Source organism: Schistocerca serialis, chromosome 11, assembly GCF_023864345.2.
Source record: "Schistocerca serialis cubense isolate TAMUIC-IGC-003099 chromosome 11, iqSchSeri2.2, whole genome shotgun sequence".
Classification (NCBI taxonomy): Eukaryota; Metazoa; Arthropoda; class Insecta; order Orthoptera; family Acrididae; genus Schistocerca; species Schistocerca serialis.
In genome coordinates, this window is record NC_064648.1 from 145,126,034 (window position 1) to 145,198,122 (window position 72,089).

General features: G+C 41.9%; 1 pseudogene; it reads left to right on the forward strand.

Moving 5' to 3' along the window:
• Positions 1-4,095: 4,095 nt before the first annotated feature.
• On the forward strand, positions 4,096-33,841 carry LOC126426556 (uncharacterized; annotated as a pseudogene).
• The last annotated feature ends 38,248 nt before the right edge of the window (positions 33,842-72,089 follow it).

Genomic DNA, 72,089 nt, shown 5'->3' on the forward strand with positions numbered 1-72,089 from the left:
AACCATATGAACTAATAAAGTTCCTTCCTTCATAAAACAGAAATCTCAGTTTTCTCTAACATAGCCAAGTGTCTATCTTTCTCCTTTACATGTGACACTTAACTTTATTCAAATAGAACCAACAATGTAATTCTCCTTTGTAAAAGTGCACCTATAGCAGTTTTATCACTTGGGTAGGAGTGTTCTTTAAATCATTTATTAAATATTCTGCCAGTCTGCCATGTATATTTTGTACCATCTACATCTACATCTACATCTACATGATTACTCTGCAATTCACATTTAAGTGCTTGGCAGAGGGTTCGTCGAACCACAATCATACTATCTCTCTACCATTCCACTCCCGAACTGCGCACGGGAAAAACAAACACCTAAACCTTTCTGTTTGCATTCTGATTTCTCTTATTTTATTTTGATGATCATTCCTACCTATGTAGGTTGGGCTCAACAAAATATTTTCGCATTCGGAAGAGAAAGTTGGTGACTGAAATTTCATAAATAGATCTTGCCACACCGAAAAACGTCTTTGCTTTAATGACTTCCATCCCAACTCGCATATCATATCTGCCACACTCTCTCCCCTATTACGTGATAATACAGGGTGATTCAAAAAGAATACCACAAATTTAAAAATGTGTATTTAATGAAAGAAACATAATATAACCTTCTGTTATACATCATTACAAAGAGTATTTAAAAAGGTTTTTTTTCACTCAAAAACAAGTTCAGAGATGTTCAAAATGGCCCCCTCCAGACACACGAGCAATATCAACCCGATGCTCCAACTCGTTCCACACTCTCTGTAGCATATCAGGCGTAACAGTTTGGATAGCTGCTGTTATTTCTCGTTTCAAATCATCAATGGTGGCTGGGAGAGGTGGCCGAAACACCATATCCTTAACTACCTGAACGTCAACTACCCGAGGCGATGGATCGGCCGCCAGGCAGCCCGTGACAGAGCACTTCATCACTGGCCTCCAAGAAGCCCTGATCTTACCCCTGCGATTTTTTCTTATGGGGGTATGTTAAGGATATGGTGTTTCGGCCACCTCTCCCAGCCACCATTGATGATTTGAAACGAGAAATAACAGCAGCTACCCAAATTGTTACGCCTGATATGCTACAGAGAGTGTGGAACGAGTTGGAGTATCGGGTTGATATTGCTCGTGTGTCTGGAGGGGGCCATATCGAACATCTCTGAACTTGTTTTTGAGTGAAAAAAAACCTTTTTAAATACTCTTTGTAATGATGTATAACAGAAGGTTATATTATGTTTCTTTCATTAAATACACATTTTTAAATTTGTGGTATTCTTTTTGAATCACCCTGTACAAAACGAGATGCCCTTTTTTGCACCCTTTCGATGTCCTCTGTCAATCCTGCCTGGTAAGGATCCCACACCGTGCAGCAATATTCTAACAGAGGACGAACGAGTGTAGTGTAAGCTGTCTCTTTAGTGGACTTGTTGCATCTTCTAAGTGTCCTGCCAATGAAATGCAACCTTTGGCTCGTGTTCCCCACAATATTATCTATGTGGTCTTCCCAACTGAAGTTGTTCATAATTTTAACACCCAGGTACTTAGGTGAATTGACAGCCTTGAGAATTGTACTATTTATCGAGTAATCGAATTCCAACGGATTTCTTTTGGAACTCATGTGGATCACCTCACACTTTTCATTATTTAGCGTCAACTGTCACTTGCCAGACTATACAGCAATCTTTTCTAAATTGCTTTGAAACTGATACTGGTCTTCGTATCACACGAACAGCATCATCTGCGAACAACCTAACAAAACTGCTCAGATTATCACCCAGGTTATTTATATAGATCAGGAACAGCAGAGGTCCCAGGACGCTTCCCTGGGGAACACCTGATATCACTTCAATTTTACTTGATGATTTGCCATCTATTACTAAGAACTGTGACCTGCCTGACAGGAAATCACGAATCCAGTCGCACAACTGAGACGATACCCCATAGGCCCGCAGCTTGATTAGAAGTCGCTTGTGAGGAACAGTGTCAAAAGCTTTCCAGAAATCTAAAAATACGGAATCAACTTGAGATCCCCTGTCGATAGCGGCCATTACTTCGTGCGAATAAAGAGCTAGCTGCGTTGCACAACAACGATGTTTTCTGAAACCATGCTGATTGCGTATCAATAGGTCATTCCCTTCGAGGTGATACATAATGTTTGAATACAGTATATGCTCCAAAACCCTACTGCAAACCGACGTCAATGATATAGGTCTGTAGTTCAATGGATTACTCCTACTACCCTTCTTAAACACTGGTGCGACCTGCGCAATTTACCAATCTGTAGGTACAGATCTATCAGTGAGCGAGTGGTTGTATATGATTGCTAAGTAGGGAGCTATTGTATCATCGTAATCTGAAAGGAACCTAATCGGTATACAATCTGGACCTGAAGACTTGCCCGTATCAAGCGATTTGAGTTGCTTCGCAACCCCAAAGGTATCTACTTCTAAGAAACTCATGCTAGAAGCTGTTCGTGCTTCAAATTCTGGAATATTCCATTCGTCTTCCCTGGTGAGGGAATTTCGGAAAACTGCGTTCAATAACTCCACTTCTGCAGCACAGTCGTCGGTAACAGTACCATCGGCACTGCGCAGCGAAGGTATTGACTGCGTCTTGCCGCTTGTGTACTTTACGTACGACCAGAATTTCTTCGGATTTTTTACCAAATTTCGAGACAATGTTTCGTTGTGGAACCTATTAATGACTACTGAGGTCGCTGATATGGAGTACCTGGCAGTAGGTGACAGCACAACGCACCTAATATGAAAAATGTATGTTTTTGGGAGTTTCCAGATACTTCTGATCACATAGTGTGTTTTCAGATGCAAACTCACACCGCTATTCTGACCTCAGCCTTCACTGGATGTAATTAACCCCACCAGCCTGGTTCAAAATCAGGTTTCCCAGGCCATCAGATCCAATTCAAGTACTGTTGAGCCCTCCAAATAAAAAACTTAAGAGTACACCTTCTTCAACTCAGCATTATCCTTGTCTTGAATGTATTAATCAGCTGCTTTGACAAGCCTATGACTTCCTAAAATCATTCCCTGAAATGAGGTCCATTCCATCAGACATTTTCGCCACCACACCTAAAATATTTCATACCCCCCTGCCCCTTACCAGTCTCAGCAATATCCTGGTCGGACTGTACTCCTTGTAAGACTTGCCCTATGCACCTTCCTACCATCACCTATACCAGCCCTGTAACTGTTGAAACATACGCTATCAATGAGAGAGCCACCTGTGAAGCAATATATGTTGTGTACCACCTGCTATGCAAACAATGTTTGGCCTTTTACATTGGCATGACTATCACCAAGTGAGAAATTAGGATGAATGGGCATAGGCAGAGTGTGCACACTGACAACACACAATATCCTGTTGCAGGGCATGCTCTACAATATGACAGTTGTGACTTCAGTGCCTGTTTCACCACATATGCCATCTGGATTCTTCCTCCAGGCATTAGCTTCTCAGAAATCCGGCGAAGGTAACTGGCATTAAAACATGTCCTTGGTTCTCTCCGTGCACCTGACCTTAATTTATGTTAATTTCCTCAGTCTCAGCATTTCTTCTCAGTAGCTACTCCTTTCTTCACCCCCTTTTGATTTTGTATATCTTTTACTTTCTCACTTGTCTCCCACCCCACCCTCACATCTACCACATAAAATACACTTAGCTGTCTGCTTTCATTAACTATGATTTTTTTTGTCGGTAATCTCTGACTTACTTATTACCATATCTTCCATCTCTGAGCTCTCAGTTTATGAAATCTCATCCAACAATCAGTCTTTCCTCCTCATCCCATCTGGTAAGCCCTAGAATTAGGGTTTGTCATGTAAATATAAAGTAGCTCATGGATCTTGCAGGAAACACAGAAGGAAACACTTTTGTGTGAATATATCATAATATTGCTAATGTAAACCCACTGAAAGATTAAAATTGTTGATTTTTACCTGGTGTCTCTCTGGTGGGTAAGGTAACAGTGTCACCATCAATATTTGTAACCTCTTTCTTCTCTGTTGCAGAAACACCAGAAGACAAGACCGTGTGAGAAATGCTGCCCCCGACTTATGTTCCAAGTTTTCACGACGAGGCGGCCGTGAAAGCGATGCGCTATAATGACCTCGGTACGACAGGACTCAAACTGTCCCACCTGGCGCTGGGTGTCGGCGCACTCGGGCTATACGGGTGAGCGACACCTGTGAAACACAATTTGTTGTGCAGGAGACATGGCAATATTTACTATGAAATCTTTTTATATGAATACTACAAAAGTTTTAGAATTCTTTTTAGACATTTTTACTGTGAAGCAGTTACATGATTGATTTCAGTCTACAAAAAATATACAATTCTGTTCTTCAAATTGTGCAAGTGTCATTTATTCATTCACTCACTCATTGTGTTCCATCAATCCCATCATTAAAGATAGCCTTCAATGGTAAGGAATGAGTCAAGTCATACTCTGACAGGCAGGGCAAACACTGCTGGCTACTTCTGTAAAGTATAGTAGCAATAATCTATGATTGGTACTAATCTACTCAAAGTAATAATTACTTATAGATTACTTTATATACACTACCGTCCATTAAAATTGCTACACCAAGAAGAAATGCAGATGACAAACGGGTATTCATTGGACAAATATATTATACTAGAACTGACATGTGATTACATTTTCACACAATTTGGGTGCATAGATCCTGAGAAATCAGTACCCAGAACAACCACCTCTGGCCGTAATGATGGCCTTGATATGCCTGGGCAGCTTGGATGTCATGTACAGGTACAGCTGCCCATGCAGTTTCAACATGATACCACAGTTCATCAAGAGTAGTGACTGGTGTATTGTGACGAGCCAGTTGCTCGACCACCATAGACCAGACATTTTCAATTGGTGAGAGATCTGGAGAGTGTGCTGGCCAGGGCAGCAGTCGAACATTTTCTGTATCCAGAAAGGCCCGTACAGGACCTGAAACATGCTGTCGTACATTATTCTGCTGAAATGTAGGGTTTCACAGGGATCGAATGGAGGGTAGAGACATGGGTCGTAACACATCTGAAATATAACGTCCAGTGTTCAAAGTGCCGTCAATGCGAACAAGAGGTGACCGAGACGTGTAACCAATGGCACCCCATACCATCACGCCAGGTGATACGCCAGTATGATGATGACGAATACATGCTTCCAATGTGTGTTCACTGCGATGTCGCCAAACACGGATGCGACCATCGTGATGCTGTAAACAGAACCTGGATTCATCCGAAAAAGTGACGTTTTGCCATTCGTGCACCCAGGTTCTTCATCGAGTACACCATCGCAGGTGCTCCTGTCTGTGATGCAGCATCAAGGGTAACCACAGCCACGGTCTCCGAGGTGACAGTCCATGCTGCTGCAAACGTCGTCAAACTGTTTGTGCAGATGGTTGTTGTCTTGCAAATGTCCCCATCTGTTGACTCAGAGATCGAGATGTGGATGCACAATCCGTTACCACCATGCGGATAAGATGTCTGTCAGCTCGACTGCTAGTTTATATGAGGCCACTGGGACCCAGCACGGCGTTCCGTATTACCCTCCTGAATCCACTGATTCCATATTCTGCTAACAGTCATTGGATATCAACCAACACGACCAGCAACGTCGTAATACGATAAACCGCAATCGCGATAGGCTACAATCTGACCTTTATCAACGTCAGAAATGTGATGGTACACATTTCTCCGCCTTACACGAGGCATCACAACAACGTTTCACCAGGCAACGCCGGTCAACTGCTTTTTGTGTATGAGAAATCGGTTGGAAACTTTCCTCATGTTAGCAAGTTGTAGGTGTCGCCACCGGCGGCAGCCTTGTGTGAATGCTCTGAAAAGCTAATCATTTGCATATCACGGCGTCTTCTACCTGTCGCTTAAGTTCCACGTCTGTAGCATGTCATCTTCGTGGTGTAGCAATTTATATGGCCAGTAGTGTATGTCTGTTAGGAGAAAAACACATATTAAAAAAAAAATCCTCTTCCTCCCCATGCTATGCTGCTCAGCTGCTATTACTATCTAATCCTTCAAATAAAACTTTTTAACTTTACACAGACCACTATGACCTGTACATATAGTGGAAAAATCAAGATCTATCTAATATAAATATTAGAGTTCAGCAGAATTTACATTCCTAAGTCCAGCTATTCTGATAAACTGTAGAAGTTGTGACTGATGAGGTATTCTCTTACACTAGCTCACTCCATGACTCCTTTGACACATGACGATCCTGCATTGCTCTCACTATCTGCCTTCAGTTCTTCCTGTCTTGTACCACTTCTTTCCATCCCTTTTCAGTCTGAGGTCACCTCATTGTGCTATCTACTTCTTGGCTGCCTTATGTCCTCCTGTCATATACAGGGTGTTACAAAAAGGTACGACCAAACTTTCAGGAAACATTCCTCACACACAAAAAGAAAATATGTTATGTGGACATGTGTCCGGAAATGCTTACTTTCCATGTTAGAGCTCATTTTATTACTTCTCTTCAAATCACATTAATCGTGGAATGGAAACACACAGCAACAGAACGTACCAGCGTGACTTCAAACACTTTGTTACAGGAAATGTTCAAAATGTCCTCCGTTAGTGAGGATACACGCATCCACCCTCCGTCACATGGAAACCCTGATGCGCTGATGCAGCCCTGGAGAATGGCGTATTGTATCACAGCCATCCACAATACGAGCACGAAGATTTTCTACATTTGGTACCGGGGTTGCGTAGACGAGAGCTTTCAAATGCCCCCATAAACGAAAGTCAAGAGGGTTGAGGTCAGGAGAGCGTGAAGACCACGGAATTGGTCCGCCTCTACCAATCCGTCGGTCACCGAATCTGTTGTTGAGAAGCGTACGAACACTTCGACTGAAATGTGCAGGCACTCCATCGTGCATGAACCACATGTTGTGTCGTACTTGTAAAGGCACACGTTCTAGCAGCACAGGTAGAGTATCCTGTATGAAATTGTGATAACGTGCTCCATTGAGCGTAGATGGAAGAACATGGGGCCCAATCCAGACATCACCAACGATGCCTGCCCAAACGTTCACAGAAAATCTGTGTTGATGACGTGATTGCACAGTTGCGTGCGGATTCTCGTCAGCCCACACATTTTGATTGTGAAAATTTACAATTTGATCACGTTGGAATGAAGCCTCATCCGTACATACTGACTAAACTAAAATGAGCTCTAACATGGAAATTTAGCGTTTCCAGACACATGTCCACATAACATCTTTTCTTTATTTGTGTGTGAGGAATGTTTCCTGAAAGTTTGGGCATACCTTTTTGTAACACCCTGTATATGACTGACTATTCTGTCATGATCCATTCTGACACAGCCCACTCTTGTAAATGCCTCGCTTTAAGAGGTTTGTTGCGTAGCTTAAATAGTTCTTCATTGGATATGCAAACATACCTTTTGTTGCTTGGTCAAAAGTTGGCCCAAAAAATATCCTACAAACTATTTTCAAAGATTCAGGGTTGGTACCCTTCTCTTTTGGTCACACTTCACATTTCTGCTCTATACACCAGTTCTGGCCTGATGTTTGTGTTGTAGAGATTCAGAGTTTGGAGGACAGAGGGTTTTGGGGGGAAAAGTAAACACTGTGTGCTTTTGTTAGTCTAATATGGTATTGGACTCATCTTCTATTTCAGTCATTTGTATTAACACTGAGGTATCTGATGTTTGAAGTGATCTTGAAATTGTAGTTTTCTACATGAAGGTCATCACATTGTTATGTAGTCATGTTTTCTCTTTGCAAGTTCTTTTATTCTTTATTTTCTTCATTAATTTTTAAACATATTTTCATGATAGTTGCATTTAGTTTCTTGAACAGTACTTCAGTTCCACCACTGTGCCATCTGCATAGGTCATTATATTTAGTTGACTGTCATTTTTCCATTAGTTGCTTATCGGGTTTCTCTTACTTCTTTTTGAATGACAAGGTTGAAGATAACGAGCCACAGGATGTAACTCAGCTTGCTGCCTTCTCCGTACACATTTTGACCACACTTATGATTTTTTTAGGGATTCTGTATTCTGTCATGATTTCTCATACCATTTTTCTGTGTACAGAACTGTACACCCCCCAAAAGTCAATGAACAGGTAATGGACGTCCTTGTTTTATGCAGTGCTGTTTCATTGATGAACTTGCTGCAAAATATTCTGTCTGTTGTAGATTCATTTTGATAGTCCTCTATTACTTCTCAATATAAGGTGTCAGTCTTAGCAATATTATGCACGAAAATACTTTATGTGCTGTGACCAGTAGGGAAATTCCTCTGTAATGCCTGCAATTTTGTTTAACTCCATTCATGTGTATAGGGTCAATGATTAATTCCATCCATTCACCCTGTATTTTTTCATCCCACCATATTTTAAGAATAAGACGTAACAATTTCTCATGTAGTTTATGATGACCATATTTCAGCATTCCACTGTTAATTTGTCTGTTCCAGCCACTTTGTAATTCTTCAGTTTTTTTGAACACTATGTTGGGTCACTGACAAGAGAAGCCTTCCTGATGGAGGGCTAGTTTTCTTGAGTTTGTTTTCTGGTTCAGGGCAGTTAAAAAATCAAAATATTATTTCCAAGTCTATATACCATCTGATCCAGTGATAATGTTACCACTGATATGAAGAGCTGCTGTCCCCATTTGATATCCCTCCATGATGTTATTTGTAGTACCATGTACTTTGCGGATGATGTACATGTTCACATTTTAAATGATTGATGTTATAAAACATTCTCTGAAAATGTCTATTTCAGAATTTTATGTATCCTGTACAAAAATTGCATTACATAAATAAGTTTTTGTGTACCTGGATTTGAAACTATTGAATTGACTGAACAGGAGGATCTGTTCACAAATTTTCAGTTTTTACAGAATTGTAGCATTGCATAAGTAATGAGATGAATTTTATCTTCTGCATTTCTTTAAATTACTTCAAATGAGGTTAGGTAATTATTAATATGTGTAACAGAAAGAAAAACAGTAGTGAGTATATATCAACATAATAAAAATTAGTGTGTTTTTCTACTCCTATAGGAATTAGTATCAGGTATTTCAGTAAGCAGTCGTCCCAACAAGCTAATTATATCTGAACCAGCTGTATGACTGTAAGCAATGAAAAACAGACATATGTTATATAGAATGTTTTACTAGACTTACTCTGTACTACCACCTACTAAAATATTTACTCATCTGCCTGAAACACCCTATATAATATTATAATAGGCCAATATATGACCGACTGTATTAATGCACAGAGGTGAGACAGCTCACCTGCAATGACACCACATGTGCTGTTGTAGGGACTACCCTGAAGAGGATGCGATTGCTGCGGTGCATCAACTACATCAACACGGCACCCTTCTACGGCCTCGGGAGGTCTGAAGAAGTTCTCGGCAAGGTGAGGTCGAGCTGCAGTAGGCCTAATCCTTTCATCAAGGATGGAAGCTGCTGTTGCCATTTTTTCGAGTCTGTGCAGTGTGCATGTGCTGTAGATTAGGTGGCTTTTGTAAGTCAATTTGAGGTTATTCTCCAGCTTGATAGATCCCAAGTCTCCTGTATTCAACTGTTCATCATAACTTCCCTTACACCACTGTGTTACTTTCTAAGCAATTCTCATTTACACCCTGTATTGAAAAACATTACCTCTGTTGTATTTTGGATCAATTCTGGAATCCAGCATCCCTGAATTTGCAAGTGCTAATATGATAGTTAATGTATATTTTTTGGTAAAGTTGTGTACATATATTATTTATAACAACATATAAATGACATAATGAAAACCAGCTAATCTTCAAATAACCACTGAGAACACCCCTTTCAGTAATTCTCAATTTCATGCATAGTCACTGATAGGCTTTTTGTTTCCAAATGTGAAATAGATAGCTCAACAATATCCGGCGGGCCTATGGCGTATCGTCTCAGTTGTGTGACTGGATTCGTGATTTCGTGTCAGGAAAGTCACAGTTTGTAGTAATAGATGGCAAATCATCGAGTAAAACTGAAGTGATATCAGGTGTACCCCAGGAAAGCATCCTGGGACCTCTGCTGCTCCTGATCTATATAAATGACCTGGGTGACAATCTGAGCAGTTCTCTTAGGTTGTTCGCAGATGATGCTGTAATTTACTGTCTAGTAAGGTCATCCAAAGACCAGTATCAGTTGCAAAGTGATTTAGAAAAGATTGCTGTATGGTGTGGCAGGTGGCAGTTGACGCTAAATAACGAAAAGTGTGAGGTGATCCACACGAGTTCCAAAAGAAATCCGTTGGAATTCCATTACTTGATAAATAGTACAATTCTCGAGGCTGTCAATTCAACTAAGTACCTGGGTGTTAAAATTACAAACAACTTCAGTTGGAAAGACCACATAGATAATATTGTGGGGAAGGCAAGCCAAAGGTTGCGTTTCATTGGCAGGACACTTAGAAGATGCAACAAGTCCACTAAAGAGACAGCTTACACTACATTCGTTCGTCCTCTGTTAGAATATTGCTGCGCGGTGTGGGATCCTTACCAGGTGGGATTGACGGAGGACATCGAAAGGGTGCAAAAAAGGGCAGCTTGTTTTGTATTATCACGTAATAGGGGAGAGAGTGTGGCAGATATGGTACGCGAGTCGGGATGGAAGTCATTAAAGTAAAGACGTTTTTCATCGCGGCAAGATCTATTTACGAAATTTCAGTCACCAACTTTCTCTTCCGAATGCGAAAATATTTTGTTGAGCCCAACCTACATAGCTGGGAATGATCGTCAAAATAAAATAAGAGAAATCAGAGGTCAAACAGAAAGGTTTAGGTGTTCGTTTTTCCTGCGCGATGTTCGGGAGTGGGATGGTAGAGAGATAGTATGATTGTGGTTTGATGAACCCTCTGCCAAGCACTTAAATGTGAATTGCAGAGTAATCATGTAGATGTAGATGTAGATTATGTAAAGATAAGTTACTACTCACCATGTAACGGTGATACTGAGTCGCAGATAGCCACAACAAAAAGACTGTCACAATTAAAGCTTTCGGCCAGTAGGCTCTTCGTTAAAAATAGATGACACACACACACACACACACACACACACACACACACACACACATTCCTGCAAACACAACACACATGCGACTGCAGTCTCGATGGTGGAATGCCAGCTGTCTAGTGCTGGAATGGGAACAGAGAGGGTGCTGGATGGGTGAGGACAGTGACTAACGAAGGTCGAGGCCAGGAGGGTTACGGGAACGTAGGATGTATTGCAGGGAAAGTTCCCACCAGCACAATTCGGAAAAGCTGGTGTTGGTGGGAAGGATCCATATGGCACAGGCTGTGAAGCAGTCATTGAAATGAAGGATGTCATGTTTGGCAGTGTGCTCAGCAACAGGCTATGTACGTGACATAAATATTTTTGTAAAGAGAAAAATGAAGGCTACACAACTGCGCCATTGGATTTTGAGAAGAAGTACCTTTTAAGGTTTCAACATTTTGAATAGGAATCATTTCTGAAATATTACATTTTCGGAAAAAATAAAACGTTTGGTGAAAAGTGGAGATCAGGACTTTTAAATGAGTTATGTTCACCTGGAATAAACAATTTCAGTATCATGGAAGTTTGTTTGAAATGCACAGTTATCATAAATTAGGAATGTTTCATTAAATAAAATGTTTTCGTATGAACTGAATGTACTGCTCTCATTCGCTGTCACTAAATTATAAAGTGAGTAACAAAGTTTAATAAAATAATGCCTGAATAAGGATTTAGTAATTTCCTGTAGCTATCGTATGCATACTACTAATGAAAAGATGTCAGAAAACAAAAAAATTACATCGGCATTGGGAGTGTTACAAGAACAAATGGGGTAGCCCCAGCTTGCTCAGTTACAAACGTCTGCAAGCAACGATAAAAATGATAACGTATTTCCTCCCCAGAGAAATAAAGGATGTAATACAGAAGTTGCTTGGTGAAGTTAGACAAACTTTGCAATAGAAGAGAGCGATTGTAATGTGCACTTTAGTATTTGTAAAATATCCTCCCATAGCTTTTTCTCATTACATTTGCATGTCAAAAATGATAGGGATTTCACCTGTCAGAATATTGGTAGCTATTGAAGACTTCACCTGGCTGCATACTCCAAAACGTTTGAAATTACAGGAAATGCTCGGCTTTGGGTAAAAGAGTAGGTTGACTAGTGTCTACAGTGTTCCTAAAATTTGTCCACTGTTACCTGTTTTGCAGGCCCTGAAGGGCATCCCTCGGCAGGCATACTATATCGCCACCAAGGTCAGCTGCTATACGGTGGACCCACGCACCATGTTCGACTTCTCTGCACAGAAGACAAGAGAGAGTGTCGCGAAGAGTCTCGAGCTGCTGCAACTGGACTACGTGGACATCATACAGGTGATTTCTCTGATGCTACAGCTAGAAACAATGGGAGGAATGGTTAGAGCCTGGGGTGTGAGAATTATTAAATGTGTGTGTGAATCTCTAAGGGACCAAACTTCTTAGGTCATCAGTACCTACACTTACACACTACTTAAACTAACTTATGCTAAGAACAACACACACAACCGTGCCCGAGGGAGGACTCGAACCTCTGGCAGAGAGGGGCCACACAGTCCGTGATATGACGCCTCAAACCACGTGGCTACTCCCTGCGGCGGATGTAAGAATACTTGCATGTAGGGACAGGAAAAATTGTTTTATTTTTTTGCCAATTTCAGTGTTATTTTTTGACAATTTTAGTGCTATTTTTGAACAGCTTACTTTTGAAGTACTCCCCACGTGTTCTTTATGTCATTGTTTTTTACTGTTATGCTAAAGCTAAAAATATAACTAAGTGTTACATGGTTAATTGACATAATATTTATTTACATTACTGAGAAAAGAAACGTTTATGCTGAACGTATTAAGTCTATTCAGTAAAGGAGAAATAGCTTTGCAATCACACACCGTTGAAAGTTTTTCAAAAGAAAGTGCTGTTATAACTCTAAATTATCTGAGACGTCATTCTACCAGTCAGTCAACTATAGTGTAAAATCAGCCACTCAAAATTTATATTCAAAAGTGGAAGAAAAAGTGCCTCTAGCACAACAGCAGGGATTTGACAATGTCTATCTTTGCTGCTGATACAGAAAGTTCCTTCTGCACTACGTTCTGAAGGGATCTGTACCTTGGTTTCATCACCAAAAAATTTATCCTTGCACATTAATGAAGCCATCTTTTAAATTGGAGTAGAGATAAAAACTATCTGGTGACATCTCATTTCTCTAAACTTTAGCTTAGAAAATCATACTAAAAATGTGAATGTAACAATTGTGTTTGTTTCGTGTTTCTACTTGGATTCCATGCAAATATGCAGTTTAACTGATACTTCATATTCAAGATATGTGAAAAATGTGTGATTTATGGCAAGATTTGGTGCAGAAATGTAACAGAAAATGTGACATCACAGAACAAAACTGTAAATTCTAATAAACTTTATGCAGCATCTGGTAGTGTATACAAACATTTCCTCCAATAAATAAATTACAGATGCGAAGCACCACTCTGCAAAAATATTCCATAAACCTGCGAGGGCAGGTTGCAACTTGTGCTTGGATACCTCAGTTGACAAGTGCTCAGTAGCAAAAGACAGAGGCAACAGGTTCCAGTTCTGGTCTGGCACACAGTTTTAGTCTGCTGGGAAGTTCCAGTATTTATGTTGTGTTTCTGCATAAGTGTGGAAACCTTCCACGACATGACATTTGACCACAGTGAGTAACTCAAAAAATTTTCTCCTCTCACATTCCAGGTGCACGATGTGGAGTTTGCTCTGAACCTGGACATAATTATCCAGGAGACTCTTCCAGTGCTGCAGGAACTTGTGGCAAAGGGCAAGGCGAGGTTCATCGGCCACACGGGGTACCCTCTCGAGCTGCTTTGAGAGATCATCGAGAAGGTGGATGCGGTGCTGTCGTACACCAGAGACACTCTCGTAGACGATACACTGCAGCAGCACCTGCCATTCTTCAAGGTGTGTCCCTGCATCAGTTTAGTTTACTGTGCTTGACTTAAACCTTTGAATGCTGTTGATGAGTTAACTTGCTGTTCTCCACTGATCCCCGTATATTGTTGACAAATTTAAGCATGGCTTACATCTACGTACATACTCCGCAATCCACCATACGGTGCGTGACAGAGGCTACCTCGTACCACAACTAGCATCTTCTCTCCCTGTTCCACTCCCAAACAGAACGAGGGAAAAATGACTGCCTATATCCCTCTGTACGAGCCCTAATCTCCCTTATCTCTGTGGTCTTTCCGCGAAATGTAAGTTGGCAGCAGTAAAATTGTACTGCAGTCAGCCTCAAATGCTGCTTCTCTAAATTTCCTCAGTAGCGATTCACGAAAAGAACGCCTCCTTTCCTCTAGAGACTCCCACCTGAGTTCCTGAAGCATTTCCGTAACACTCGCGTGATGAGCAAACCTACCAGTAACAAATCTAGCAGCTAGCCTCTGAATTGCTTCTGTGTGCTCCCTCAATCCGACCTGATAGGGATCCCAAACGCTCGAGCAGTACTCGAGAATAGGTTGTGTTAGTGTTTTATAAGCAGTCTCCTTTACAGATGAACCACATCTTCCCAAAATTCTACCATTGAACCAAAGACGACTATCCGCCTTCCCCACAACTGCCATTACATGCTTGTCCAACTTCATATCACTCTGAAATGTTACGCCCAAATATTTAATCAACGTGACTGTGTCAAGCTCTACACTACTAATGGAGTATTCAAACATTACAGGATTCTTTTTCCTATTCATCTGCATTAATTTACATTTATCTATAATCAGAGTTAGCTGCCATTCTTTACACCAATCACAAATCCTGTCCAAGTCATCTCGTATCCTCCCACAGCCACTCATCGACGACACCTTCCCGTACATCACAGCATCATCATCAGCAAAGAGCTGCACATTGCTATCCCCCCTATCCAAAAGATCATTTATGTAGATAGAAAACAACAGTGGACCTACCACACTTCCCTGGGGCACTCCAGATGATACCCACACCTCCGACGAACACTCACCATCGAGGACAACGTACTGGGTTCTATTACTTAAGAAGTCTTCGAGCCATTCACATACTTGGAAACCAATCCCATATGCTCATACCTTAGTTAGGAGTCTGCAGTGGGGCACCGAGTCAAACGCTTTCCGGAAGTCAAGGAATATGGCATCCATCTGATACCCTTCATCCACGGTTCGCAAGATATCATGTGAAAAAAGGGCGAGTTGCATTTCGCAAGAGCGATGCTTTCTAAAGCCGTGCTGATGCATGGACAGCAACTTCTCTGTCTCAAGGACAGTGTTATTGACAAGTTAGGCATCCTTGCTGACCTCTTAGCACCAATGGCAAGTGTAGAGCATCACCACTCAGGTATCTGAGTGCTACTGACAAGTGTAAGATTACAGCGGAACTTTTTACCCCTTCTCAGTAGCTTTTCAGTTTTGGCAGCTGTGGTCTGTACTGGTACATTGTGTGTAGCGATCTCCCCCTTGCTGCATTCAGCTTCACTTTACACCTTACTGTTCATCTGGATTAGCATCACAGTGTTTTGTTCATCGTCTCTTCTGCAAAGGAAATAACGTGTTGCACTAAGCTTAGATTGTGGAGATACTCATGAAGAGCAACAGTGAGAATTAATCATTTGATGACAATGTGATAACTCCTGCAACAGTCAGGCTGTTTACTTCAACATGTTTAACACTATAGTTGAATTCTTTTATCTTGGCGGCTCTCGCATGCCTGCCCAGACGCGGGAGAGTGCTGCGTTGCCAGTTGCACGCGACGCATGCGCCAATAGAAGCAGCGCCATAGTATACCTAGTTTGCAAGCTTACGTTTAGGGGGGAGTGCGCAGTTCATGAAGTAAAGCCACCACGGCCGCATTAACCCTATCGCTGTTACAAAGACGTGCTCCCTGCATTCCGCGCTGTGCGCGATTTTGTCACTGCACTGCTCGCCTGTGCAGACACATGGTGTTCCCACTGCTTCGACACACTTATCATTCGATTCCACAAAAACTATTTGGCCCAAAAATTTGATTTTTACATGCCTTCCCCCCATAAATGACTTAATTTTGTTTCGATGTTCAACGCAGTTATTATGCAGCATTAAATGTAGTAAACCATTGCACGAAATTTTGAAGAGTTTGCAGAGGTACAAGTCCATAGCGTATATTTCCGTATGGTCGATTTTAGTTGCCACAATGTTGAGAATGAAATGTGGACAAGATACCTAAATTTCATATAAAATTTACTGTGTAACAATATCTCATTTAAGTACTACATAGGTGTCGTACATAATATTGAGAAATGTTCCGTCTTTCGCGACTGTAACAAATGTTTTATTTACACTGAGCACGTTTGGCTTTATTTTAAAGCACTTCAATGAATCAAAAGGAAGTAGACAAAATACATTAAACAAAACTGTGGACTTACAAAAACATTAGGACTTGAATATACCGTCTATCAGTGAAGTGCTCTGAGCTATGTCAAATATAATTTTTGTGTGTGGCACACACAAACATCTTTTATTTGCTAAAACACTGATCAGCCAACACAAATGTTGAATATTGTGTTACCGCAGCACAAAACTACGAAAGGTGACTTGACAATGGAGGGGACAAAATACTGTCCACTGAAGATGCTTCAAACGAGAGAAACGCGTCTGGTCTAAATAAGTCGCTCATTACAGTTGCAGAAGTATATTTCAGTACCATAGGTGAAACTGCGACTGTGGAACAAAAACAAGAAAGAGAACATGAGTACCATTGTGTATGTGCCATACCATCATTGATTGAAGTGCTTTAAAATAAAGCCAAACGTGTTCGGTGTAAATAAAACTTTTATTACAGTCGCGAAAGACGGAATATTTCTCAATATTACATACGACACCTATGTGGTACTTAAATTAAATGAGATATTGTTATACAGTAAATTTTATATGAAATTTAGGTATCTTGTCCACATTTCATTCTCAACATTGTGGCAACTAAAATCGACCATACGGAAAGTATACGCTATGGACTTCTACCTCTGCAAACTCTTCAAAATTTCGTGCAATGGTTTACTACAGTTAATGCTGCATAATAACTGCGTTGAACATCGAAACAAAATTAAGTCATTTATGGGGGGAAGGTATCGGTCAAGAAGACGTGTAAAAATCAAATTTTTGGGCCAAATAGTTTTTGTGAAATCGAATGATAAGTGTGTCAAAGCAGTGGGAACACCATGTGTCTGCACAGGCGAGCAGTGCAGTGACGACAAAATTGCGCACAGCGCGGAATGCGGGGAGCACGTGTCTGCAGCAGCGAAAGGGTTAATGAAGAGACAAAGCACTAGAAATTTCAAAAAATTGCATACAAACGAATATAATTCATGAAGTAAGGCACTTCGATATTGTTTTTAAATAATTAAAATCTTGAGTTCCACACAAGGTTTGAACTCATAACCTTTCACGTAGAAGTCCAACACCTTAACCATTACGCTAACGCAGATTGTCTGCCTACAGAACACAGTGAGGAGTCTAACACGTTACACAAAATACTGACAAACACTTTTGGTATGACTATGAATTACTCACGCTTCGTCGAAGTACAATAGGAAATAAACAATTACCGCTCTTCTTTAGTGCGAAAAAGCGGCTCGTGAGAATGATACAAACACCTTTCCTTCCTATCGCCTGAATTAGGAATCTTATTGCTTGTTTGGTTTAATTAATTAATAGAATATGAAGCAATTGGTATAAAGAACGCTTTTTCCAAACTTTCTATAAAAGAAAGTCTGCTATCAAGACATTGCTTTTGTTCTATTATTTTATTTATAATTGAACATTTCTAATACTGAAGACACTCGTCCATGCTATGCACTGCAGTCGAGATCTGGCAACGTCGTTCTCTGTTCATTGGCTGACTGTGTTTTGTGACATCAGATGCGCAGAACGAACCTAAACTCGGCCGCCAACATAAATGACGTGCACTTTAAAATATGTTTCAACAAGAGAAGTAATTGATAGTTTTTCAAATCCAAGGAATCTAGAAATGATAAGAACTTTCGAACTGGGTTATTAAAATCTGATTGGAAACTTCATAAGGAAAACCACCTTTCACCACTGCAGACTTGTAATAACTGTAAATTTGCAAAGAATCTTCAAAGTCAAAAACTTATTTTTACACCTACAGTAATGTTTGTCCTGGCAGTGACAAATCTTAGGGCAACAGAAGGAAACATCACAGCTAGCACTCCAGAAATATTATATTGGTAGCAAGGGAGGCCATTCAGGTAAGTCCGGCCCAGGGTGAAGCACAGATGTGGGGTACTTGGCGCGGGTAATAGTGATCCAGCACTCATCTTGGAACATAGCGAACATGTTGGCAGAAGCCACACATCACAAAAGATAAGCAGAGATGTAAATTGATGCAGATGAGTACGAAAAACAAATCCTTAATGTTCAAATACAGCATTAATAGTGTGCTGTGTGACACAGTCACATTGATTAATCTAGGCATAACATTGCAAGCGATAGGAAATAGAAACAGCAAGTAAGGACTGTAATAGGGAAGGCAAATTGTTGACTTGCGTTTACTGGAGAATTTTAGGAAAGTGTGGTTCATCTGTAAAGAAGACAGCACATAGCTTGCTAGTGCAACCCATTCTGGAATATTACTCGTGTGTTTGGCATCTGCCCCAGGACAGATTACAAGAAGATATCAAAGAAATTCAGAGGCATGTTGCTAGATTTGTTATTGGTAGGTTCAAACTCATGCCAATTTTAAACTCAAATGGGATTCCGTGGAGGGAAGATTATGTTCTTTTCGAGGAACACTACTGAGAAAATTTAGAGAACCAAGCCAACCGTGTATCAATTCAACTGCTGCCAACATACATTTCACATAAAAACAATGAAGATAAGCACTCACTCCATTTTTAGGCCATTAGTGGCCTACCGGGACCATCCTCAGCGGAGGATGTGGATAGGAGGAGCATTGGGTCAGCAGACTGCTCTCCCGGTCGTTATGATGGTATTTTTGACCAAAGCCACTACTATTCGGTCGAGTAGCTCCTCAATAGGCATCACGGGGCTGAGTGCACCCCGAAAAATGCAACAGCGCATGGCGGCTGGATGGTCACCCATCCAAGTGCCTGCCACGCCCAACAGTGCTTAACTTTGGTGATCTCACGGGAACCGGTGTATCCACTGCTGCAAGGCTGTTGCCACAATGAAGATAAGGTAAGAGAAATTGGAGGTAGATAGTGGAGAGAGACATAGAACAGGAAAGGAAATGACTACTAGTGATACAGGGTACACTCTGCCACACACTTGTATGGCATCTTGCAGAGTATGTATGTAGATTATTCCAACAAAATTGATGGCTCTAAAAAATCAACTGCACTTGTAAGTATCATCTGCGGTTCTCATATTCACTTTAAGGAAAATCAATGACATATTCAAAATATAGCATGAATGGATTCTGAGCACGTGTAAAAAAATCAAGAAATGATTGAATTTTCAGTCATAAACAGACATTCTACTAGTTTATTTTTAAAAATGGTCAATTACTAACATAAACAGCATTGCTTTCTAACTTGTTAGAAATAATCTCTAGATTTCACTTTTAAGAAGTGACTTTACTTGTGTCATTTGTCATCATTAAAAACATGACACCTCAGAAATTGATAGAGTAGTTTGCTTACAGTCACAGTCTGAAGAAGTGGAAATTTCACATGATGCATTTTGTTGCATGAACTTTTTTTTACAATTTTTGCAATTAATGGCCTAATGTGATGACACTGCCTCAAATCACTTTGTTCAGCTTTTGGTAATCAGTCACATTCAAAAAAACATATTTTACAATCCGTTTGCAGAATTTCATTATGGTCTTCCTTCTGTCAGTGGTGAATCTTGTGAATGTCGACTAAAATAGCTTGTTGTTCCAAAAAAACACGCTTGCCATATGCAACACATCCCGCAGTACTCTTGAAAAGGCTCGATATCTGGTTTACTGTGAGACAGAGGCATTTGTATGCCTACTGAAGACTGTAGTGCATTTGATTTTGTGTAACTATTAAGCTGTGGAGAAGATATGCTCCCTGTTGATGCCACATGATTTGACAGAAGCTTAAACAAATCTTGTCTCAATTGGTGTAAGGCTGGGGCGGCCAAGGTTTTGGATTACTGGCTGTGTCCTGGCAGGAGCGCCACAGTGCTCAACCTGGCTGCAAACTTTCTGAGTGTGAGGAGGGGGAGACTGCAAACATGTTGCATTTAAATGGCAATGCAGTTGCACTGCATATGACTGTTTTATGTTTCACATTTCTCAACAACATAGATCACAAACAGTAAGAATTTTCAGTATTATTTCATTATTACTAGCATAATATAATCTTTATCTGGTACAAACTGTTGGCATACTGACAGACACAGACAATTTTACATGGTTTTGGCCTCAAGCTGCTATGTAATTGTGACTTATTTAGTTTCATAATTAAAATAAGGTCTTTCACACACATATACTGATATCAATATTGTGGCACTTTTGCAACCTCATTATGGAGGTGTGGAAACTACCTGAGATAAGCAATATAGGTGTCCTGGCAATGTCAATATAGGTGTCCGGGCAATGTAGATGTCCTGGACAGGTTTAAAGTAAAAGGATTTGTCTCTAAAATAGGAATTATGTGATAGGCCTGTCAGTTACATTCGCACACGCACATGCACAACTAAAATGGCAAGCAAACTCATAAACAGCTTGAAAACATACATAAGATTGACAGTGTCCTCAGAATATTTCAGAAACTATCCTCATAACTCTTTCAAGGCTGTAATGAATTCTTCAATCCATGTATTTTCTTTAACAGCATTGAACTTAGTAACTAAACTGTGTTTGTCAGAATGTATGACTTCTAGAAAGTGATTTTCTTTTTAAATGCCTCCCCATCAAATCAGAAAGAAGTTGTTTCTCATCTTGCAGTGCCTATGGCCACTGTGCAGTCATGTCCACTTAAAATGCGAGGTCTTCAATCCATTCCAGGTGTTCTAATTTTCATTCCTGCACTCATTTTTCCTTCACAAATTCAACGATAGTGAAAAAGCATTCCAGGCATGCTGTTTAACTGATGTATTGTATTGTATGTTAACCGGGGACCTAGAAACAACAGAGAGGCTCCGTCCCCACCGCAGCCGCAGTGGTCCACAACCCCACGACGACTACCGCAGTCCCCTTCACCCCTCCGCCGCCCCACACCGAACCCAGGGTTATTGTGCGGTTCGGCCCCCGTTGGACCCTCCAGGGAACGTCTCACACCAGACGAGTGTAGCCCCTATGTTTGCGTGGTAGAGTAATGGTGGTGTACGCGTACGTGGAGAACTTGTTTGCGCAGCAATTGCCGACATAGTGTAACTGAGGTGGAATAAGGGGAACCAGCCCGCATTCACCGAGGCAGATGGAAAACCGCCTAAAAACCATCCACAGATTGGCCGGTTCACCGGACCTCAGCACAAATCCGCCGGGCGAATTCGTGCCGGGGACCAGGCGCTCCTTCCCACCTGGAAAGCCGTGCATTAGACCGCATGGTCAACCGGGTGGGCTAATCGATGTACCTTGCACTGATATACAAAGTCTCCATTCTCTTCGTACTCCATACTCTTTGTTCATGACAAGACAATAAATCATGCAACTTCAGAAATTTTGCTATTTGTACCACTAATTTCTTCATGCGCTACATGCTTGCAAATGTAGCACAAAGTGCTTCACAATGTACAGAACAATGAATCCCGTCTGTCAATCATCGTAATTTTTTGCTGTTTCATTGTCAACTAAATCCGGGCACTGACAAACATATCAGACAGAACTATGCATGGTCAAATACTTTACAAATTTAGTAAAGTTCTACAGTTTGTTTGACTGTGTAGGGGGCCTTTAGATCCAGTATATTTCTGTCATGAGTGGGCTTCTGAACAATTTGTTGTAACTAGGTCTTAGAGAAGACATATTGTTCTATTCCACAGGACTTCTTTAATTCATATCCATCATTTACAAAACTGTAATTATCCCCAGTGATTGTTGGATATTAAAGTCTCCTCCGATGATGACAGTATGATTGGGGAACTTGTGTATTAGTGAACTTAGGTTTTCTATAAAGTTGTGGGTTACATATCGAGGTGAGTCTGATAATCAATAATAATAATAATAATAATAATAATAAAAATAATGTTTGGAAAACCAATTCCAAGGAAAAATATAAAAAAATAAAAATAAATTAGAAAAATATTAAAAAGAGTGAAATTAGTACAGAATTTTAGAACTTATTAAAGTTTTGTGTGCTATCTTTGCTAAGTCTGACACTTTCACTTGAAAATGTTCTTGTAGACTTTAGTTCTGACAGTGTGATTTTGTGGCCTTTTAGGAAAAGACCAACCCAATTTTTACCAGCAATTTCACATTTCAAATGATACACAATGTTATTTTATTTCTTACTGCCATCCTTCCAACCCTTCTCCTTTTTTCGAATAGCAGCAAGTGCTTTGGTCAGTCTTCCCCAAATTATTTGTTACAGTCTGCAACAAACAGCACAGAATAAGATCTGGCCAAAACAAGCCTCATATTGTCAAACAACTTGCATACCGCTGCTCAAAAACAATCGGGAGTGGGGGGGGGGGGGGGGGGGGGCAGAAAAAATGCTACAAACAAAGGACATTTTTCACTATCAAGTAATTAATGATTGTCTGTCAAGGAACAATTGTAGCAGATAATGAATGTGCTCCACCGCAAAGTGGAGATCTAACATAAGTTAATAGTTACAGACCAGGCAAATGCATAGCTGGAAGACTGGGGTCAGTTTTATGGGGAGATTCCCAGATTTGGGCTTTTTTTTTTTGTTTTGTTTTTATGTTGTGAAACAGTGGGTTATTGTGCTTCTATTTGTGCTTTTTTGGGCACGAAACTTATTTACAGTTTTCTTTACAGCCCTCTGTATGAGTAGTTTAGTGCCAGTCATAATTTGTTGTCAATATACAGGGTGATTCAAAAAGAATACCACAACTTTAGGAATTTAAAACTCTGCAACGGCAAAAGGCAGAGCTAAGCACTATCTGTCGTCGAATTAAGGGAGCTATAAAGTTTCATTTAGTTGTACATTTGTTCGCTTGAGGCGCTGTTGACTAGGTGTCAGCGTCAGTTGATGCTAAGATGGCGACCGCTCAACAGAAAGCTTTTTGTGTTATTGAGTACGGCAGAAGTGAATCGACGACAGTTGTTCAGCGTGCATTTCGAACGAAGTATGGTGTTAAACCTCTTGATAGGTGGTGTATTAAACATTGGTATAAACAGTTTACAGAGAATGGGTGTTTGTGCAAAGGGAAAAGTTCTGGACGGCCGAGAACGAGTGATGAAAATGTAGCACGCATCCAGCAAGCATTTGTTCGCAGCCCAGGAAAATCGACTCGCAGAGCTAGCAGAGAGCTGCAAATTCCACAATCAACTGTACGGAGAGTCCTACGAAATAGGTTAGTTATGAAACCTGAACGTCAACTACCCGAGGCGATGGATCGGCCGCCAGGCAGCCCGTGACAGAGCACTTCATCACTGGCCTCCAAGAAGCCCTGATCTTACCCCCTGCGATTTTTTCTTATGGGGGTATGTTAAGGATATGGTGTTTCGGCCACCTCTCCCAGCCACCATTGATGATTTGAAACGAGAAATAACAGCAGCTATCCAAACTGTTACGCCTGATATGCTACAGAGAGTGTGGAACGAGTTGGAGTATCGGGTTGATATTGCTCGTGTGTCTGGAGGGGGCCATATTGAACATCTCTGAACTTGTTTTTGAGTGAAAAAAAACCTTTTTAGATACTCTTTGTAATGATGTATAACAGAAGGTTATATTATGTTTCTTTCATTAAATACACATTTTTAAAGTTGTGGTATTCTTTTTGAATCACCCTGTACTTTAGAGAAGTAGGGAGCAGTGGCCACACCTTGACTCCTTCCATATCCTCAGAGGCTCTTATTATTCGATCCAGTGTCTGAGCGAGTGAACAAAGTGTCCCATTTTCATCCCTTTGGCAGAGAAGGGCGTGGGCGTGATCTGCGTGGCAGGTACGGCGATAGGCCTCCTGAGTAGCGCGGGGCCACAGCCGTGGTGGTGGTGGTGGTTGTTGGGATGTTTAAGGGGGACTAAACAGCTAAGGTCATCAGTCCCCCATTCCAAAAACAAGCGAGACAAAGTCGCAGAGCAGATAAAACCCCAAGGGGAAGGAGACTGCCCCCCCCCCCCCCCCCCCCCAGGTGCTAAAGAACACAAATTAGGCAACGAACACTACAGAAAAGAAGAGTACAGACAAACACCAGACAGAAAGAAATAGAAGAAAAGAAGATGGCCGGAGACTGGTTGACTGACCACGACAACAAAAAAGGGAGAGAGTCAACCATCCGATGAAACACCAAAACAGCAACAAATATGGAGATACGCGAGGACAAAAGACACAGAAATGGAAAAGTGCAGGACCCCCCTAAATGGATCCATAAAAAGGACTAGCACGGATAAAGTGTAAAACATTGTCAGCCGTGGCACCCGGCATCCCAGGAGCTGCAGGACGTGTGCAGGGTGGCAGCCGACTACTGCAATGTGGGTGCGAGGCCAGGTAAGGTAACGGCAGGATAAAGATGTGTCGGCGTGTAAGAAGCTAAGTGGAGGTAAAAGATGACACACTACTGGCCATTAAAATTGGTACACCACAAAGATGACGTGCACAGATGCAAAATTTAACCGACAGGAAGATGCCGCGATATGCAAATGATTAGCTTTTCAGAGCATTCACAGAAGGGTGGCGCCGGTGGCGACACTTACAACGTGCTGACATGAGGAAAGTTTCCAACCGATTTCTCGTACACAAACAGCAGTTGACCGGCGTTGCCTGGTGAAACGTTGTTATGATGCCTCGTATAAGAAGGAGAAATTCGTACCATCACGTTTCCGACTTTGATAAAGGTCGGATTGTAGCCTATCGCGGTTGCGGTTTATCGCATCACAACATTGCTGCTCGCATTGGTCGAGAATGTGAGATCTAATTACTGTTAGCAGAATATGGAATTGGCGGGTTCAGGAGGGTAATACAGAACGCCGTGCTGGATCCTGATGGCCTCGTATCACTAACAGTCAAGATGACAGGCCTCTTATCCGCACTGCTGTAACGGATCGTGCAGCCACGTCTCGATCCCTGAGTCACCAGATGGGGACATTTGCAAGACAACAACCATCTGCAGGAACAGTTCGACGATGTTTGCAGCAGCATGGACTATCAGCTCGGAGACCGTGGCTGCGGTTACCCTTGACGTTGCATCACAGACAGGAGCGCCTGCGATAGTATACTCGATGACGAATCTGGGTGCATGAATGGCAAAACGTCATTTTTTCAGATGAATCCAGGTTCTGTTTACAGCATCGTGATGGTCGCATCCGTGTTTGGCGACATCACCCGGCGTGACGGTATGGGGTGCCATTGGTTACACATCTCGGTCACCTCTTGTTCGCATTGACGGTACTTTGAACAGTGGACGTTACATTTCAGATGTGTTACGACCCATGGCTCTACCCTTCATTCGATCCCTGCGAAACCTTACATTTCAGCAGGATAATGCACGACTGCATTTTGCGGGTCCTGTACGGGCCTTTCTGGATACAGAAAATGTTCGACTGCTGCCCTGGCCAGCACATTGTCCAGATCTCTCACCAATTGAAAACGTCTGGTCAATGGTGGCCGAGCAAATGGCTCGTCACAATACGCCAGTGACTACTGTCGATGAACTGTGGTATCGTGTTGAAGCTGCGTGGGCAGCTGTACCTGTACACTCCATCCGAGCTCTGTTTGATTCAATGCGCAGGCGTATCAAGGCCGTTATTACGGCCAGAGTTGGTTGTTCAGCGTACTGATTTCTCAGGATCTATGCACCCAAATTGCATGAAAATGTAATCACATGTCAGTTCTAGTTTAATATATTTGTCCAATGAATACCCGTTTATCACCTGCATTTCTTCCTGGTGTAGCAATTTTAATGGCCAGTACTGTACAATATACTGAGGTGACAAAAGTCACGTGATACCTCCTAATACCATATCGGGCCTCCTTTTGCCCAGTGTAATGCAGCAACTCGGCACGGTACAGAGTCGACAAGTCATTCGAAGTCCCCTGCAGATGTATTGAGCCACTCTGCCTCTAAGCAGTTCGTCGTTGCAAAAGCGTTTCCAGTGCAGGATTTTGAGCACAAACTTGACCTCTTGACTACACGTCCCATAAATGTTCAAGGGGAACTGTGTCAGGCAATCTGGGGGGCCAAATCATTTCACTCGAATTGTCTACAACGTTCTCCAATCCAATCACGAACAAGTGTTGCCTGGTGACATCGTTGTATGGGAATGTGAAGTGCACGAATGAAAATTGTCTCCAAGTATCTGAACATAATCATTTCCAGTCAATGATCATTTAAGTTGGACCAGAGGTTCCAGTCCATTCCATGTAAAGACAGCCCATGCCATTATGGGCACACCACCAGCTTGCACAGTGCCTTGTTGACAAATTGGGTCCATGGCTTTGTAGCGTCTACCACTTTGTTTCAGGATCATAACTACACGCCCACAATTCACTGGCAGTTATGACTCTGGGCAGGAAATTTGGATCATCTCGAATCCTCATTTACATCTGACTGTGCGCCCGATCCCGACAATCTCACTGGTGTACATTCTACCTCAGTGGTGTGCTTTCTACTTACGAGGAACGAAATTCGGTGCAATTTGTCTCTTTGTTCAATTCATCAGCTAGACACAGCTCGTATGAAATTTTAAACATGTACTATTTGTATTTTATCCTTTTTGATCTCTTTGTGCGCTTGAAAGATCATTTTGGGAGTTGTGTATTATGGCAGCTGGGCAGAGTGTTTGTCATCCTGTACAGGCTCCTGGGCATCTTAAAATCACTAAAACACTCAAATTTTCCTGCTTGCCCACCAGAATCATCATGTAGCACATGGTGGGTTCCAGCTGCTGTTCTGCTGAGCATAAAACAAAACTTAATGCATATTCTTTGTTCATTCAAGTTAGCTATTTTGAAATTTGCACACGCAGTAGAAAAAGGTCTAAAGACATCACCAAAAACTTTTGCACTCACAATGACTTCATATGGCACATTAGCAGTTGAAAAATGCAGCTAGGTACACCTACTGATGGAAGTTTATTACTGCTGATAATTTTGGATGCAATATTCAAATTCTTGTAACACAAAAATAATTATACATAACACAGTGCCATACGCATGAAAATTATAGCAAATTCAGTGTACTACAACCTGCTACGTATCACTCACATAGAGATCATGAGGATAAGATCAGAATAAATACTGCACACACAGAGGCACTCAGTCATTCTTCCCATGTGCCATACGTGAATGGAATGGGAAGAAACCCTAACAACCAGTACAATGGAATGTACCCTCTGTGATGCACCTCACGGTGGTTTGCAGAGTACAGATGTAGCTGCAGATGTAAAAATGTGCTACTGGGAGCAGTCGCAGCTGGTAAACTGACCAGTAATCTACATCTACATATCTACTTACATACTCCGCTAGCCACCAAGCGGTGTGTGGCGGAGGGCAAAATTCGCGCCAAAGTCATATTTCCCCCCTCTGTTCCACTCGCGGATCGCATGAGGGAAAAACAACTGTCTGAACACTTCAGCACAAGCTCTAATTTCCCTTATCTTTGAATGGTGATCATTACACAATTTGAAAGTTGGTGGTAATAATATGTGCTCTACATCCTCAGCAAAGATCAGATTTCGGACTTTAGTGAGCAGCCCCTTCTGTTTAGCGCCTTGTCTATCTGCAAGTGAGTCCCACTTCAAACTTTCAGTGAGATCTGTAACACTCTCGTGATGGCTAAATGTACCAGTCACGAATCTTGCTGTTCTTCTTTGGACATTCTCAATCTCTTGAATCAGACCCGACAGGTAAGGATCCCATACAGACAAACAATACTCTAAGACTGGACAAACTAACATATTGTAAGCTATTTCCTTTGTTGAAGGACTGCATCGCTTCAGGATTCTACCAATAAACCGCAACATAGAGTTCGTCTTGCCCGTTATTTGTGTAATCTGATCATTCCATTTGAGATCATTTCAAATAGTCACATCCAGATACTTGGCGGATGTTACCACTCCCGTCTTGCCCATTATTTGTGTAATCTGATCATTCCATTTGAGATCATTTCAAATAGTCACACCCAGATACTTGTCGGATGTTACCACTTCCAAAGACTGGGCATTTATTTTGTACTCGGACATCAATGGGGATTTCCGCCTTGTTATACACAGTACATTACACATACTAATATTGAGAGATAACTGTCAGTCATTACACCAAGCATTTATTTTCTGCAAATCCTCATTGATTTGCTCACAACTTTCTTGTGATACTACTTTCCTGTAGATTACAGCAACATCGGCAAACAGTCTAATGCCACTGTCAATACCATCAACCAGATCATTTATGTAAATTGTAAAAAGCAGTGGTCCTATTATGCTGCCCTGGGGCACACCTGAAGTTACGCTTGTTTCTGTTGAAGTCACCTCATTCAGAATGACATACTGCTCTGTCTGTTAGAAAACTTTCTATCGAACCGCATGTCATCGGATAGACCATAAGCACGCAATTTTTTGGAGCATGCGACAGGTGAAAGTCGAGTAATATAGCATCACCCCGGGAGCCGTATCTAGAGCCTGTTGTATATCACGCACAAAGAGGGCCAGCTGTGTCTTGCAAGACACCATACTGGTTTCTGCAGAAGAGCTTCTCAGAGTCAATGCACACTTTGACAGCTTACATCTCATCCACATCAAACACTCCCATCCCTACAGCCTGTGCAACATATCTGTTCTGCCACTAGATCCCTCGACACCTACATTAGTGACCTTTCTTAGGCTTTTCTCTCCCGCAACTACCCCACAGATGTTACTCAAAAACAAATCTCCTCCTCTCACTCTCTGACTAATGCAGCTTCCACTTCCAAAAATCTCAGTAGCATTCCTCTCGTCACCCATTTTGAGTGCCCCAAGTCTATACTTCTGGTGAGGCTATTATTTTTTCAAGCTGACCCCCTGAATCTGATCCTCTCCCCCTGATATCCTTCCCAGCTGACCTCACAACCTCCAAAACATCCTAGTCAAATGTTATGATCCTCCCAAACAACGTGTCTCCACAGCCGAATGGTGAACGAGACAGATCCTCGTGTGGTATTGCCAGAGATTTTTCCTTTGCGGGAAAACTGGACTTGGGTATTCTCAGCCTCGTGATGTCAGTTGAGGAGCTACATGATCGAGAGGTAGTGGCTTCAATCTCAAAATGTTGACAATGGCCGGGAGTGGGGTGTGCTGACCCTGTGCCTCTCCATACTGCATACGACGATGAATGACAGAGGATAACACGGCAGTCTGTCGACTATTGTGTGGTCTTCAGGGCCTGACTGCAAGTTTTCTTTCCTTTCCTCGTAAACCCTACCTCAGAGGTTCCTCTTATTCAATTGTGTTGAATATTAAACATAACATTATTCCTCTTGATGAGTAGATAATGACAGCATTTTTAACTCAATCGCTAATTACAAGAAATACTGAAAATCAAATTTTTCGTGCTCCTGGAAGCTGTTAGCTAGTTGGAACTGAGTACCAAGATAGTTGATTGCTAATATAGACTACAAAGTGAAAAACTTCATCTTCACACAATATAACTTTACGCGTTACAACATGACTGCCCTCGTGATGAATAAAATGTTAACACAGTAATTGCAGCGAAGACAGCTACTGCCTTACAACTTTTTATTGTTTATTTATGGGATGAATGTGGGCGCAGCAGAAATCACTCTGCAGTACTATTATACCGTATATACTCGAATAATCCGCGCATGTTTTCTCCCGAATTTTAGGACGAAAAACTGGGGTGTGTGGATTATTCGAAACATTGTTGGTACTGCTCCGCCTCTAACAATACATCCCATTATACTATTGCATTGTTGCGCCCTAAGTCTGTGACACATCAGTAGCACGTTAGGGGTGAAGTATTAACGTCTTCAAACTTGTTAATTATGGCCACAAGTTCTCGTTATCACTCGTACACTGCTAAAGAAAAAGTGAAAATTACTGAAGAATCTGAGAATATTGGAAACCGTGCAGCAAAAAGAAAGTATGACGTGAGTGAGAGTTGTATTCGTGGCTGGCGAAAAAATAAAACGCAGCTTCAAGAAACTAATAGTAATCGCCGGGCATTTTGCGGCCAAAAAGCGAAGCATCCAGACCTCGAGAAAAGGCTCTGCGATTATGTAGATGAGAAGCGACAATATGGATGTGCGGTGACGAGTGAAATGTGCCAACTTAAAGCATTGTCTTTAGCCAAAGAACTAGGCATTACCAGTTTCAGAGCTAGCCGGGGCTGGCTATCAAGATTTTTCAACCGAAATGGATTCCGGAGGAAAACTACTATCACTCAGCGGCTTCCAGGCGATTACGAGGAATGTTGTTGTTGTTGTGGTCTTCAGTCCTGAGACTGGTTTGATGCAGCTCTCCATGCTACTCTATCCTGTGCAAGCTTCATCATCTCCCAGTACCTACTGCAACCTACATCCTTCTGAATCTGCTTGGTGTATTCATCTCTTGGTCTCCCTCTACAATTTTTACCCTCCACGCTGCCATCCAGTACTAAATTGGTGATCCCTTGATGCCTCAGAACATGTCCTACCAACCGATCCCTTCTTCTAGTCAAGTTGTGCCACAAACTTCTCTTCTCCCCAATCCTATTCAGTACTTCCTCATTAGTTATGTGATCTACCCATCTAATCTTCTGCATCCTTCTGCAGCACCACATCTCAAAAGCTTCTATTCTCTTCTTGTCCAAACTATTTACAGTCCACGTTTCACTTCCATACATGGCTACACTCCATACAAATACTTTGAGAAACGGCTTCCTGACACACAAATCTTTACTCGATGTTAACAAATTTCTCTTCTTCAGGAACGCTTTCCTTGCCATTGCCAGTCTACATTTTATATCCTCTCTGCTTCGACTATCATCAGTTATTTTGCTCCCCAAATAGCAAAACTCCTTTACTACTTTAAGTGTCTCATTTCCTAATCTAATTCCCTGAGCATCACTTGACTTAATTAGACTACATTCCATTATCCTCGTTTTGCTTTGTTGATGTTCATCTTATATCCTCCTTTCAAGACACAATCCATTCCGTTCAACTGCTCTTCCAAGTCTGTTGCTGTCTCTGACAGAATTACAATGTCATCGGCGAATCTCAAAGTTTTTATTTCTTCTCCATGGATTTTAATACCTACTCCAAATTTTTCTTTTGTTTCCTTCACTGCTTGCTCAATATACAGTTTGAATAACATTGGGGAGAGGGTACAACCCTGTCGCACTCCCTTCCCAACCATTGCTTCCCTTTCGTGTCCCTCGACTCTTATAACTGCCATCTGGTTTCTGTACAAATTGTAAATAGCCTTTCGCTCCCTGTATTTTACCCCCACCACCTTCAGAATTTGAAAGAGAGTATTCCAGTCAACATTGTCAAAAGATTTCTCTTAAGTCTACAAATGCTAGAAACGTAGGTTTGCCTTTCCTTAATGTAGTTTCTAAGATAAGTCATAGGGTCAGTATTGCCTCCCGTGTACCAATATTTCTACGGAATCCAAACTGATCTTCCCTGAGGTCGGCTTCTACTAGTTTTTCCATTCGTCTGTAAAGAGTTCGCGTTAGTATTTTGCAGTCGTGATTTATTAAACTGATAGTTCGATAATTTTCGCATTTGTCAACACCTGCTTTCTTTGGGATTGGAATTATTATATTCTTCTTGAAGTCTGAGGGAATTTCGCCTGTCTCATACATCTTGCTCACCAGATGGTAGAGTTTTTTCAGGACTGGCTCTCCCAAGGCTGTCAGTAGTTCTAATGGAATGTTGTCTACTCCCGGGGCCTTGTTTCGACTTGGGTCTTTCAGTGCTCTGTCAAACTCTTCACGCAGTATCGTATCTCCCATTTCAACTTCATCTACATCCTCTTCTGTTTCCATAATATTGTCTTCAAGTATATCGCCCTTTTATAGACCCTCTATATACTCCTTCCACCTTTTTGCTTTCCCTTCTTTGCTTAGAACTGAGTTTCCATCTGAGCTCTTGATATTCATACAAGTTGTTCTCTTTTCTCCAAAGGTCTCTTTAAAGTATGAGGAAAAAATAGTGAGTTTTTGTCGTTATGTGATAAATCTGCACCGAAACAGTCTTATATATTATCGCAAATTGGTAATGCGGATCAAACACCAGTCTATTTTGAGATGCCGCTCGACAACACAGTGGACAGGAAAGGAGAATCCAGCATTGTGATACGAACTGGCGGCAGTGAGAAACAAAGATGTACAGTGATGTTGTGTGTAGTTGGCGATGGATGAAAGCTATCTCCTTAAGTGATATTTAAAAGGAAAACTATTCCGAAAATATCAGAGCGAATCCGAAAGGGTGGATGGACAATGAACTTATAATTGACTGGGTGACACACGTTTGGTAACATCATCCTAGTGCGTTACTGAATTTACGCAACAGGTCGGTCCTGGACCAGCTTCCGCGGACATACAACTGAGGAAGTGCGAGACAAATTACAAAAAGGGAAAACTGACTTGGTCATTATCCCTGGAGGCCAAACATCCGTCCTACGACCACTAGATGTGTGTATAAATCGGCCATTCAAAGCTGCACTTAAACAGCGATATACGCAATGGATGGCTGATGAAAACCATAAGTTCACACCTAGTGGAAAAATCAAGCGGCCGGATTTGTCCCAGATTTGTGAATGGGTGAAAAGTGCACGGCACTCCATTCCACAACCACTGGTGGAAAAATCCTTCAAAAAATGTGGAATCACAAATTCAGTGGATGGAACAGAGGACGACGCTCTGTGGGAAGATGGTGAAGACGACAATGATTCTCCCACTAGTGATGACGATGAAAGTGATGAATAGAGTGGTAAGAGAGGAAACGTACCGGTATTGACTAAAATATTTTATTGCCTATACCCTATTAACAAATTCTTAAACAAGATAATTCACATTTCTTTTTTTGCTATTGCAGGTACGCATAGAGTCCCGGATGGCGGTGGTAATGATCCCCGGTCACCTGTCCGCCAGTTGGCCAGCTGCACGCCACTGAATCGGTTGCGTTTTAACGATGTATCAATGTGTACAGCAGCGTTGCTTCAAACCAGTAGTTATTATACATACTTTTGAACACATCATAATGTTGCAACAATTATTTTTGTAAATAAAACAAATTAAAGCAAAAAATAATTTTTTCCGCCCTCTTCCTCAGAATTGGGGTGCGCGGATTATTCGAGGGTGCGGATTATTCGAGAATATAAAGTATTAAGACTTTGATGCTACAAAACTAATAACTTTTTAATGGATGTCACACTCTTGTTTACTGACACTGCCAGTGTGAACTGATAGCCTGTCTCATCTTCGTAGGAGAGGGGTGTCGAGCTGGCCCGCCTGGCGATGCGCCACACCCTGACACGCGAGGGCCAGGCGACACACGTCATCGGAACCAACAGCACACAAATCCTGCGCTCCAACCTGCAGATCCTGCGTGACGGGCTGACTTCTAAAGAGCAGGAGGTGCTGCGCGACGTCCGACAGAAGTAAGGCCGCATTGCTGCATCTGCATCTTTTGTTTTCCTCTGACCTGTCTTGGTTGAGTGACTGTGCTGTCACATTCTAAGAAAATGGCTGGCCACACAAGCTGCAGCCACATTTGGCAACACTGCTGACCACTGTTGCACAGCAATGTTTGCATCCAGCTGTTTCGCAGCCACAAGAGTTTACACAGGTGACAGTATGGCTGTGGAGTGGACGGAAGGGAGCTAGTATACATGAATGTGCCTCTGCTGCCTGCATTCCACAAGAAAAATGTTAGCAAGGAAAAATACAATTCGGGCACTGAGGATGTGTTCCTTCTCAAGTATGTGGACGGCTTCCAAAACTTTTTAAATTGTGAACTGATTTTGGATACATGTCTGTTCCAGAATATCAAATCAAAACTTTAAATATAGCAGTATTGTAAAGCTGTTGGTCTGAGAATTGGTAAGATCATTACCAAAATGAAAGAGTGTATACTGTCAGCTGGGTTTACCTTACACAACCCGACTTACATCACACTATTCCCATTAAGTTCTAGCGAGCACCATACATGGTCAGTTTTGGAAGTTCTGAGCACAATGGCTGCTTAGATACGACATAGTGAACTTTACTGGATGACAAATGCCATTAAATGGACATGAGTCTCGTTATGTATTTTACATTGCCTTGAAACTTTCATTGCTCTGTCATAGTTAGAGGGTGGCATTTATTGAACTATACGAAAAAATATAAATTACTTACAAACTACAGTGTGCACACACTTTATTAAACATGTAAGTGTCACTACAGATATTCAGATTTAGGTAATGACATGTTCGATATGCCTGCTGTCATTGGCGATGATGAGGCGCAGACGAATAGTGAAATTCTGCACGACCCGCTAAAGTGTTGGAACATCGATGCTGTCGAAGACTTCTTGAACGGCTGTTTTCAGTTCAACAACAGTTTTGGGGTTATTGCTGTACACCATGTCTTTAATATAGCCCCACCAAAAGGAGTCAAATGTGTTCAGATGTGGAGAATATGGCAGCCAATAGAGGCCCATACCAGTGGCCTCCGGGTGCCCCAAAAGAAAGAGTGAGGTCCCCAAAGTGATCCTCCAGCACATGAAACACTCTACTACTTTGATGGGGTCGAGCTCTGTCTTACATGAACCACATCTTGTCTAAATCAGGGTCACTTTGGATAATGGGGGTGAAATCATCTTCCGAAACCTTCACGTACCGTACAGAAGTACCGAGCGAGGTGGCACACTGGTTTGCACACTTGACTCACATTCGGGAGGATGATGGTTCAATCCCGTGTGCAGCCATCCTGATTTAGGTGATTTCCCTAAATTGCTCCAGGCAAATGCTGGGATGGTTCCTTTGAAAGGGCATGGCCGACTTCCTTCCCCGTCTTTCCCTAATCCGAAGAGAAAGATGACCTCGCTGTTTGGTCTCTTCTCCCAAACAACCCAACCCAATAACCCATACAGCAGTCACCAGGCCATCGAGGAATATCACACAATTGTTCCGTGACTTGAAACTGCACACCACACAGTCACCCGTTGAAGGCAGAGAGACTTCTCTATCACGAAATGTGGATTCTCAGCCCCCCAAATGCATCAATTTTGCTTATTGATGAACCCATCCAAATGAAAATGGGCTTCATTGTTAAACCAAACCATACAGCGCATACTAATTCCCATCATGCCGCAATGCCAACTACACAGTTTGAACATCCTAACACAAACCATTCAAAAGTTATGACAATTTTATTTCATATAGTTCAGTAATTGTCACCCTGTATATTCTAATTGTTATTCTTATTTGTACGAGTAATTCAATAAGGCATCGAGAGGTGGAAACCGTAGACCAGAGTCATTTTCTTGTTAAGGTACGTTACCACCGAGCAAAAAACAACTGAAAGTGAATGATTTACGCTTGGGTGGAGCTAACTTTACACAGTCTGTTAGGTGGGTTGTGGTAAAATTCAGCTCAGAGAAGAAAATAAAGAACTGTATTAGAGAAAGTGATATCTTATGATGAAAGACAAGTGAAGTTTGTGGAGATGACAGATGAATCAGTATACTTTATTTTGGGTGCAAAAACAACTAAGATCATAAACATTCATGTTATAACCTTACATAAGCTAGAAGTAAAAGAGCTTAAAAAAGACTATACGTTAAGCCCAGTCGACGGAAGGAAAGCGAGCTAAGAAGAAGCACTTCCTCACGGAGAAAGGCCCACAAAATAAGCTGTAGAGACAGCAGAGGTCCTGAGCCAAAGATGAAATGTTCTTCGCCATATTGCTACAATGGATAAAAAGTAAAACGCTGTTGACAGCCTGTGCTTCATTCGCTGAAACAGCCGATACCTCAGAAGAATGTAAGTGGTCCTGGGTACTTCATTGCACCGCGAAATATGAGTAAAAATTTTTTCCATAAGTACCTCCTTTCCTAATGCATTCAAATGAAGACCGTGAACTGTATGGAGCCTTCGCTCCAAACTGTTTATGTCAATAACGTCTGTATTTACAAAGTGAGTACATATTTCACTGAAACTCTTGTTTGCGGCATGAATTTCACTGTTCACACACAACCACCTCGGTAAATCGTGACGATGCAGAATATTTACAACGAGTACATTCGTGTGAGATAAATTACTGAGGCATTTTCTCAATTCTGTGCTAGCCTTGAACGACTCATTTCTATATACCTCATTTGATCCTCTCAGCAATACAACAATTGGCATCGGTCAACTCATACAAATTTCTGCGCATAACAACTAGTAGCGGTGTGAAATGAAATGGTGACATAGGCTCAGTAGTAGGCCATGGAGATACACAAAGTTATTACTATCCTAGAATATTACTCCAGCATGTGAGCCCACACCACATATATTTAATAGAGAATGTTGAATGCATACAAAGACTTAAAAACAAAAAATTAAAAACACCAGATGGGATCCTAACCCATGATCTTTAGCATGTCATGGATGTGTCCTAGCAACTACACTATTCCACTGTGCTGAGTAACACTTATTTTTAAGGCTCTAGAGCACGCCAAAGTACATTTCAAACTTTTGCGGTACCACAGCATGTGATTTTTCTCTAGATGCAAGAAAGCAAACACATAAAGTACATACAATACTTTGTTTTATTACAGAATGACTCAGAGGTACAAATTTTACAAATTTATTGTATAAAATTTTGGAATAGGAACATTACTGATAAGCCAAAACATTATGACCGTTGTACACCGTGACGCTGGAATGTGACATAGTAACAAAAGTATGTAATCAGAGCAGACATAGATGAGGGATCACCCTAATGAATATAAAGGCTGCAAATGGGGAAATCCATTGAGATAAGCGACTTTGACAAAGGGCCGATTAATATTACAATGAGCACGTGAAGGAGTAACTCGAAACTGGCAAAGCTGGTTGAATGTTCACATGCTACTGTCGTGAGCATCTACAGAAAAAGGTAGAAGGACATTAAAACTAACTCTAGGCACTAAATGGTTGGATGTGGGGTTCGGAGGCAGCTTGTCTGTTCAGTAAAGTAGGACAGAAGGGGATCAGTGACATCTGTGCTGAAAGAGCACTATGCTAGTGCACCCAAAAGCATTTTGGAGCACACCGCTCATCGTACATTGTCGAACATTGAGCTCCATAGCTGACCACCCCTGTGTGTACACATATCGACCCAACAACATCGTCAATTATGATGCAATGGGCATCAATGGAAATGTGTCAGCTCTTCAGGTGAATCACATTTTTGCTACACTAGGTCAATAAACGTCTGCGCTAAGACCATCATCAAGGGGAATGGTTCCTCAAAAAAAGCAGCACGCCATGGATGGAGGTTGGTGGAAGCAGTTATGCTATGGGAGATACACTCCTGCATTTGCATGGCGGCTGTGGTAGTAATCCAAGACATGCTAACAGCTGCAAACCACCTGCATACCTTCATGCTGGATGTCTTCCACAACGACAATGTCATCTGTGACTCTTCAAGCTTTCCCAGTGCTTTTTTCTTTTTTTTTCCAGTCTACTGACTGGTTTGATGCGGCCCGCCACGAATTCCTTTCCTTTGCTAACCTCTTCATCTCAGAGTAGCACTTGCAACCTACGTCCTCAATTATTTGCTTGACATATTCCAATCTCCGTCTTCCTCTGCAGTTTTTGCCCTCTACAGCTCCCTCTAGTACCATGGAAGTCATTCCCTCATGTCTTAGCAGATGTCCTATCATCCTGTCCCTTCTCCTTATCAGTGTTTTCCACATATTCCTTTCCTCTCCGATTCTGCGTAGAACCTCCTCATTCCTTACCTTATCAGTCCACCTAATTTTCAACATTCGTCTATAGCACCACATCTCAAATGCATCGATTCTCTTCTGTTCCGGTTTTCCCACAGTCCATGTTTCACTACCATACAATGCTGTACTCCAGATGTACATCCTCAGAAATTTCTTCCTCAAATTAAGGCCGGTATTTGATATTAGTAGACTTCTCTTCGCCAGAAATGCCTTTTTTGCCATAGCGAGTCTGCTTTTGATGTCCTCCTTGGTCCGTCCGTCATTGGTTATTTTAGTGCCTAGGTCACAGTCCATGTTTCACTACCATACAATGCTGTACTCCAGACGTACATCCTCAGAAATTTCTTCCTCAAATTAACGCCGGTATTTGGTATTAGTAGACTTCTCTTGGCCAGAAATGCCTTTTTTGCCATAGCGAGTCTGCTTTTGATGTCCTCTTTGCTCCGTCCGTCATTGGTTATTTTACTGCCTAGGTAGCAGAATTCCTTAACTTCATTGACTTCGTGACCATCAATCCTGATGTTAAGTTTCTCGCTGTTCTCATTTCTACTACTTCTCATTACCTTTGTCTTTCTCCAATTTACTCTCAAACCATACTGTGTACTCATTAGACTGTTCATTCCGTTCAGCAGATCATTTAATTCTTCTTCACTTTCACTCAGGATAGCAATGTCATCAGCGCATCGTATCATTGATATCCTTTCACCTTGTATATTAATTCCACTCCTGAACCTTTCTTTTATTTCCATCATTACTTCCTCGATGTATAGATTGAAGAGCAGGGGCGAAAGGCTACAGCCTTGTCTTACACCCTTCTTAATACGAGCACTTCGTTCTTGATCGTCCACTCTTATTATTCCTTCTCGGTTGTTGTACATATTGTATATGACCCGTCTCTCCCTATAGCTTACCCCCACTTTTTCAGAATCTCGAACAGCTTGCACCATTTTATATTGTCGAACGCTTTTTCCAGGTCGACAAATCCTATGAAAGTGTCTTGATTTTTCTTCAGTCTTGCTTCCATTATTAGCCGTAACGTCAGAATTGTCTCTCTCGTCCCTTTACTTTTCCTAAAGCCAAACTGATCGTCACCTAGCGCATTCTCAATTTTCTTTTCCATTCTTCTGTATACTATTCTTGTAAGCAGCTTAGATGCGTGAGCTGTTAAGCCGATTGTGCGATAATTCTCGCACTTATCAGCTCTTGCTGTCTTCGGAATTGTGTGTATGTGCTGTAAATAGTCTTCACAGGTTTGCCACCAGATCACATTACACAAATTCCACAATATTCCCTCAGAGAAACTGTCTGACATCTTCAGGTGGCTCAACCTTGCTGGTGACTGACGGTATCTGCACGTCGACGCCCCATTTCTACAAACAGCGCATCGATGTGTGGTACCGTCAGTCGTACATAGCGACCAGCAAGGTTGAACCACCTGAAGATGTCAGACAGTTGCTCCGAGGAAATATTGTGGAATTTGCAGAACATGATCGGGCAGCAAACCCGTGAAGACTATTTATGACAATTTCATCTTTCAGGAGTATAAATGTCTGTGTCTTGGAGCCAGAACCGTGCTACAGATGTTTGAGGAGCATTATACTGAACTCAAATTGATGTCTCGGCGACCAATTTCGCCTGATGTAAATCCTATGGACCCTGATCTAGGTCACTTTTGGGCACCTTCACCATCTACGCAAATCAGTGAATTACATGACCTGTGTATAGAATCTAATGCCACATACCTCCACAAACCTACCAACAAACTGTCGTATCGCTGATGTGCAGAATCAGTGATGCATTTTGTTCCAAAGCCAAACAAATAAGCCATTAAGTAGGTGGTCATAATGTTTTGGCTCATCAGTGCATTAACATAAAAATAAGGCACACAATAAAAAAAACTTATTACTCTTAAGCGAGGACACACACCAATGTGTTGCGATACGGTGGCCGAGAAATGGTGCTCTAGAGTATCGTGTGAAATTCTTTTTTGTCAATTACTCTCAAACAAAAGCTGTTGGGGTGAATGGCTGCAGGTGGATGATACCTGGGACCCCAACCCACACCACCACATAGATGGTTCCATAAAAATGGTCCCTCCCCTTGTAAAATACCAAACTTGCTGCTTAATATGCTCTAGCGAACTTCTCAATTCTTAAATATTTTCTCGTAATTTACATTTCTTGCCTCCTGCACAATGAGTGTGGCTCTTCCTATGATTGTATCTGTTTTTGCTCTCCCTCCCGAAGTCTCTCTAATCACTTAAAATGCCAAAGTTTACAGTTTCTTTGTTATTCAATAATATTTTGTAGTTAAGTTTCTTTTGCTCCTCTCCATGTATCTTTTCTCTTTGGTTTCTTCTTGGCAAATTTGTTAAGGATATACATCTTGTTCTTCTTCATAAAAATGCAACTGAGGTATGACTTTAGTGATTTCTGTTACCATACTCGAAGCTTAATTCTTTAGTTTTTACCCTTCTTCCACATAAAAATCTCCCATTATATCTTATTGTAGTGGAATTTGCTGTCATTTATCAACACATCTTTCTTTTCCTACAGATCTTTTACCTTAACATGTTGGTGCAGAGCCTTGAATGATTCCCATGGAATTGTTTTTGTTTATTTTTAATACTAATCTGACTGTTCTGTCTATGATTCCACGATTGTCTGTCAGTGCTGCTTTTAATCTCCTCTTTTACAATAACTCTTGTATCAGTATTTGTCCTTAGCTCTGTTCATTTGCAGTAAAGTAGTGCATATGTCTTGATTACAGATCTGTTTGATCTTCGTTTTTCTGGCACACTTCTGACAATCCTATTACATCCCATTTGATGTGATTTATCTTCCTATGCAACTCCACTAAATTGTCTGCTAATCCTGAAGTGATGCAGTTAAATACCTCTGTATGAAAAATAGTAAAAGCAGTTGTGTTTTTAATGCTCTGATTATTGTATGTGTGTCCAAACATGGAGTCGTAGTGCGACCTCTGAATTAGTCTACTGCTGCCAGTTGTCTCTCACCCGGATTGGAACACCGACATCCCAAGAAATTGTAGCCTCTGACAACCCTAAGCACAGCACACTAGCATGCCAAAACCTGAAGGCTATTTTCCCCCTTCCATATCCCTCTCATTTCTACTTTACTTCAATTCCATAATTTCTTTATCCTTTCAAATTTTCATTTCCTTCCTCTTTTAACCCAAGCTTACTACTCACTTGCTTCCTTCAATCATCATGTGTACTGAAGTGGAGATAGTACTTACCAATGTGCCATTTTAATCTAAAGATAGCAGCTTTTTCAAAGTAGCAGCTTTCTTTGTAATTTACTGAACAGATGCAGACACCATTAGTACGAATAGCATTAAGCAGTCAAGTGATAGTTTCTTGTTAGTATATTGTACATATTAAGTTTCCGTGATGACTTTGTCTTATATTAATGTATACCTTGACTTGTTCCACATGTAACACTACCTAATGACTCTTGAAAATATAATGTAACTGAATAGGTACAAAAGTCTACTCACCAAGTGGCAGCAGGATAACACACGCATATAAAGGTTAAGGAAATCTGCAAGCTTTTGGAACCAGTGGCACCGTACTCTGGCAGAAGGACTGAAGGCAAATGAAGAGGACTGAAGGAAAAGAACTGGCGAGGATTAGGAAATGGGGAGAGTTTGAAACAGTTGCTTAGAACTCTGGGCCAGGGGAGGCTTACCAGATGGGATGAGAAGGGAAGACTGATTGTTGGGCACTGCACTGGATGAGATTTCATAAATTGAGAGCTCAGAGATGGAAGATACTTTAATAACTAAGTCAGAGATTACTGACAAAAAAATCACAGTTAATAAAAGCAGACAGCTAAGTGTATTTTATGTGGTAGATGTGAGGGTGGGGTGGGAGACAGGTCAGAAAGTAAAAGATATACAAAATCAAAAGGGAGTGAAGAAAGGAGTAGCTACTGAGAAGAAATGCTGAGACTGAGGAAATTAACATAAATTAAGGTCAGGTGCACGGAGAGAACCAAGGACATGTTTTAATGCCAGTTACCATCGGCGGATTTCTGAGAAGCTAATGCCTGGAGGAAGAATCCAGATGGCATATGTGGTGAAACAGGCACTGAAGTCACAACTGTCATATTGTAGAGCATGCCCTGCAACAGGATATTGTGTGTTGTCAGTGTACACACTCTGCCTATGACCATTCATCCTAATTTATCACTTGGTGATAGTCATGCCAATGTAAAAGGCCAAACATTGTTTGCATAGCAGCTGGTACACAACATATATTGCTTCACAGGTGGCTCTCTCATTGATAGCGTATGTTTCAACAGTTACAGGGCTGGTATAGGTGATGGTAGGAAGGTGCATAGGGCAAGCCTTACAGGGAGGACAGTCTGACCAGAATATTGCTGAGACTGGGAGGGGGCGGAGGCATGAAATATTTTTGGTGTGGTGGCAAAAATGTCTGATAGAATGGACCTCATTTCAGGGAATGATTTTAGGAAGTCATAGGCTTGTCAAAGCAGCTTATTAATACATTCAAGACAAGGATAATGCTGAGTTGAAGAAGGTGTATTCTTAAGTTTTTTATTTGGAGGGCTCAACAGTACTTGAATTGGATCTGATGGCCTGGGAAACCTGATTTTGAACCAGGCTGGTGGGGTTAATTACATCCAGTGAAGGCTGAGGTCAGAATAGCGGTGTATTGCTCCAAAGAGTTTGCATCTGAACACACACTATGTGATCAGAAGTATCTGGACACTCCCAAAAACATACATTTTTCATATTAGGTGCATTGTGCTGTCACCTACTGCCAGGTACTCCATATCAGCGACCTCAGTAGTCATTAATAGGTTCCACAACGAAACATTGTCTCGAAATTTGGTAAAAAATCCAAAGAAATTCTGGTCGTACGTAAAGTACACAAGCGGCAAGATGCAGTCAATACCTTCGCTGCGCAGTGCTGATGGTACTGTTACCGACGACTGTGCTGCAGAAGTGGAGTTATTGAACGCAGTTTTCCGAAATTCCTTCACCAGGGAAGACGAATGGAATATTCCAGAATTTGAAACACGAACAGCTTCTAGCATGAGTTTCTTAGTAGTAGATACCTTTGGGGTTGCGAAGCAACTCAAATCGCTTGATACGGGCAAGTCTTCAGGTCCAGATTGTATACCGATTAGGTTCCTTTCAGATTATGCTGATACAATAGCTCCCTACTTAGCAATCATATACAACCACTCGCTCACCGATAGATCTGTACCTACAGATTGGAAAATTGCGCAGGTCGCACCAGTGTTTAAGTTGGTAGTAGGAGTAATCCATCGAACTACAGACCTATATCATTGACGTCGGTTTGCAGTAGGGTTTTGGAGCATATACTGTATTCAAACATTATGAATCACCTCGAAGGGAATGACCTATTGATACACAATCAGCATGGTTTCAGAAAACATCATTCTTGTGCAACGCAGCTAGCTCTTTATTCGCACACACTGGACTCGCATTCGGGAGGACGACGGTTCAATCCCGTCTCTGGCCATCGTGATTTAGGTTTTCCGTGATTTCCCTAAATCACTTCAGGCAAATGCTGGGATGGTTCCTTTGAAAGGGCACAGCCGATTTCCTTCCTCATCCTTCCCTTACCCGAGCTTGCGCTCCGTCTCTAATGACCTCGTTGTCGACGGGACGTTAAACACTAATCTCCTCCTCCTCCTCCTCCTCCTCCTCTTTATTCGCATGAGGTAATGGCCGCTTTCGACAGGAGATCTCAAGTTGATTCCGTATTTCTAGATTTCCGGAAAGCTTTTGACACCATTCCTCACAAGCGACTTCTAATCAAGCTGCGGACCTATGGGGCATCGTCTCAGTTGTGCGACTGGATTCGTGATTTCCTATCAGGAAGGTCGCAGTTCATAGTAATAGACGGCAAATCATCGAATAAAACTGAAGTGATATCAAGTGTTCCCCAGGGAAGCGTCCTGGGACCTCTGCTGTTCCTGATCTATATAAATGACCTGGGTGACAATCTGAGCAGTTCTCTTAGTTTGTTCGTAGATGATGCTGTAATTTACCATCTAGTAAGGTCACCGAAGACCAGTATCAGTTGCAAAGCGATTTAGAAAAGATTGCTGTATGGTGTGGCAGGTGGCAGTTGATGCTAAATAACGAAAAGTGTGAGGTGATCCACACGAGTTCCAAAAGAAATCCGTTGGAATTCGATTACTCGATAAATAGTACAATTCTCAAGGCTGTCAATTCAACTAAGTACCTGAGTGTTAAAATTACGAACAACTTCAGTTGGAAAGACCTCATAGATAATATTGTGGGGAAGGCGAGTCAAAGGTTGCGTTTCGTTGGCAGGACACTTAGAAGATGCAACAAGTCCACTAAAGAGACAGCTTACACTACACTTGTTCGTCCTCTGTTAGAATACTGCTGTGCGGTATGGAATCCTTACCAGGTGGGATTGACAGAGGACATCGAAAGGGTGCAAAAAAGGGCAGCTCGTTTTGTATTATCACGTAATAGGGGAGAGAGTGTGGCAGATATGATACGCAAGTTGGGATGGAAGTCATTAAAGCAAAGCCGTTTTTCGTCGCGGCGAGATCTATTTACGAAATTTCAGTCATCAATTTTCTCTTCCAAATGCGAAAATATTTTGTTGAGCCCAACCTACATACGTAGGAATGATCATCAAAATAAAATAAGAGAAATCAGAGATCGAACAGAAAGGTTTAGGTGTTCGTTTTCCCCGCGTGATGTTCGGGAGTGGAATGGTAGAGAGATAATATGATTGTGGTTCGATGAACCCTCTGCCAAGCACTTAAATATGAATTGCAGAGTAATCATGTAGATGTAGATGTAGATGTGAGAGAGCAGAGTAGGGTGCTCCACAGAACTCATGAACTTCGAATGTGGTCGGGTGATTGGGTGTCACTTGCGTCATACGTCTGTACACGAGATTTCCACACTCCTACACATCCCTAGGTCCACTGTTTCCATTGTGATAGTGAAGTGCAAACATGAAGGGACAGGTACAGCACAAAAGCGTACAGGTCGACCTCTGCAGACTGACAGAGACCACTGACAGTTGAAGAGGGTTGTAATGTGTAATAGGCAGACATCTATCCAGACCATCACACAGGAATTCCAAACTGTATCAGGATCCACTGAAAGTACTATGACAGTTAGTCTGCAGGTGAGAAAACTTGGATATCATTGTCGAGTGGCTGCTCATAAGCCACACATCACATCGGTAAATGCCAAATGATGCCTCACTTGGTGTAGAGTGTAAACATTGGACGATTGAACTGTGGAAAAATGTTGAGTGGAGTGACAAATTATTGTACACACTGTGGTGATCTGTATGGTGCCAACAGTAAAGTTCAGAGGCAGTGGTGTTATGGTCTGGTCGTATTTTTCTTGGAGGGGGCTTGCACCCCTTGTTGTTTTGCATGGCACTATCACAGCAGAGGCCTCAATGATGTTTTAAGCACCTTCTTGCTTCCCACTGTTGAAGAGCAATTCAGGGATGGTGACTGCGTCTTTCAACACAATCGAGCACCTGTTCATAATGCACGGCCTATGGCAGAGCAGTTACATGACAATAACATGCCTGTAATGGACTGGCCTGTACAGAGTCTTACCTGAATCCTACAGGACACCTTGGGGATGTTTTGGAACACCAATTTTGTGCCAGGCTTGACCGACCGATGTCGATACCTCTTCTGAGTGCAGCACTCCATGAAGAATGGGCTGCCATTCCCAAAGAAACCTTCCAACACCTGATTGAATGTATGCCTGTGAGAGTGGAAACTTTCATCAAGGCTAAGAGTGGGCCAACACCATACTGTATCCCAGCATTACCAATGGAGCGTACCACGAACCTGCAAGTAATTTTCGGCCAGGTGTCCAGATACTTTTGATCGCATAGTGTACGTTCACTTCTAATGCCAAGGCTGTATGGGAAGAAATGTTTGACATGTGAAGGATTGCAACTGTTGTTTGTTAGTAGAGCTAATGTTAACAGAAGTGAGTCGCTGACATTTGGTGAGGATGAGGTCAACATAAAGGAAAGTGGCTTGGGATACAGAATAGGACCATGTGAAATTTAATTGGGAGAATATATTCACTGAGATTCTAAGAATTTTAACATGTAAACCCCACTGAGGGTCCATATGGCAAAGATTTCATCAATGTATCTAGATCAAACCACAAGCTGAAGGGTTATGGATCCCAGAAAGCCCCTCCAAGGGACTCATGAAAAGATTGGCATAGGAAGGAGACATCCTGGTTCAATGGCCATGCCCCTGATATATTTGTATGCCTGCCCCAGGGGATAAAGCAGTTTTGGTACATGTAAAGCCTAGTAAGGTGAATGTCTAGTGGGAACTGGCATTACATGATGTCCTTCATTCTCGCCACTCACCTGGCCTTAATTTACGTTAATTTCTTTGGTCTCAGCGTATCTTCACAGTAACTATTCCTTTCTTCACTCCCTTTTAGTTGTTTTCTACATCATTTATGTTCTGACCCCACTCCCCTCCCCATACCCTCTTCCACATACAATGTACTTAGCTTTCCACTCTTATTAACTCTTGCATAGTGTTCCATCAGTAGTCTCTGTCTTGATTATTACTGTATCTTCACTTCTAAGCTCTCAGTTCGGTAAGTCCCCTAACCCAAGGTTCTGGGCAACTTTTCCAAACACTTCCCATTTCCTAAACCTTGCCAGTTCTTTTTCTTCGTCCCTCTTCCTTCCCCTTGAACCCTTCTGCCAGAGGAAAGAGTCAATGGCTCCAAAAGCTTGCAAATTTCTTTAACCATTTATGTGTGTGTTCTCCTACCGCCACTTGGTGAATAGGTTTATCATCAACCTAGTTACATAATATCTAACAACTCTGTAAGTCATGTGCTATTATTTTTCTAAATTTTGATCCTGTCTTGTTATTAATGGTTCGTTTAGACAATCAGACTTAGTTATTTGTGTCTGATACACACCTTAATCAGGATAAAAATAAAAGAAAGCAAATTGTGAAATGTATCTGTTAGGTAGCACAAAGTTGTTGCCAGTTGTAGCGGGGTAATATTATGGTTGCCAGCCCAAGTTGGATAACATTTTAGTAAACAACGTAATGATAATCTTTAAATCCACAATATCAAAAAGCAAATAAATTTCTTCACTGTTTCATGAGAAAACTATTTCATGGAATGAGCTTCCGACTATAACAGATTTCGCATTTTAGTATGGGATAAAAATTTACAAGAAAACCATACGTCCACATTAACCATTACGAAAATAATGTGGATGGATGTGAAAAAAGCAACATATAAAGTTACCATGGAGCAGAATATCAAGAAGACTGAATGTAGACTAAGTTGGAGACTATTTAACACGATATTTTTAGTGCCCCCTCTTTTTTATAACTTTCCATTTCATTTTTATTCATTTTTAAAGACTTGCCTATTTTAACTGAAGATGATTGCCTACACTTAAAACACAGAATGACTTATCACAAATTTTATGAGCTTCATCTAAATTTTAATATTTTTTCAAATTTAGGTTTTCTGTGATAACCCTGAATCATTTAAAATTAATGCTGAGATGGTCTGACTGAAAAGGATACAACAGATTTCCCTCCACACCCTTCCCCTTCAGGAGTGTGCACACCCGCACAAACAATATTGAAGTGTGAAGCACACTGATCGTCCTCTTCTTTTGCAGGTTCTTTGCTAAGCTGCCAATACATCACTGGGAAGGCGTGGAGCTGGCAAAAATGAGAGAAGAGTGGCGGAAGTTGGGGATGCTCTGAGATGCCGAGGCTCCGCATTGTGAAATGCGGGGTCTTGAAAGCTGCTGCTGTTGACTTCCTGCTGTCAAATCTGTCCTTCAAAACTTCACTGTCTGCCCCTCAGTCAATGGCTGGTGCCACTGCAGCTCCTGCACATTGCAGGTGGCATTCTAAAAACGGGCCGTGCTCTATTACCCGCAGGAGTTTTGTTCAAACTCAAGTTGAATTTTTTAAAAGCTGCCATTTGGAATGTATATCCTGCATTTGTATAAAGCTGTATTTGCAATTAATTTCAACAGCCTTGATAGCCTTCACAACATGCTAATTTTCTTAAGTGATAACATTTCCAACAGTGTTTCCTCATTTCTTGTCAACAATGCAGATCGTCTGAACTATGTACTGCAAGAAAATTTCTAATTTTTGCAGAAAGTGTGTACTGCTCTACTTTGATTGCATTTGTTGTAATTCATATGATTTTATTTCCTTTCTCTTTCATTCCTCTCAACTTTAATATCTATGCTTTCTGTAATTTGTTTTTATTTCAGTCCATACATGAAATCAAACATCAACATAAAAAGAGTAAAGAATAAAACTACACACCTGCATAAAAAAGAAAAAAAATTATTCTGTTACGCTATATTCATAATTCCTCCCTCATTATCCGAACATTCTTCCTGCTCAGTCATGTCAGTGGGTCACAAATACGTTACAATCTCTCATGTGGAATAACTGAAACCTTCTATATAGCTTGGCCATTTCAGAACCAAACTATCACCTTTCAATGTATCCTAAACCTTGGCTACACTACCGGTCAATCTGTCACCGCAGCCTACATTCCAAAACATTATACAGATGGAAAAGAAGAGAAATACCCAGGGTTTTGTTCTCTCCCTTTTTGCACACATGTGCTGTCACACAACACAACATCATTACAGCAAAGCTACATTCCATTTATCGTTTTCCATGGATCCCTTGGAGAGGAGTCTCTGGGATGCGGAAAGAGTCGAAGTTTTTTTTTTTTTTTAATTTTTTTTTTCAACTCAGATACATGGATAGTGTACAATTCTAATGCACACAGAGTTATGAGCTATAATCCTTCTGAAGATATTCATCGATGGAGTAGAAGGAGCTGGCCAACAGGAAGTTCTTTAATTCACTCTGAAACTGATTTTTATTACCTACAAGACCTTTGATGTGCTCTGGTAAGTTATTGAATATATACCCATGTATTTGACTCCCTTCTGTACTAATGTTAAGCTTTTATAATCCTTATACAGATTGTTTTTGGTTCTGGTATTATAATCATGTTTTGCACTATTTTGTGTAAAAAGAAAAATGTTGGAAATGACGAAGGACATCAATGAGTATACGTACTAAGACGTAGTAGTTAGAATACCAAGTTTCTTAAAGAGGTCTCTGCATGATGATCTAGGACTAACACCAGATATGATTCTAATGACTCGTTACTGAATCTTGAAAATGTTCTCTTTTTGTGAGGGGTTTCCCCAAAAGATGATTCCATAACTCATTAGTAAATGGAAGTAGGCCGAATAAACGAACTTCTTCATTTTTAAATCACCTATTTCTGCTACCATGCGTGCTGCAAATGTAACTGGACTAAGGCGTTTCATTAAGTCTAGAGTGTGAGTTTTCCAATTTAGGTTGTGGTCAATTTGTACCCCTAAAAATTTGACACTGTCTACAGCTTTAATTTCATTGTTTGAATACATTATACTTACAGGGTCAGGTATTCTTTGTGAGGTACTAAACTGTATGTACTGGGTCTTGTCAAAATTCAGTGACAATTCATTTGCTGTGGACTGATACTCACAAATATTTTGTTAGCTGATTGCTCAGTGAGATCACAGGTATTGTTTTTTATACCAATACTTGTATCATCTGCAAATTAGACAAAATTTGCATTTTGTGACACTGCATATGGAAGGTCATTAATATATGATAGGAACAACAAGGGACCTAAAATAGAGCCCTGGGGAACCCCTTGTCTGGTGGTTTCATATTTTGAATGACTATTGTTATGTGGTAAGCTTGATACAGACACACACTGTTTTCTATTAAAAAGATGAGAACAATGAGCCTGCTACTCCTGTTATCCCATAATATTTTAACTTTTGTATAAGGGTATCATGCTTAACACAATCAAAAGCTTTAGCCAGATCACAGAATATGAGGTGCATTCAAGTTCTAAGGCCTCTGATTGTTTTTCTCCGGACTGGAAAGAGATAGAAACATGTGCATTGTTTAAAAATGAGGCTGCGTTCATTGTCAATACATCGCAGAGATGGCAGCACCGTATGGCAGATGGAATTTTAATGCCAGCGGCGAGAATGAGAACTGTTTCAAATATTTAAAATGCCAACGTTTTCCTTACTTGAACAGCATGCAATCATTCGTTTTCTGAATTTGCGTGGTGTGAAACCAATTGAAATTCATCGACAGTTGAAGGAGACATGTGGTGACGGAGTTATGGATGTGTCGAAAGTGCGTTCGTGGGTGCGACAGTTTAATGAAGGCAGAACATCGTGTGACAACAAACCGAAACAACCTCGGGCTCGCACAAGCCGGTCTAACGACACGATCGAGAAAGTGGAGAGAATTGTTTTGGGGGATCGCCGAATGACTGTTGAACAGATCGCCTCTAGAGTTGGCATTTCTGTGGGTTCTGTGCAAACAATCCTGCATGGCGACCTGAAAATGCGAAAAGTGTCATCCAGGTGGGTGCCACGAATGCTGACGGATGACCACACGGCTGTTCGTGTGGCATGTTGCCGAGCAATGTTGACGCGCAACGACAGCACGAATGGGACTTTCTTTTCGTCAGTTGTGACAATGGATGAGACGTGGATGCCATTTTTCAATCCAGAAACAAAGCACCAGTCAGCTCAATGGAAGCACACAGATTCACCGCCACCAAAAAAATTTCGGGTAACCGCCAGTGCTGAAAAAATGATGGTGTCCACGTTCTGGGACAGCGAGGGCGTAATCCTTACCCATTGTGTTCCAAAGGGCACTACAGTAACAGGTGCATCCTACGAAAATGCTTTGAAGAACAAATTCCTTCCTGCACTGCAACAAAAACGTCCGGGAAGGGCTGCACGTGTGCTGTTTCACCAAGACAGCGCACCCGCACATCGAGCTAACGTTACGCAACAGTTTCTTCGTGATAACAACTTTGAAGTGATTCCTCATGCTCCCTACTCACCTGACCTGGCTCCTAGTGACTTTTGGCTTTTTCCAACAATGAAAGACACTCTCCGTGGCCGCACATTCACCATCCCTGCTGCTATTGCCTCAGTGATTTTCCGGTGGTCAAAACAGACTCCCAAAGAAGCCTTCGCCGCTGCCATGGAATTGTGGCATCAGCGTTGTGAAAAATGTGTACGTCTGAAGGGCGATTACGTCGAGAAGTAACGCCGGTTTCATCGATTTCGGGTGAGTAGTTAATTAGAAAAAAAATCGGAGGCCTTAGAACTTGAATGCACCTCGTATTACAAGTGGTAATAACTTTTGATTCATCAATTCTAATATATCACCTGTAAAAGTGAATATAGCTTGATCAGTTGACAATCTTTCCAAAATCCGAACTGATTGTGAATGAGAATATTTTTCTGTACTAAGTGTTTATAAAATCCATTTACATAACCCTTTAAACACTTTTGAAAATATTGCCAATAATGAAATGGGACAGAAGTTTTCCACTGATGATTTGTCTCCTTTTTTGTGTAATGGTTTGACAATAGCATATTTAAGCCTAACATACAGTATCTGTAGTTTCACTGTAACCATTTATGCAGCCTTATTTAAAGACAATGTAACACTTTCATCACAATGGCAGCTTTTCTGAAACAGCAAGCTCACTGCATCTGCATTATTAAAGATATATTGTATAAACAAAAAGTTTATTTATAATGTGGGACTCACCTCTTTTATTGACTTCGTATCTGTATTCACCAAATATACATAAATGTTAATTCTCAATACAGTCTGCACATCTCAGAACTCAGATTGGAGTGTGCTTCAGTATTGCGCCTCTGCAGTTCCGCTCAAACAATGAACATGTTGTTTTTCTTTAACAAACAAAAGAGTGACAAAATTAACCTTCATGTATGCCCTAAATCCAATGATTAAACTGCTCAGTTCATGCTAACAACTTCTTCAAATCTGACAGATTACTGACGTTATGAGATACCATCAACGATATAAGAAAGTCAGAATACAGAATCAGAACTAAGGAACTAGCAGTAACAAAGTCTATTAATGACCAAAGCTAAAATCATAAAGCATGTTCTTGACTGAAGTTGTGTTGTGAAACCTCCACACAGTTAGGGGATGGTATAATAGAGGAAGTGTCATCTAAACATTTCAAAATGTCATCGTTTATTTGATTTAGGAATATATATGTACAAACAAAACAAAAATATTTACAAGTAAAACATAGCACATTTATACTTTTCCTCTCTCTCTCTCTCTCTCTCTCTTTCTCCCCCCCTCACCCCTTTTTCACAGCTGCCAAAAACGTCATGAAAATTTGTATTTTTTTCTTGACTTACTCTCTCACTATTTTAAAAAAAGATAGTTCTAACAAAATTTATTTGATCTTTCTTGGCTCCTGTTGATGCTCAGTTTAGGCTCTTTATTTGTCTGGGTACTGTACAAATTAAATTGTGTTCTGTTTCAACTTGCAGGTAAAAAGTCCAAATCCTCCTGCAACCTTTCAAAGGTGTCACAAAAGGGAAGCAAATATTGAAAGTAAAATTTTAGAACGCAAAGAGTCCACTACTGGTTCACAAATGAGTGGTGAGGTTAAATTAATTTTCAGTTTTAGAAGGTAACGCTTCCATCCCACTACCAATGTCAGCCTCAAAACTCTTCCCAAAAATACTTGACTTGACATTCTGTTGTGACCCATTCTGATACATTCCATTCCACTCTGCCAGGGGTTCAATGTTATCAAACTTATGTAGGCAGAGTAATAGTTTCTTACGATTGTAAAAATCAAAAGAGTGAGATTTTCCGTCATGGAACTTGTGAGAAAATTTTCAATCCTTGGTCAAACTTATCAGTATACAGTCATAAGGCCACATTGAATCAATAATAGATATCATAATTTATTCTAGTTTCCCCAGTTTGTTTAAGGCAAATGCTGGGTCAGTTGTAAGTTGCCCACTTATTTGATGATTAAGGTGTTCATTAGCTCTGTAAGACATCTTCATTGTTTGCTGTCGCATTGATTGTGTCGAACTATCTGTAAAGAGCATTTTCAGTCAACTTACAGCTGAGGTATATGTATCACAATATCTTCCATAACCATGTGCCCACGTGACATATGTCCCTCAATGTGCTACTGCCACTTTTCCTATTACTAACTCAACAAACATGCTATGATGAAAAGGGATCTTGAAATTAAATAGTTTACAATTAACACTGTGTCTCTTATGTGCAGAGTTCATGAAAAGGTCTCTACAATGATCAAAATTCCACTCATAGTACATGCACACACTCTGCCCTCCATCCACCTCCACCATACACAGGCATGCGGGCGTGCGCGCGCAGACACACACACACACATACACACACGCACACACACATTCTGTTTGGCTGCAGTATAGAAAAATATACTGTTCCACATTGCACAGTAACAAACTTAGAATATATACTGGTAGGAGAAACTCTAAAGCCATTTACCATTTACAGATACTTCTGACAGCCACTGTGCCGAGTGTCAGGTTGGATTATTTCACACTCCTATTTGTACCAATGCTTTCTGGGCCCATATTTGTTCTTGTTCACTCTAAGAACTGACCTCTCACATGAACTACCTATACGAGGCCTCTGATTTTTTTTCCAATTAACTTCTCAACTGAAATCGATGAAACTGGTGTTACTTCTCGATGTAATCGCCCTGCAGATTCCATGGCAGCGGCGAAGGCTTCTTTAGGAGTCTGTTTTGACCACTGGAAAATCGCTGAGGCATAGCAGCACGGCTGGTGAATGTGCGGCCACAGAGAGTGTCTTTCATTGTTGGAAAAAGCCAAAAGTCACTAGGAGCCAGGTCAGGTGAGTAGGGAGCATGAGGAATCACTTCAAAGTTGTTATCACGAAGAAACTGTTGCGTAACGTTAGCTCGATGTGCGGGTGCGTTGTCTCGGTGAAACAGCACACGCGCAGCCCTTCCCGGACGTTTTTGTTGCAGTGCAGGAAGGAATTTGTTCTTCAAAACATTTTCGTAGGATGCACCTGTTACCGTAGTGCCCTATGGAACGCAATGGGTAAAGATTACGCCCTCGCTGTCCCAGAACATGGACACCATCATTTTTTCAGCACTGGCGGTTACCCGAAATTTTTTTGGTGGCGTTGAATCTGTGTGCTCCCATTGAGCTGACTGGCACTTTGTTTCTGGATTGAAAAATGGCATCCATGTCTCATCCATTGTCACAACCGATGAAAAGAAAGTCCCATTCATGCTGTCATTGCGCGTCAACACTGCTTGGCAACATGCCACACGGGCAGCCGTGTGGTCATCTGTCAGCATTCGTGCCACCCACCTGGATGACACTTTTCGCATTTTCAGGTCGTCAGGCAGGATTGTGTGCACAGAACCCACGGAAATGCCAACTCTGGAGGTGATCTGTTCAACAGTCATTCGGCGATCTCCCAAAACAATTCTCTCCACTTTCTCGATCGTGTCGTCAGACCGGCTTGTGCGAGCCCGAGGTTGTTTCGGTTTGTTGTCACACGATGTTCTGCCTTCATTAAACTGTCGCACCCACGAACGCACTTTCAACACATCCATAACTCCATCACCACATGTCTCCTTCAACTGTCGATGAATTTCAATTGGTTTCACACCACGCAAATTCAGAAAAGGAATGATTTCATGCTGTTCAAGTAAGGAAAACGTCGCCATTTTAAATATTTAAAACAGTTCTCATTCTCGCCGCTGGCGGTAAAATTCCATCTGCCGTACGGTGCTGCCATCTCTGGGACATATTGACAATGAACGCGGCCTCATTTTAAAACAATACGCATGTTTGTATCTCTTTCCAGTCCGAAGAAAAAAGATCGGAGGCCTTAGAACTTGAATGCACCTCGTACATCTTTTCTGTGGGCTTCAAAATATCACAGGACATCCCCACACCACATGTGATCTTGGATCCAGCAGAGATGGGTAAAGGTAAGATTCGATACACTGTTGTGGTATAAATATTTGTGCCCTTAAAGTTTCCTTTGAAAAGGATACTTGACATTTCCTTCCCCACTCAAGAGCTTGCAATATGTCAAATGACTTCATTGTCGACAGGATGTTAAACGTCAATATTCCTTCCGCATTTCAGTACGTATGTTTAGCGATACTGTGCTGAGGTTTAGTTTTATGTATGTGCTTGCAGTTTTGGAAGTACAGAGGGGGAGGGGAATTCCCAGATCAGAGTCTTCATTTCTAGATTATATGATGAACTCCTGCTCCACAGAAGATTGTAATACACTCCTGGAAATGGAAAAAAGAACACATTGACACCGGTGTGTCAGACCCACCATACTTGCCCCGGACACTGCGAGAGGGCTGTACAAGCAATGATCACACGCACGACACAGCGGACACACCAGGAACCGCGGTGTTGGCCGTCGAATGGCGCTAGCTGCGCAGCATTTGTGCACCGCCGCCGTCAGTGTCAGCCAGTTTGCCGTGGCATACGGAGCTCCATCGCAGTCTTTAACACTGGTAGCATGCCGCGACAGCGTGGTCGTGAACCGTATGTGCAGTTGACGGACTTTGAGCGAGGGCGTATAGTGGGCATGCGGGAGGCCGGGTGGACGTACCGCCGAATTGCTCAACACGTGGGGCGTGAGGTCTCCACAGTACATCGATGTTGTCGCCAGTGGTCGGCGGAAGGTGCACGTGCCCGTCGACCTGGGACCGGACCGCAGCGACGCACGGATGCACGCCAAGACCGTAGAATCCTACGCAGTGCCGTAGGGGATCGCACCGCCACTTCCCAGCAAATTAGGGACACTGTTGCTCCTGGGGTATCGGCGAGGACCATTCGCAACCGTCTCCATGAAGCTGGGCTACGGTCCCGCACACCGTTAGGCCGTCTTCCGCTCACGCCCCAACATCGTGCAGCCCGCCTCCAGTGGTGTCGCGACAGGCGTGAATGGAGGGACGAATGGAGACGTGTCGTCTTCAGCGATGAGAGTCGCTTCTGCCTTGGTGCCAATGATGGTCGTATGCGTGTTTGGCGCCGTGCAGGTGAGCGCCACAATCAGGACTGCATACGACCGAGGCACACAGGGCCAACACCCGGCATCATGGTGTGGGGAGCGATCTCCTACACTGGCCGTACACCACTGGTGATCGTCGAGGGGACACTGAATAGTGCACGGTACATCCAAACCGTCATCGAACCCATCGTTCTACCATTCCTAGACCGGCAAGGGAACTTGCTGTTCCAACAGGACAATGCACGTCCGCATGTATCCCGTGCCACCCAACGTGCTCTAGAAGGTGTAAGTCAACTACCCTGGCCAGCAAGACCTCCGGATCTGTCCCCCATTGAGCATGTTTGGGACTGGATGAAGCGTCGTCTCACGCAGTCTGCACGTCCAGCACGAACGCTGGTCCAACTGAGACGCCAGGTGGAAATGGCATGGCAAGCCGTTCCACAGGACTACATCCAGCATCTCTACGATCGTCTCCATGGGAGAATAGCAGCCTGCATTGCTGCGAAAGGTGGATATACACTGTACTAGTGCCGACATTGTGCATGCTCTGTTGCCTGTGTCTATGTGCGTGTGGTTCTGTCAGTGTGATCATGTGATGTATCTGACCCCAGGAATGTGTCAATAAAGTTTCCCCTTCCTGGGACAATGAATTCACGGTGTTCTTATTTCAATTTCCAGGAGTGTAGATCCTCAAGGACAAACACTACGAAAATTGACCAGATTTGAGAGAACAAACAACACACAATGCCATCAGTTTCTGAACATGTGCTTGGCATATCCTCTTGTCATCTTTGTTCTCTTACTGCTTCAAACTACAGTATAACATGTAAGTCTGGTTTGGACACAGCACATCTATGCAAAATAAGTCAATATTCAGCCAGCCAGATTTAGGTTTTGTGTGTTCTCTAAAATGTTTCTTCATCTGTAAATCTACATCTGTACCCTGCAAGCAACATTATGATGTGTCGTTGAGGTTACTTTTTGTACTCTTTCCTGTTTCAGTCACAGACAGTGTGCAGGAAGAACAGTCATTTGCAAGCGTCCATGCCTGCTCAAATCCCGGTAATTTTACTTTCACGGTGTTCTTGTGGGATATACGAATGAGGAACCAATACATTTGTTGAGTCTTCTACGAACATAAGTTTTTGGAATTACAATACTAAGTCACACCATGATGCACAATGCCTCTCTTCTAGTGTCTACCACTCCATTATTGAGCATCCCCCCGTTGCTTTGCACTTACTGAACCAGCAACATGTCAACTCTTCTTTGGATGTTCCCTACTTGCTACATTAATCACAACTGGCAGTGGTCACAGTGATGGATGAGTAGTATTTGTGAATTGCTGAGTTTGAAATGGCTTCTCCACTGAGGAATGAACCTACTCCTCCCCCACCTATTATCAGTCTGGCCCTTGCCCCACCTGTAACAATACCTCGATTGAGAGAACATTAAAGTCACAGCTTTCCTTCTTTCCTTCCCTCCCTCCCTCTTTCTCTTCTTCTTGTTCTCCTCCTCCTCTCCTTCTTCATCATTTTCCTCCTGCTGAGTCGAGTGGTGGAATGGGTAATGCCCAAGACTGGTACTCAGTACGCCATGGGATTTAGGCTTTCACCAAGGGGTGTGTGAAGCAGTTAAGGTGAATACCAAGATGGTTCCTTTTAAAGTTGTTGTTGTTGTGGTCTTCAGTCCTGAGACTGGTTTGATGCAGCTCTCCATGCTACTCTATCCTGTGCAATCTTCTTCATCTCCCAGTACCTACTGCAGCCTACATCCTTCTGAATCTGCTTAGTGTATTCATCTCGTGGTCTACCTCTACGATTTTTACCCTCCATACTGCCCTCCAATGCTAAATTTGTGATCCCCTGATGCCTCAAAACATGTCCTACCAACTGATCCCTTCTTCTAGTCAAGTTGTGCCACAAACTTCTCTTCTCCCCAATCCTATTCAATACCTCCTCATTAGTTACGTGATCTACCCACCTTATCTTCAGCATTCTTCTGTAGCACCACATTTCGAAAGCTTCTATTCTCTTCTTGTCCAAACTAGTTATCGTCCATGTTTCACTTCCATACATGGCTACACTCCATACAAATACTTTCAGAAACGACTTCCTGACACTTAAATCTATACCCGATGTTAACAAATTTCTCTTCTTCAGAAACGATTTCCTTGCCATTGCCAGTCTACATTTTATATCCTCTCTACTTCGACCATCATCAGTTATTTTACTCCCTAAATAGCAAAACTCCTTTACTACTTTAAGTGTCTCATTTCCTAATCTAATTCCCTCAGCATCACCCGATTTAATTTGACTACATTCCATTATCCTCGTTTTGCTTTTGTTGATGTTCATCTTATAGCCTCCTTTCAAGACACTGTCCATTCCGTTCAACTGCTCTTCCAAGTCCTTTGCTGTCTCTGACAGAATTACAATGTCATCGGCGAACCTCAAAGTTTTTACTTCTTCTCCATGAATTTTAATACCTACTCCGAATTTTTCTTTTGTTTCCTTTACTGCTTGCTCAATATACAGATTGAATAACATCGGGGAGAGACTACAACCCTCTCTCACTCCTTTCCCAACCACTGCTTCCCTTTCATGCCCCTCGACTCTTATAACTGCCATCTGGTTTCTGTACAAATTGTAAATAGCCTTTCGCTCCCTGTATTTTACCCCTGCCACCTTCAGAATTTGAAAGAGAGTATTCCAATTAACATTGTCAAAAGCTTTCTCTAAGTCTACAAATGCTAGAAATGTAGGTTTGCCTTTTCTTAATCTTTCTTCTAAGATAAGTCGTAAGGTTAGTATTGCCTCACGTGTTCCAACATTTCTACGGAATCCAAACTGATCTTCCCCGAGGTCCGCTTCTACCAGTTTTTCCATTCGTCTGTAAAGAATTCGCGTTAGTATTTTACAGCTGTGACTTATTAAACTGATAGTTCGGTAATTTTCACATCTGTCAACACCTGCTTTCTTTGGGATTGGAATTATTATATTCTTCTTGAAGTCTGAGGGTATTTTGCCTGTCTCATACATCTTGCTCACCATATGGTAGAGTTTTGTCATGACTGGCTCTCCCAAGGCCATCAGTAGTTCTAATGGAATGTTGTCTACTCCAGGGGCCTTGTTTCGACTCAGGTCTTTCAGTGCTCTGTCAAACTCTTCACGCAGTATCTTATCTCCCATTTCGTCTTCGTCTACATCCTCTTCCATTTCCATAATATTGTCCTCAAGTACATCACCCTTGTATAAACCCTCTATATACTCCTTCCACCTTTCTGCCTTCCCTTCTTTGCTTAGAACTGGGTTGCCATCTGAGCTCTTGATATTCATACAAGTGGTTCTCTTCTCTTCAAAGGTCTCTTTAATTTTCCTGTAGGCAGTATCTATCTTACCCCTAGTGAGACAAGCCTCTATATCCTTACATTTGTCCTCTAGCCATCCCTGCTTAGCCATTTTGCACTTCCTGTCGATCTCATTTTTGAGACGTTTGTATTCCTTTTTGCCTGCTTCATTCACTGCATTTTTATATTTTCTTCTTTCATCAATTAAATTCAATATTTCTTCTGTTACCCAAGGATTTCTATTAGCCCTCGCCTTTTTACCTACGTGATCGTCTGCTGCCTTCACTACTTCATCCCTCAGAGCTACCCATTCTTCTTCTACTGTATTTCTTTCCCCCATTCCTGTCAATTGTTCCCTTATGCTCTCCCTGAAACTCTCTACAACCTCTGGTTCTTTCAGCTTATCTAGGTCCCATCTCCTTAAATTCCCACCTTTTTGCAGTTTCTTCAGTTTCAATCTGCAGTTCATAACCAATAGATTGTGGTCAGAATCCACATCTGCCCATGGAAATGTCTTACAATTTAAACCTGGTTCCTAAATTTCTGTCTTACCATTATATAATCTATCTGATACCTTTTAGTATCGCCAGGATTCTTCCAGGTATACAACCTTCTTTTATGATTCTTGAACCAAGTGTTAGCTATGATTAAGTTATGCTCTGTGCAAAATTCTACAAGGCGGCTTCCTCTTCCATTTCTTCCCCCAAATCCATATTCACCTACTATGTTTCCTTCTCTCCCTTTTCCTACTGACGAATTCCAGTCACCCATGACTATTAAATTTTCGTCTCCCTTCACCACCCGAATAATTTCTTCTATCTCGTCATACATTTCTCCAATTTCTTCATCATCTGCAGAGCTAGTTGGCATATAAACTTGTACTACTGTAGTAGGCATGGGCTTTGTGTCTATCTTGGCCACAATAATGCGTTCACTATGCTGCTTGTAGTAGGTAGCCCGCACTCCTATTTTTTTATTCATTATGAAACCTACTGCATTACCCCTATTTGATTTTGTATTTATAACCCTGTATTCACCTGACCAAAAGTCTTGTTCCTCCTGCCACCGAACTTCACTAATTCCCACTACATCTAACTTTAACCTATCCATTTCCCTTTTTAAATTTTCTAACCTACCTGCCCGATTAAGGGATCTGACATTCCACGCTCCGATCCGTAGAACGCCAGTTTTCTTTCTCCTGATAATGACGTCCCCTTGAGTAGTCCCCGCCCGGAGATCCGAATGGGGGACTATTTTACCTCCGGACTATTTTACCCAAGAGGACACCATCATCATTTAATCATACAGTAAAGCTGCATGTCCTCGGGAAAAATTACGGCTGTAGTTTCCCCTTGCCTTTTAAAGGGCAGAGCCAATTTCCTTCCCCAACTGTACTGGGCCCATATTTGTGAGGGCAGCAGTTGTAATCGCCATCCGGCCATCCAGAATGAAGTTTTCCATGCTCCCCCTAAAATGTAAGGCAAATGCTGGGATGTTTAGCAATCCTATCTGCTGGTCACCACAGTGTGAGGATTTTTGAGTGCAAAGCTGTTGGAAATGAGCTTTCTGCTTATCAACATCCTGGTTCCACCTATGTTTATTATCCACCATGATACCTATGAACCCTCATCCTGAGTAAGACCATTGATCTCTGTTTCTAGCTCCCATGCATGGAGTCCCGGGTTCGATTCCCAGCTGGGTCAGGGATTTTCACCTGCCTCGAGATGACTGGGTGTTTATGTTGTCCTCATCATTTCATCATCATTCATGCAAGTGGCGATATTGGACTGAGCAAAGGTTGGGAATTTGTACGGGCGCTGATAACCATGCAGTTGAGTGCCCCACATTCCAAACATCATCTATTTCTGGCACCTTTAAGACTTGTTTGTTACGAACTGCATTATAAGAGTGTTTGTAAGATTAAGGGTTAGGCTTCAGAATGAATTCACATTGCAGAAGTGTGTGCACTAATTTTTTAAACTGTGTGCTGGACTAGGACTCAAACCTGGGGCCTTTGCTTTTTGGAGTAAAGTCCTCTAGCAGTGCGACTCATTCATGGCTTTTTCTTTTGCCAGTACCTCTTTTCCGACCTTCCAAACTAGATAGTTCTGGATACAATGTGGGACTAGCACTCCCAGAAGGAAAGATAAGCAGAGAAGTGGTGTAACCGCAGCCTAGGCAAATGTTTCACTCCACTACAGAATTGGGAATGTTTCAGAAATCACTAAACAAAAGCCCTACAATTTAATGTGCAGTCAAACATCCAAACTGCAGTGCATCTTGGCAACACTGTGAATGTATTTCACAAATGTGTGGTAGTGAAGTTCTCATTGATGACTCGAGTACAGCCATTAAATTTGCAGTTCTGCTGAGTGCAGTAATGAGACGCTAAGAAGCTGTGTTACATCAAGTACATTTTAAATGGCAATGATGAAAATAACTTGTCCATAATAAGGTAAAACATTTTATCAAACAGTTAAAAATATGTGAACAAATTTTGTCTGAATATAAATCCTTATTTGCAATTATCTGTATATCAGTGGTCCTTTGTATCTGGGGGTTCTTTTGGCATTTGTTCTAACATGGAGGATACACTGTTATCAAAGTTGTTGACTGTGGCCCCTTGCTGTTCACAGACTTATATTTATGCCATCCTCGCCTCTCTTGATTTTACCAGTCATGTGGCACAAAACAGATGCCTGTTTAAATGAAGGATTCCAACTTGCAGTAGTCGTAGGAACTTTAGTTCACATTCTTGTCAGTTTCCAAATAATTTAAGGAGTAAGGATAACCACTTATCAAATAGTAGAAGTGCTGAGTTGTCATAAGGCACATAAATGAAGGAGAGAACTTCACTAGCCTTCATATGAATTCTCCTCCAGAGCTACACAGGGCATGCACATACACACATGCACACACTCACTATTTCATCCTCCACTTGCCTACTCCACCCAATACAGCCCTTCACCCCAGTCGAACTGTTATGTATGCATGGGCGTGGGGGGGGGGGGGGGGGGGGGGGGACGGAGGCTATATAGTTGTGAAGAATATGGCTGGAAGCTAGGGAAGTCCTCTCTTTCCTTTAGGTGCCTTTTAACAATTCAGTGATCTTTCACCCTTTTTGCTTGAATTATTTACATTCCCCCAGGACCTTCCTTAACCCGTTTTGTCAGTCTGGACTGGTAAGATGGTGCGGGGAGGGGAAGAAAGTATCTTGTACAAATGTGGCCAGCATAAAATTGTCATTGCTTTTATCCACTGCCCATTTGCAACTGAGTATATACTGAAGTAATTTTCAGAAATTAGTGGTAGATCAGCTATCAATATTCTAATATGTGCTCTGTTTGAACTAAACAGATCTCTTTCCTGTAATGTTTGCAGTAAAATGAAAGTTCAAAAAAAGAACTTGAGGTAATTGGACACCGAGTGTGAGCAAAGACTGGCCTCTATTTGCCCAGAAATTAAAAATAAAATGTAAGTTTTATACATATTGCTGAACGTCTGGCCTGTTTCATCACCAGTAACTGGTTTTTCCTTCGTTTTGCCTCTGCAATCACTTTTCCAAACATTTGATAATTCATGTTGATTGCAGTGAAGAGGCGATTCTGCTGTGTTGTTGACACTGTATTCCATCAGTCGGCTCTTACTCTTTGCCAGAGGCAGTACGCACAATGTGAGCGCTGTCAAGAGCACAAGAATCGCTACGAGGCAGCTGGTATTGACTCCTTTCCACCCAGTGCTGAACTTAGCAGATGATATTGTCTGTGGAATCAGTGTATATTAGAGTCTTGTAATTTTTGCTCCAGAGGTTGCGGTTTCATCTTTACAAAACTGTGTAAGCAGTCATTACCTCTGTGTATCAACTTTGCTCCTGCAGCACAGATATTTGGTTGCTTTGAATGCTGCCTGTAGTGTTTGTGGGCAGTGGGTGCTCCCAGCCCTCCACCCCCAACATTCTTGCAGACTGCCATTCATAGAGGGCAGTTCATCATTTCCACAACCACAAAAGACTGACTTAATTCTTTCTCTTTCTATTCCCAATGCCAGTCACCATATTTCAAACTTTTTAGGTATATTTTAATTGTCTGACTGCTTGATAACTTTTTAAAATAAAGTACATAATAACTTCATGGCAGATTAAAACTGTGTGCCGGACCGAGACTCGAACTCGGGACCTTTGCCTTTCGCGGGCAAGTGCTCTAGCAACTGAGCCAGCCAAGCACGACTCACGCCCCGTCATCACAGCTTTAATTCTGCCAGTACCTCGTCTCCTACCTTCCAAACTTCACAGAAGCTCTCCTGCGAACCTTGCAGAACTAGCACTCCTGGAAGAAAGGATATTGCGGAGACATGGATTAGCCACAGCCTGGGGGTTGTTTCTAGAGTTAAATTTTCACTCTGCAGCAGAGTGTGCGCTGATATGAAACTTCCTGGCAGATTAAAACTGTATGCCAGACAAAGACTCGAACTCGGGACCTTCGCCTTTCGCAGGCAAGCTCCGAGTTCGAGCCTCGGTCCGGCACACAATTTTAATCTGCCAGGGAGTTTCATATCAGCTCACACTCCGCTGTAGAGTGAAAATTTCATTCTACATAATATTGTTTGACAACATTTTCAGTGCTTTTGATCTACTATTGCAGCATGCTAAACTCCTCTTCCTCCAATCCCACTGTGACGTTTCCATCAGAAATTACACATACTTTTCCAAGCATCATCATTTAAAGTTACTGCATTAAGCAAGTCAGCTTCAGCAGGAGCAAGTGAGTCAATTCAAAGTCATGCACAGGCCTAGCTACTTCTGCCTGTGCAATGGTAGGCAGCAGTGGCTGGGACGGATATGTGTGTTAAGAGAAGCGAGCACTGATCATAAAGCACGCAGCAGCCTCGGCATCTGAACAGCTAATAACATAAATGTAACTGTATTTAAAAAATTCACAATTTAGAAATACAATGAAGTGACAAAAGTCATAGGATACCTCCTAATATCATTTCACGTCTCCTTTTGCTCATTGTAGTGCAGCAACTCGACGTGGCATGGGCTCGACAAGTTGTTGGAAATACTCTGCAGAAATAACAAACAGACCCGAACTTTTCGACTCTATAAGCGCAGAACAGGGAATTAGTGATCATAAGGCCGTTGCAGCATCCCTGAATATGGAAGTAAATAGCAATATAAAAAAGGGAGGAAGGTTTATCTGTTTAGCAAGAGTAATAGAAGGCAGATTTCAGACTACCGAACAGATGAAAACGAAAATTTCTGTTCTGACACTGAAAATGTTGAGTGTTTATGGAAAAAGTTTAAGGCAATCGTAAAATGCGTTTCAGACAGGTACGTGCCAAGTAAAACTGTGAGGGATGGGAAAAACCCACCGTGGTTCAACAACAAAGTTAGGAAACTACTGCGAAAGCAAAGGGAGCTTCACTGCAAGTTTAAACGCAGCCAAAACCTCTCATACAAACAGAAGCTAACCGATGTCAAAGTTAGCGTAAGGAGGGCTATGCGTGAAGCATTCAGTGAATTCGAAAGTAAAATTCTATGTACTGACTTGACAGAAAATCCTAGGAGGTTCTAGTCTTACGTTAAATCAGTAAGTGGCTCGACACAGCTTATCCAGACACTCCGGGATGACGATGGCATTGGAACAGAGGATGACACGCGTAAAGCTGAAATACTAAACACCTTTTTCCAAAGCTGTTTCACAGAGGAAGACCGCACTGCAGTTCCTTCTCTAAATCCTAGCACAGACGAAAAAATGGCTGACATCGAAATAAGTGTCCAAGGAATAGAAAAGCAACTGAAATCACTCAACAGGGGAAAGTCCACTGCACCTGACAGGATACCAATTCGATTCTACACAGAGTACACGAAAGAGCTTGCCCCCCTTCTAATAGTTGTGTACCGCAAGTCTCTGGAGGAATGGAAGGTTCCAAATGATTGGAAAAAAGCACAGGTAGTCCCAGTCTTCAAGAAGGGTCGTCGAGCAGATACGCAAAACTATAGACCTATATCTCTGACATCGATCTATTGTAGAATTTTAGAACATGTCTTTTTGCTCGCGTATCATATCGTTTCTGGAAACCCAGAATCTACTCTGTAGTGAGACCCAACTCGCTTTATTTGTTCATGAGACCCAGAAAATATTAGATACCGGCTCCCAGGTAGATGCCATTTTCCTTGACTTCTAGAAGGCGTTTGATACAGTTCCGCACTGTCGCTTGATAAACAAAATAAGAGCCTAAGAAATATCAGACCAGCTGTGTGGCTGGATTGAAGAGTTTTTAGCAAACAGAACACAGCATGTTGTTCTCAATGGAGAGACGTCTACAGACGTTAAAGTAACTTCTGGAGTGCCACAGGGGAGTGTTATGGGACCATTGCTTTTCACAATATATATAAATGACCTAGTAGATAGTGTCGGAAGTTCCATGCGGCTTTTCGCGGATGATGCTGTAGTATACAGAGAAGTTGCAGCATTAGAAAATTGTAGCGAAATGCAGGAAGATCTGCAGTGGATAGGCACTTGGTGCAGGGAGTGGCAATTGACCCTTAACATAGACAAATGTAATGTATCGCAAATACGTAGAAAGAAGGATCCTTTATTGTATGATATATGACAGCGGAACAAACACTGGTAGCAGTTACTTCTGTAAAATATCTGGGAGTATGCGTGTGGAACGATTTGAAGCGGAATTATCATATAAAATTAATTGTTGGTAAGGTGGGTGGCAGGTTGAGATTCATTGGGAGAGTCCTTAGAAAATGTAGTCCATCAACAAAGGAGGTGGCTTACAAAACACTCGTTCGACCTATACTTGAGTATTGTTCATCAGTGTGGGATCCGTACCAGATCAGGTTGACGGAGGAGATAGAGAAGATCCAAAGAAGAGCGGCGCGTTTCGTCACAGGGTTATTTGGTAACCGTGATAGCGTTACGGAGATGTTTAGCAAACTCGAGTGGCAGACTCTGCAAGAGAGGCGCTCTGCATCGCGGTGTAGCTTGCTGTCCAGGTTTTGAGAGGGTGCGATTCTGGACGAGGTATCGAATATATTGCTTCCCCCTACTTATACCTCCCAAGGAGATCACGAATGTAAAATTAGAGAGATTTGAGCGCGCACGGAGGCTTTCCGGCAGTCGTTCTCCCCGCGAACCATACGCGACTGGAACAGGAAAGGGAGGTAATGACAGTGGCACATAAAGTGCCCTCCGCCACACACCGTTGGATGGCTTGCAGAGTATAAATGTAGATGTAGATGTAGAATATTGAACTATGCTGCCTCTATACCCATCTATAATTGTGAAACAGTTGCCGGTGCAGGATTCTGTCCACAAACTAACTTCTCAATTATGTCCTATAAATGTTCAATGGGATTCATGTCAGGTGATCTGGGTGGCCAAATCATTCATTGAAATTGTCCAGAACATTCTTCAAACCAATTGCAAACAACTGTGGCCCGGTGATGTGGCGCATTGCCTTCCATAAAAATTCTGTCGTCGTTTGGAAATGTGAAGTCCACGAATGGCTGCAAATGGTCTCCAAATGGCCAAACATAACCATTTCCACTCAATGACCAGCTCAATTGGAGAAGAGGACCCAGTCCATACCACGTAATCACATCCCATACAATTATGGAGGCACCCCCAGCTCACACAATGCCTCGTTGACAACTCGGATCCACAGCTTCATGGCGTCTGCACCACACACAAACCCTCATAGCTACTGGAATTGGGACTTATCTAACCAGCCTGTGGTTTTCCAGTCATCTAAGGTCCAACCGATATGACCACTAGACCAGGAGAGGTGTTGCAGGAAATGTCGTGCTGTTAGCAATGACACCCACATCAGTCGCCTGCTCCCATAGCCCATTAACAAATTTAGCTGCACTATCATAAAGGATACATTTGTCATACCATCGAAATTGATTTCTGTGGTTACTTCACACAGTGTTGCTTGTCTGTTATCACTGACAACTGTACGCAAACACCGCTTTCCTCAGTTGTTAAGTGAAGGCCATCAGCTACTGAGTTGTCCGTGGTGGCAGGTAATGTCTGAAATATAGTATCCTCAGCACACTCCTGACAATACGAATCTCAAAATGCTGAATTCCCTAATGATTTCTGAAATGAAATGTCCCTTGCCTCTAGCTCCAATGACCATCCTGCCTTCAAAGCCACAATCATATCAGAAACCTTTTCAAATGAATCACCCGTATAGAAATGACAACTCCGTCAATGCGCTGCCCTTGTCTACCTTGTGTATGCAATACTACACCTGTATATGTGTGTAACACTATACTATTACTGTTGTCATCTCACGGTATATTAATAAGTTCAGTTATTGCTAATCTGTGTTGCTATCATTTGCTGCTGTGTTGCCTAACCCTATTTGGCCATGTGATGAGGCTGTGTAACCACTGTAAGCATTTGATATGAAGGGAGCACACAGATGTGCTGTGTAAAAAGTTGATCACAAGATATCTCTCGTAAGCAAAATGGAAAAAGGTGATGATGCTGAAGTTCTCAGAATAAAGTACTATGGACTTTCACTGCCACATTTCACAAAATGTATTATGTACATATTAAAATAAATAGAGTATCAATTAAAGAAGGAAGCAGCACCAAATTTTAGGAATTATTACAGAGAAGCTTTTCAGAGGAGGAGAGCAGAGAGATGTCCTGTGTGAAATGATGAACAGACAGTTGTACCTCAGATGCTAAATGGTGAACACTTATTCCCACATATGTCTAAATAAGTCTGAATCAATGCCATGTAGCATTTCAAACCAAATAGAGTGAGAGATGTAATGTACATCTACATACACTGCCTGACAAACTGAAGTAAGAACCCAGATGACATAGTCGGATGTCGTTCTAAAGGTGCGTTTACACTGTGATTTGTATCGGCACATGTATGAGATACATGTATATGGGACTTTGCGACATGTATCGCGACTTGTATGAGTTGACAAGTATCAATCTCATACATGTATGAGCGTGCGTTTACACTGGCTGATATGTATCACTGTGCGATAGCTTCCGACGACGATTTGGAAGATTTCACATTTTTATGTGCTGATACACTTGCTCTTTTGGAAGATGATAGGAAGAAAAGGCGGAGGAAGCGTAGATGGTGGCACAGAGAGTTTCTCGCGAATTAACGATAGAAGATGGCGCATATTTTAGAAATAATGTTAGGATGAGTATGGAGGATTTCCGCGGTTTGTTATCGCTTGTGGCTCCTCTTGTGTCCAAAACCAACACAAACTTTCGGGAAGCGATTCCACCAGAGGATCAGTTGGCAGTAACACTCCGTTTTTTAGCCACTGGGGATTCCTCGTAAAACGAAGATTTCATGACAAAACATTTGCATTGTCGCGCGATTGCTAATGCCAACGTCTCACACACGATTGTCGGCATCCGTTGTCAACATTATCACGCGAGGCCGCCGGAAAAATAGCAAAACATTGATATACGTGTCAGATGCATGAAAAAATTATATAATGTATTACATACTCTGATGTATATATAAAACTTTTACCTTCACTTCTTGGGATAAAACTTGCACAATGGCCTCGCAAACACGAAGAATAATGTTGCATATGGCACTTTCTGATATTCTATGCAGATACATTAACGTCGAAACGACAGTCGGCACCTTCAAAACTCAAACAGCCGCCAAAGAGCCTGGTACTACGCATGCGCTAATCGTCGAAATAAGCGGCAGTCGACAAGACGACAGGAAATGATAGTACTGCTCATGCACGAGTTCTTCAAATGTCGCTCATACATGTCGCGTATATGGCCAAAAAGCGATGTACAAAATGTATACGTGACATGTATGAGCTCGAGGGTCCGCATACAACTTCCGTGAATTTTTGTATGAGGTGATGTATTGTGACATGTCGGATTGACATGTCGCTCATACATGTCGCGATACATGTATCCCAGTGTAAACGTACCTTAAAGGTGCGTTTACACTGCGATTTGTATCGGCACATGTATGAGATACATGTATATGCGACTTTGCGACATGTATCGCGACTTGTATGAGTTGACAAGTATCAACCTCATACATGTATGAGCGTGCGTTTACGCTGGTTGATATGTATCACTGTGCGATAGCTTCCAACGACGATTTGGAAGTTTTCACATTTTTATGTGCTAATACACTTGCTCTTTTGGAAGATTAGGAAGAAAAGGCGGAGGAAGCGTTTATGGTGGCACAGAGAGTTTCTCGCGAATTAACGCTAGAGGATGGCGCATATTTTAGAAACTATGTTAGGATGAGTATGGAGGATTTCTGCGGTTTGTTATCACTTGTGGCTCCTCTTGTGTCCAAAACCAACACAAACTTTCGGGAAGCGGTTCCACCAGAGGATCAGTTGGCAGTAACACTCCGTTTTTTAGCCACTGGGGATTCCTCGTAAAACGAAGATTTCATGACAAAACATTTGCATTGTCGCGCGATTGCTAATGCCAACGTCTCACACACGATTGTCGGCATCCGTTGTCAACATTATCACGCGAGGCCGCCGGAATAACAGCAAAACATTGATATACGTGCCAGATGCATGAAAAAATTATATAATGTATTACATACTCTGATATATATAAAACTTTTACCTTCACTTCTTGGGATAAAACTTGCACAATGGCCTCGCAAACACGAAGAATAATGATGCATATGGCACTTTTTGATATTCTATGCAGATACATTAACGTCGAAACGACAGTCGGCACCTTCAAAACTCAAACAGCCGCCAAAGAGCCCGGTACTACGCATGCGCTAATCGCCGAAATAAGCGGCAGTCGACAAGATGACAGGAAATGATAGTACTGCGCATGCGCGAGTTCTTCAAATGTCGTTCATACATGTCGCGTATATGGCCAAAAAGCGATATACAAAATGTATACGCGACATGTATGAGCTCGAGGATCCGCATACAAGTTCCGTGAATTTTTGTATGAGGTGATGTATCGCGACATGTCAAACTGACATGTCGCTCATACATGTTGCGATACATGTATCCCAGTGTAAACGTACCTTTACGATGTAGAACACACTACGAGCAGGCATGTAACTGATTAGAGTTGCCATTCTCCTTGACAGGTAGACAGCACCCAGAGTGCATTAATGCTGTTTGTGTTTAGTGATGTTACCGTGCCTGGTAGGCATATAAGTGGGGTGAACATTGTAAGGTGTTGAGTGATCACTGTGGAGTACACGGAGAGGCCATGTACTCATCTGGGACAGTGTAATCAGCACCTGACACAGTCTGAAAGGGGACTCATTGTGAGTCTTTATTTGGCTGGTTCGTTAACCAGACCTCTTGGGCATTCGTATGTGACAGTGGCCCCATGTTGGACTGTACGCGAATGTGAGGGCAGGCATACTCGTCGACTAAATTCTCAGGTCGGCCGAGTCTGACCACCACAAGAATGGATATCTGTTTTGTGCACCACACACATTGTAACCCCTTCACATCCGCACCTGACATCCGAGGATAAGTAATGGTTCTCTACAACATCCTGTGTCATCTTACACAGACTAGTGGCAGCCAAACTAGGAAATTACTATGCCATATGTAAGCTGCTGTTAACACAAACAGCTGCGTTTGGAGTGATGTTGTGCCTGGGAAGCATGGCTCACTGATGGATGGTGTCTGCATCTACATACATACTCTGAAAGCCACCATGTGGTGTGTGGTGGAGGGTACCCTGTACCGCCACTAGTCCTTTCCTTTCTTCGCAGACAGAACAAAGAAAAACGAATGTCTATACGCTTCTGTACGAGCCTTAATTTCTTATATCTTATCTTTGTGGTCCTTATGTGAAATGTGCATAGGCAGTAGTAGAACTGTTCTGCAATCAGCTTCAAATGCCAGTTCTCTAAGCGTTCGCAATAGTGTTCCTCAAAAAGAATGTCGCTTCCCCTCCAGGGTTCCCATTTGAGTTCTCGAAGCATCTCAGTAACACTCGAGTGCTGTTCGAACCTACTGGTAACAAATATAGCATCCTGCCTCTGTGAATTGCTTTGATTTCTTCCTTCAGTCCAACGTGGTGGAGAGCAATACTCAGGACTGGGTCGCACTGGTGCCCTAGATGAGCCACACTTCCGTAATATTCTCCCAATAAACCTAAGTCAACCATTTTCCTTCCCCACCACAATCCCCACATGCTCGTTCCACTTTATATCACTTTGCAATGTCACACCAAGATATTTAAATGATGTAACTGTGTCAAGCAGGACATTACTAATGCTGTATTACAAAATTACGGGTTTGTTTCTCCTACTCACCTGCATTAACTTACATTTTTCTACATTTTGAGCCAGCTGCCATTCATCACAACAACTAGGAATTTTGTCTAAGTCATCTTGTATCCTCCCACAGTCACTCAAAGATGACAACATCCTGTATACCACAACATTATGAGCAAAAGAGTGCAAATTGCTCCCCGTCATGTCTGACAGATCATTTATGAATATAGAAAATAACAGCAGTCCTATCACACTTCCCTGGGGCACTCATAACAGTACCCTTGTTTCTGTTGAACACTCCCCAATAAGGACAGC